This window comes from Camelus ferus, chromosome 30 (assembly GCF_009834535.1).
Source record: "Camelus ferus isolate YT-003-E chromosome 30, BCGSAC_Cfer_1.0, whole genome shotgun sequence".
Lineage (NCBI taxonomy): Eukaryota > Metazoa > Chordata > Mammalia > Artiodactyla > Camelidae > Camelus > Camelus ferus.
This window is the reverse complement of record NC_045725.1, coordinates 10,751,982-10,818,159: the sequence shown is the minus strand read 5'-3', so window position 1 is coordinate 10,818,159 and position 66,178 is coordinate 10,751,982. Positions and strand designations below refer to the sequence as shown.

The 66,178-nt window shown below is 34.2% G+C and overlaps 3 protein-coding genes and 2 pseudogenes across 3 annotated transcripts; 1 reads left to right on the top strand and 4 right to left on the bottom strand.

Moving 5' to 3' along the window:
• The first annotated feature begins 10,030 nt into the window (after positions 1-10,030).
• On the top strand, positions 10,031-11,085 carry LOC102506949 (annotated as a pseudogene).
• An 11,976-nt stretch (positions 11,086-23,061) lies between these two features.
• On the bottom strand, positions 23,062-24,129 carry LOC102508957 (annotated as a pseudogene).
• Positions 24,130-29,042: 4,913 nt separating this feature from the next.
• Positions 29,043-30,292, bottom strand: LOC102507203 (olfactory receptor 140). Its single transcript, XM_006174677.2, has one exon. It carries the CDS (start codon positions 29,967-29,969, stop codon positions 29,043-29,045), a length of 927 nt encoding a protein of 308 aa, XP_006174739.1. The 5' UTR covers positions 29,970-30,292.
• Positions 30,293-46,940: 16,648 nt separating this feature from the next.
• LOC102509204 (olfactory receptor 4A15) lies at positions 46,941-47,899 on the bottom strand. The gene has a single exon (XM_006174680.3). It carries the CDS (start codon positions 47,882-47,884, stop codon positions 46,967-46,969), a length of 918 nt encoding a protein of 305 aa, XP_006174742.1. The 5' UTR covers positions 47,885-47,899; the 3' UTR covers positions 46,941-46,966.
• An 11,135-nt stretch (positions 47,900-59,034) lies between these two features.
• LOC102509451 (olfactory receptor 4A47) lies at positions 59,035-60,075 on the bottom strand. Its single transcript, XM_006174681.2, has one exon. It carries the CDS (start codon positions 59,980-59,982, stop codon positions 59,035-59,037), a length of 948 nt encoding a protein of 315 aa, XP_006174743.1. The 5' UTR covers positions 59,983-60,075.
• Positions 60,076-66,178: the final 6,103 nt, after the last annotated feature.

Here is a 66,178-nt window from a genome sequence, read left to right as displayed (position 1 = left end):
ATTTGGTTATTATCTCTCAACATCTTCATTTCCCTAGGTGGATCTCACTAGGAAAACAATGAAGCTCATTGATGTAATTACATAAATTACATAGATCAGCTGGGCAAAGGAAACAATATCTTTTGTTTAAATTACTCTGTAGCAAGTGAGAATATCAGCTATTCCACGTAGGGAAAAGATAAAACAGGTTGGAATTTAGGAAACTTGAATTCTTATTTTAATCTGCCAGCATCAGAATGTGCAATTTTAGAAATGTTTCTTTCCTCCCCTGGGTCTCACATTCTTTGTATGCAAAATAAAAATAATGAATTGAATACACTCTAATAACCCATCCAATCAACAAATCAACAGACTTTGTTATTTGTTCATTTATTTTCAGATCAAATTCTAGTTTCCATGCACTTTAATTACTGGCTCATTTATACTATAATATGAAATCCAGGATAATTATTTTGTTTATGGTGAAACATATCCAACACTTTCCAGAGATTTCTCATTTTGGTGAGCTCTTAAATTAAGCAGCTAACAACTTGGAACAGAAATGGAATCAACAGGCTTTTATTTCTACTACATGCTGGTTACCCCAGCCTAGACAAATGAAATAAACTTTTCAAAGCCTCAGCTGTTACATCTATGAATTGAGAATAATGTATTCATCTCATGGGGTTATTTTGAGATTAAATGTGAAAGAGGATTGCAAATAATAAGTCCCCAGCGTGTGGACATTTTTAAATAGCAAATTTATTGTAGGTTAGAAATGGACAGGGTTATGTGTTATTAACTGAATTAACAAACTAAGTAAAATATCTTTACAATTATAAATTCTGAGAGAGGAGATAGGAAATTCTCAGAGGAAGAAGGTGGCATCTTTCAAATCCCCGAGTGCTTCTTGAATCTATTTTTAATGTTTGCACAAATCAGGATGAGAAATAGTCTTCTGAAAACCTTTGCTGAAAGATGAACGTTAAAGAAGGATCCTGCTATCTGGTAAGTTTTTACATGGGAGGTAATGTGCAGCCAAGATCAAGATCAAGACTTGAGGTCAGTCTTGAATTATATCTTCGGGTCTGCTCCTCATTGTCCTGGAGTACAAGGCTTCTCCTTGTCCCAAGTTTCCTATCTTCCAATCGCATAGAACTCTTTAAAAAAAAATCAAATTAGATAAGTTATATAAATTTCTTTGCAGAATGACTAGCATATATGAGGCAGTCTATATTACGTTTTGATCATTATAATAATAATTGCTAACCTTCATACAACTTTATAATTTATCAAATAACAACATCCCTCAAGATGAAAGCAGGCTCTTTAGTCCTTAGTTATCACAGACTTTTAACGTTTCAGACACCACCAAAATGGAAACTGAGAGGAGCTACTGGTACATTTTATTTCAAAGCAAGTTTTAAAGGAGATTTTTATAAATCAATGAACTTGAAATAAATCCCAAACAAAATAAAACAGCAAACCCATGATGAACTAAGACACAGGCAAGAATAGCTAAATTTTTATGAGTGTTTTAGCTTATCTCTCTAAAATGGTCGTTATTCCAATATCCAGAGGAAAAACACTTTTTAAAAAAGTAAAATCATGACTCTCATAAGATGAATATATGACAAAGTGTTTTTAATCTCATTGATTAATGAAGGAATTATTAAGATAGTTTAATCAGTAGAAAGGAAAATCCAGTGTATCACTCTTAACATCACTCACTCAGGGATGTGTAATGAATTTACAAATAAATGCAAAGTTGGCTTTATGTGTAATGGTCAGGGAAATCAGTCATACTTCCACCAGACAACATGTCATTTCTTCATTTCTATGGGCAAGAATTATTTGCATTATTGTCAGTTTTCTATAACTTCAAGAGTTGTAAAACAGCTTAAAGTCAATAAAAGGCATAAATCCCATAGAATTATGACCCCAAAGGAATGATATAGATAACACACATATTTTTAATGTTATATTTCTGTCTTTCACAATATTTTCTCCAGACACAAGTTACATTTATTTAGCAGCAATATGTCAAAAGAAGTACAGAAGCCTCATGAATGAAATAAATGTGCATAAAGAAAATGCTTTCACATTTACATTTTTACAAAGGAAAAAAATTCTGAATCCATTGGAGTTTGAACAAGCAACAGCACACTTAATATGGGAAATTAAAAAGACTTTAATATGTTTACTTGTCAAGGTGGGTAGAGTTGAGGGAAACTAACTCATCCCAGGGTTAGTAACAGTAGGAAGCTGTTACCACAATAGAGCCTCACAGAGCAGGGAGAGAGATAACAGGAACCCAAAAGGTCCATCCAAGGAGAGAAGCCTCAGTGAAAGGCACTCAGCCATTGACAGACTACAGTAGGGAACCGACAATATGCACCAGGACATTCCTTCTTTTCTTCCCATCTGCCCAGGAATATTCAGCTGTTGCTACCTCTTGGCCAGAAGACAAGGGAGCTGGTTAAAGCTGACCAGGAAAGATAGATGCTCAAGGCAGAGAGAGTGAGAGATCTCAATGGATGACAGAAGTATAATTTTTAAACTTCCAATGGTTTGTTCAGTTTTTGTTTTTTGAAGTAAGGGAGTAAATGTTATTTTGGGAGTTATCTTGAAAAAAGAAAGCATGGGGGAAATGAGTTTGCCAGTTTATTTATTCACTTAGTTTTATTGAATGGCAATGTGAGTCAGACACTGAACCAAGTGCTGGTGAAGACAGATACAGACCTGTATATCTTAGATTTACTTAAGTGGCTTTTAAATGAAATGGGGTGATTTAGACTTAATCTGTATATCAACAGTGTGCAGAACCAGAACCAATAGTTGTACAACTTTTTTTTTTAATAATTAAGAATGAGGTTTCAGCCATTTTCAGTGGCTGAAAAGCAATCAGGTTTATTATATTGTGAGCTCCTGTGACTAGACATCCTTCAGCAAAAGCCTAAGGGCCAACTGTCAGATGGCATTGAAGGATTTGGGCATCCTTGTAAAAGGCTAAATTAAACAGCCTCAAAATTTCACTCAATTTTATCATGTTTCTTCTCATGCACACTATGGAAAAAAATACTTTATATTATCAAAAAGCTTTGGATTATCTGAAAACCCAAAACTTTAATTTCTCATTACTTTGCTACTGAAAATATTTTCTTTATAGGTTAATGCCCCAATCCTAAATTCATCATCAGAATTGAAATTAAAGATGGAATGAATGTGACTTAATTCATTCTAATGGGGCTTACACAGAATCCTCAGATGCAGAGAATTCTTTTTTTGTTGTTGTTGTTGTTTTGGTGTTACTTATCACCTACATTGTCACTGTCATGGGCAACCTGCTTATTGTGGTTACTATTATCTGCAGCCAAACTTTGAACTCCCCCATGTATTTCTTCCTGACCGTCTTGTCTTTGATAGCTGCATGCTACTCCTCTTCCATAATCCCTAAAATGTTAGCTGACTTGCTCTCCAATTCAAAATGGTATCCTTCAGTGGCTGCATGACACAGCTCTGTACTGAACATTTATTGGGAGCTTCAGAGATTGTCCTCCTTGTGGTCATGGCCTATGACCACTACATGGCCATCTGTAGACCTCTGCATCATGTGACCATCATGAATCACCAAACATGCTGCCTCCTGGTGGGAGTGTGTTGGGCAGTGGGTTTTCTCCACTCTATTGGACAGATCCTAGTCACTTTCTGGCTCCCATTCTTTGGCCCCAACACCATGGATCACTTCATGTGTGACATTTTCCCCCAATACAACTTGCCTGCACTGACACTTTCCTTGTTGGTCTCTTGGTTGGTGTCAGTGGTGGGGTAATCCCTGTGCTCAATTTTGTAATGTTATTGGAATGGCATGTGGTCATCCTGTGCTCCTTGAGGACTCACATCTCTGCTGGGAGGAAACAAAGCCCTGTCTACCTGCAGCTCCCACCTCACAGTTGTCATCTTGTTCTTTGCATCTTGTATTTTTATGTATGTGACCAGTAGCTACTTTTCCCATGGATAAATCCATAGCAGTGTTCTATACTCTTGTTACTCCCATGTTAAACCCTGTCATCTACACAGTAAGGAATTCAGGGGTAAAAAATGCCGTTAGAATGTTATTAAACAGGAATGTATTTTAGATAATGAATGATCCAATATTAAGATTTTACTTCCAAGATGATCTTTACTTTTCATATTTTTTTTATTATAAAACCTTTTCCATACCTCTTACCTGATGCTGACAGCATCTCTGAAAGGTAGATATTATCAGGATTATTCCTATTTTACACATGAAGAAAAATGAAGTTCAAAAATGTTAAATAATCTGTCCAGTATCAGAGACAGAGCTAGCATTCAGATCTTCTTTTATCTAAATCCAAATCTGATACTCTTCAATCATTTCAAAAGATATTAGAAAAAAAATTTCATCAGAACCTATCTTGCATTGTAGTGATTGAAAATTATTCCTTTCAAATTAGAGAGTTGTGTAATGTACTTTTGTATGTAAGCAGTTGGTATTCAGAAAGCTATATGGCCCGTTGGTGTCTAGGATAACATGAAATATATTATAGAAAGAAGATACTTGCCAGTACTTTATTGGCACACACTTGACATACCTAATATTTAAAATTGTATTGGATTTCCTGTTCTGTTGAGTAAAAGTTTTCAGTTATCATAGAAATACATTGCACAGTATTAAAACTGATGTGAAAATTGTAAAGTGCTCTCAAAAGGTCATAACAGCTTTCTGAAATTAAAATTTAATGTTATTATGTTACAGAAAAAAAGGAGGATAAGAAAGGTTAAATAACTAGATCATACAACATGAAAGTCAGCTCTGAGCCCAAATAATCTTACCCACATCCTGTGATCTTTTCATTACACAGAATTCCCTGGGGCTGGTATTTGACTATGGTTAGGTATATAATTTTTTTTTCTTATTATATGCCATAGGAAGTGACCATATATTTTATTAGAAATTATTAGTAGTGATTAAATGCAGGTGTTTTTCAAAGTAAAATATATTTGTAAATATATAAATTTTATTGTAAAACACAGAAAAATATATTCGTAACACAATTTCACTATTAAAATGTTGGCCTTACATTTAGTTCCTTGAATCTGGAATTGTCTTTGAAAACTGCTTTAGGAGAATATTTATGATGGGCATGAAAAAAAAAAAGCCCCAAGAATAATTAATCCTTAGTTGACAGAAGAAACTATTTCTCAGTTTAGCAACTTACCTAAGTTATTAGACTCTGTTGTGAACTAATTTTGGCTCTTTTCAAAAATGAAGTCCACTACCAAAATACATATGTGTGCATATGTTGTAATAGTATTTAGTTTCCTCTTTTGATAGGAAGATTCAGCCTTCTATTTCATAGATACCATACGTTTTATTGAAGAAATCAATGGACTCTATGATGTAACAATATTTAGCAAGCATATTAAGGTTATTTTCATGATGGAGAGTAAGAACACTAGCTTCAGAATCAGGAGATACGAGTTTTATGTCACATTATGCCATCATTTTTTTCCCATAACCTTAAACAGCTTCCCCTATTTCTGTAAGTAGTTTAGTTAGGTAAGTTGGAAGATGTTTCCAAGTTCTGTGATTTGCCCGAGTCAGTAAGTTTATTGCCATAAACATTGTCATATTTGCTTCTACTTCAATTGGAGTTAAAATTAGAAGAGCTATGAGACCACAGTCCACCTCCTAAAACTTTTCTATTTTTGGTAAACAACTTCTGAGATTCTCTTCTTCAGTAAAATTGCCTGTGGATTGGACTAAGACAACATGGTCTCTGCTCTTGAGTGCTTTGTTACTTTGAGAACATGTTCCTCTACTTACTGAAATGCATGGCACTGCCATCAGAACATTTTGGCAGGTACCTTGATTTTGTGAAATTAGTCCCTGAACCCCTCAAGATTAAACCATTTCTCATCTAATTTCTGATCAACTGTGATAAGATCCATACAAAATTTCCTCTGCTTTCTTTCTGATTTACTCTTTAAGTTTGAGAATATGTTTTGCTGTTTCTTCAGGGTTTACAACACTCTGACCTTGGATTTGTATTCTGGGTACAACTTTCCTGGTAGAGCTCCCGGAACTCCTTTTTTGAAAAGTTGTTTTTGTGGACAATCTTCCCTGATTCACACCTAACTCTGCTCTCTTTCTATGTCATGCTTCTCTATGGCTTGGGGAGCTAGACTAGGCAGGGGTTGGGGTTTTAAAGCAATCTCTCTGCCCAATACTGTAGCTATTTAAGTAGAGTCTGGATGGCTACTTAATGGGCCATTGTGAATGGATGCCAAGCTTTTGTGAGGTTGGAATGATGGCTTTTTCTGTACATGCTAATTCTCTGACCTGACTCTGATTTTCATTCCAAAGTTGAAAGACAAATTCAAGTTGAAAGACATTTTCATGATGACACTTCAGGAAAATCCATATTCCCCATAGTTGCTTAGATAGTTTCAAGTCCTCATTCATACAATCTTTGGCACCTAGCTTCACAAATACTATTTTGACAGTATAATATTAAAGTGTCTAGTCAAATCAGGTTTACTTATGTGGTTTCAGTTTTCTCAAACTCTTTCCCTTCATGACACATGCTGCTCACAGTGACCACATTCTTTGCAGCTGATACAGAGTAATGTACATTTTTTTTCTTATTTTTAATGCAAGCATATTTGAATGTGATGATTTAGTGTGGTTCTATATAGGAATGTTCATGAGTTGAATTGCACTGAATTAATTTTAAGAATAATTTCAAATTTTAATTCTGTTTATTTTAGTAGATAATTGCAATAGGCCTTACAATTGGTGGCAGTATAAGAGTATCATGACACTTTAGTCATAAAACTGTAAATGCAACATAAGAATCCTGTCCCAGAATTTAGTGCCCTAGCTTCTTATTTCCCCATGGCAAATGGTGTTTGCATTTTCCTGTTGTAATATAAACTTGTTGAAAATTGTGCATATTGATGCTTTTTTTTCCTATTCCATAGGAATATTATGAGATTACATTTAAATAGTTCAAATAAATGCATTCTATCATCTCCGAATGCAATTGAAGAATGAAATTATTTTCATCATTATCATTATCATGGCATCTCAGTTCCAGAATGAGACAAGATCCAACTACTTTGAAAATTGCTGTGAATTTTACAAGCTGTAAAGTGCCAATATAATAAGATTCATAATTATCACTTAATGTACATCTGAAAACAATACCTAAGGTTATGATTAGCATTAATGGTAGAGCAATTAATGTACAGAATACATTCATGAAATTTTAAATCAGATAGTTATCCACCCAAATTATTAATTCATACAATAGTCAATATTCAAACTCCATATTATACACATTTGTTATCAAATACTTAAACTCAGAAGTGGCAAAGTTATTTTTTTTTTCTTTTATCATAGTGTTTTGTCTTCACGTGGAGCTAATGAGAAGTTGAAAATTAAAGATGCATGCTATAAGAATTCTATTCTGAAGTTCTTGTGTTGCCAGCAAGATCTCCTAATGATGGTGAAATACTCCTGAGGTCCACCATCCTCAGCTAAGAAACTTCACCAAATTGGCCTACACACAGGAAATGTGGTAGCACTCTTAAGGCACAAGAGAAAGACTTTATCCAAAGGTAAATCAGCAAGGACACTGATTGTAGCTGAGCTAGTTGGCATTTTTCATTTTACCATTTTATTCTTTCTTGGTGAACTAAAAGCTGCCTGAGGCCTTGGCCATAAGACTATGTCAGACAAGTTCATAGGTAAGATTTCTCTTTCCCCAGGAATTCATATAATCATAGATTCTCATTTAAATGAATCTTACAAATTATATAATCACCTGTCATCCTCACCAATCTGAGATTTCAATCCTCCAACATGCAAAATGTCAAGAAAGATCAACTCAACTCAACTATAATACCACCAACTTAGAAGTAAAAATATTTGGGTTTCCTTCCTCAGTGTTATATATTTAAATTAGTTATAGAAATAATATAGTTAGAATTAAATTAGTTATAACAGTTATATAATGCAAATTTACATTAAACATTTTTCTTACTTAATAATTCAATGTAAGAATTTTCCTATGATATTGCACAATTTTTAAAAACACTTCTGTTACAAACTACAGATGAATCAAAGAGATGCACTATATTTTAATTATTCATTTCTCCAATGTTGAACAGTCCACGTAGTTTCCAAATTTTCCATGACTCTTAAAAATTGTGTTGAATACATTTGTAAATAATTATTTTTTTGTTTTAAAAATATTTTTCTTTAGGGTTTATTTCTACAAAGAGTATTGTGGACCCAAAGGTAAAAGAAAAAAGCAATTTTTATTTCTTTAGTTATTTCTAAACCACTTTTATTAATTATGTCTAATTCTTACTATATGTATAGTATACGCTTTTCTGACCTGTTGGGTAAGTCAACCTGAGATTAAGGGAATGCAGTGAAGCCACTGCCCTTTGTTTTCACATATGGATACTTTTTTCATCTTGGGAAATCAAAAGATAAAATCTTTATCCATTTATCTTTGAAATGAAAAGACATAATTTTGGCAAAATACACCTTATTGTGCTTATGTTTTCTCTTTTCTTTGGGAAATTTATGTCCCCAAATTTCCTCATTTATTAGTAATGCAGTATTCAGTAACTGGGAATGATGGATGATGGATGCTGTGGGAAGATGGGAGAAGGAGACATGAGAATGCCTGTAGCAGAAGCATAAAGGGATGGGCAGGTCATTCACATCATGGAGGGATGGGTTGCTGCTGTTTGGTAACAAAATTTCAGTCATTAAGGACATTTAACAAGGACACATTTCATGATTGTGTAAACAAACATACATTAATATACATAGTAAGTCTCCAGTAAATATTTGTTGAATGAGTGAACTTGAGGTAGGTGTTAATAGATTTTACATGTGTCTGGGTTATGTGTGTATATGTGTAGATATATAGTACATTATCTCCTTCTCTGTCTTATCTAGAAGACTTTTTTTTTGTTCTCCACATTATATTTTTATTTTTAGAACATTGGAAAAGGATTTTTTTCTTGATAGATCCTTGCATATTGAACACCCATGAAAGACTATTTTTATTCAAGTCTATGAAATCTGTAAATTTACTGCATATGACTATGTTAAATTATATGTGGAACAGATTTTGAAGAAAAAAACTATTGTTTAGGAAACACTATAATTATCTTGACAGTAAAATGACCCACCAATATATTCTTTTTTAGAGGGTATTAATATTTCATATTTACCCTATAAGTGTATTTGAAAATATTACGCTGGAATGCAGCTTACTTTCAAATATTTGTGTTTCTCATAAAGTGCAGAGCAGTGATAAACAGAGTAGGAGGATAAGCACATTTGAATTCCTTATGTTCATGGTCTGGGGAAGCAAGTGTATTCTTATCCACGGAGAATGGAAATTCAACAAGCATTCACTCATTATCCAGTGGGTTTCAGGCACTGCAGACATTATGCCAGGCACTATGATAGGTGCAGTGAAGAAACACATCTGAGTAGCTTATGTGTTCCGTTAGGTACCAAGGAGACTGATTTGCCAATATTTATATACATTTGCCTAAGGTGCCTGCTTATGGGAGATATTTATTGATGATGTCTTTCTTTCCACAGTTAGAGTGAGGCTTCAAATATAAATTCTCAAGGAAGAGGAAATACCTCTTACCTGTGTGCAGCAGCTCTCAGCTTACAATATACATCTGAGAATTACAATTTGTAAGCCCACAGACACAGAGGAGGGATCAAAATCATGGGACACAGAGAAGATTCAGCAGAGTCATATGGAGTTTTAACCAGAAAAATAATCAAGATCTCATGTAGACAGCCCAGGGTTTTCTCAGTAAATTACCCTTCTGATGTTGTCCTATAGATGTTTTACAGGTGACAAGTACTAGGTGTCTGAACAAAAGGAAACATCATGAAGGAAGTAAGAGAGAATTGAAATAAGCACTGAGCAGGAGTGTCAAGGACGTGCTCCGCAGGTACACTGACTGCTCTGTTTTTGCACCAAGATATTCAGACCCCAATCCTTTTATGATTAATGAGTGACATTCCTTATTCTTGTAGGTAATTCAGGCCCCAGGAAGGTATTACTTCCTGAATGGACCTCCTCATGCCTCCCAACAATGTGACTGAGTTTGTTCTCTTGGGACTCACACAGAATCCACACCTGCAGAAAATACTCTTCATTGTCTTTTTGCTCATTTTCCTATTCACCCTGCTGGCCAGTCTGCTCGTGGTCATCACCATCTCCCTCAGCCCCACACTTTCAGCTCCCGTGTACTTCTTCCTCACTTGCTTGTCCTTCTTAGATGTCTCTTTCACCTTTGTCCCCACCCCTAGAGGAAATAGATGTACATAAGGAAAATCCTTTCACCAGAGGAAAACCATCTCCTGGGGTGGCTGCCTGACTCAGCTCTTTTTGGAACACTTCCTGGGAGCATCAGAGATCATCATCCTCATTGTCATGGCCTGTGACCACTATGTGGCCATCTGCAAGCCTCTGCACTACACGACCATCATGCAACAGGGGCTCTGCCAGCTCCTGGTGGTGGTGGCCTGGACTAGGGGGATCCTACATGCCACTCTGCAGATTCTTTTCATCAACTTGTGCTTCTGTGGTCCTAATGTCATTGACCACTTCAGTGTGATTTCTTCTCACTTTTAAAACTGTTCTGTAGTGACGTTTACAGGTTTAGGACTGTGGTGGCTGCTAACATGGTGGCATGTGCTTACTGATTTTTTTCATGCTACTCATCTCCTGTGTAGTCATCCTGAGCTCCCTGAAATCCCATGGCACTGAAGGATGATGCAAAGCTCTGTCTACATGTGGCTCCCTCTTTACAGCAGCAGTGCACTCTTTTGTCTCATGTATATTCATCTACACATGTCCTGTGACCACCTACCCATGGACAAGTTGGTGACTCTGTTTTTTGCAATCCTCACTCCCATGTTTAATCCTATCATTTACACAGTGAGAAACACAGAGGTGAAAAATGCCATGAGGAGTCTGTTGAAGAGGAGAGTAACTTAGGTTGTTCATGATGCCAAGAATGTGATGATTTATATACATAGGGAAGTTTATACCTGTTGTAAATTGTGAAAAAAATAATTCAGAAGTTTTGTGGATCACTGACAGGAAAACAGGGCCTAGAAGCTAACATTTGTTGGGTATTTATTATTGGCTAAGCATTTATTAGGCATTTTTCTATGACTTGTAATGTACTGTACCAAAGCTTTAATGAATGTTCATGGTCATATCTTCAGAATAGCCAATGGAGAGAACAACTAGAAACCCCTGGTTTGATGATTGTAGAGTATGTTTTTCTCCAGAGTCTTCCTGCTGCTTCACCACATTTTTCATACATGTTACTTGGATGAAATTAGTTTTTCTATCGGACCTTCATCTCAGAACTCTTGTTTTTGCTTAGTCTTGGCAAAGCCAATAAGGGATAGAAATTCTTAGATGGGTACATGTGGAAGGGACAGTTGTTTGAAGAAATCACAGCTGATTGTTTTTACCCTGCACTCTGCGTTTACCAAAAGCAAAAAGAGAGACTCCACAAAGGGAGGAAAGAATAATTCAAAATCTATCTCTCCTTTCTACCTTTTCATGGCACAACAAATAAATGAGAAATTAGAAATTTATTATTAATTTGGTCTTAAATTCTTAAGCATCCTTATGGGTTTTATATATATATATATATTTTTTTTTAATATAAAAAAATGTTTATACCAAGACTTAAGGAGCCACTTGTAACAAAAAGTGTAAACTTACACATTTAAACAAAAAGTATATATTTAAGTTCTAAAACTATTACTCTATAGGTCTGATACTTATTTTTACATTAAATGAACACCTTACCAGGCAAAGTCACTTCAGTTTATTCATCCATATACTAAACTGGTAATTCCATTGTTAGTGTCCCCATTTTACAGAGAAGCAAATTGAAGCCAAGAGAAATTTATTAATTACTTGCCTCACATCACACTCACTTATCCCATAAAGTGTGTCAGGAACTATTACACTGTCATGCACCTTCCTTTCAAATGTTTCAGCCACAAACTTCCAATCCAGGTCTTTAAAACTCAGTCTTACTTTCAATGAATCACAGTTGTCTCTGGTATGTTTCTGTTTATAGATAAGAAAAATTATATGCAAACTTAACGATTCACTTTGACCTCCAAGAAGATGTCGTCTAATTTGTTGTAGCCCTGTCTCACCTGTAGTTATGCTTTTCAGCACTACAAGTTTTTCCTTTTTTTGAAATTTTGAGTTACATCACTTCACTTTTACAAAAGACCAACATTAATATGGTAACAAAAAATTTTTAAAGCAAACATCCCCTTCTGATTTCTGTTTAATCTGGAATTTAATTTAGTGAAAATATTAGGCATTAGTTGAGGGGAATGAGCTAATTATTGTTGAATTCCAACCATGAGGCACACATTTTGATAGGTTCTTTAATACTTTCATTTTCTTAATATAGCAAAGGTATCATTAGTGAGGTTTTTACTCCACTTCATACAAGAGGAAAATAAGACTCAATGAAGTTAAGCAACAATACCAAGTCTTTCAGACTGTTTCCTCTAGTCTTCCTGCTTCACACTATTCCTTGATACTGAAGTGGGAGGAAAGGCTGCAGAGCACAGCCACTGGAGGAATGACACAGCAATTGAGGACAGGACAAACTGGTTGGAACAAAGATGGTGGAAAATTCAACTTCCAGCAGACCTTGAGCCTCATGGCACAACCACAGGTGCCACGACAATTCCTAGGCTGACCATGAAAGTCCAAAAAGTGGGTGGGGGGCATTTTCTGGACATCCTTGCCCCTTCCCCAAAGTAGTTGGAATAATCCTCCTACTCATTAGCATATGAAATTACCAAGCTTATGAAACCTAACAAATCTGCACCTTGTGGTTGCTGTCCCGCTCGCCTTCTGAGTTGGCCTGCACTCTGTCTATGGAGTGTGTATCTACTTTTGCTTTAAACTAAACACCCCCCATCCCTCATCTTCTCTCCCTCTCACCTTTCTGAGATGGCCCACGTTCTCCCTAGGGAGTGTGCATCTCCTAAGCCATTTTCCCTTCTGAGTGGAATGGACCCCACTCTCTGCTGAGGACGTATTTCTCTAAATAAACTTGCTTTGCTTTACCATGCCTTGATCTTGAATTCTTTCCCATGTGAGGCAAGAACCTATACTCCCATAACAATATCATGATATAAAAAATACCAAAACATTGATCTGATCGTTGGCTATGTTGTGGAGATTGTCATCGTGTTCTTCCTATAGTTATTTATTTATTTTTGTAGGGTTTGGGTGAGGGGCGTTTCTTCTCTTTGGCTGTGTGTGACTTCCATTTAACAGGCTGCTTATACTCTTTTGATTTCTCTCATGTCAGGGAAAAGCCATGTAATGATCTCATTTGTGCAGATATACTACCCTTCGTGGGCATCATGGAAAGTGGGATGTAACAGGCTCAAGAAATGAAATTCAAATGATTGAATTTCAAAGGAAGTGACCCTTGTGTGAAAGAGATATTTGGAGGAAAGGTGAGCCACTCAATCATTGAGGATTGGGGGCAGCACCTTCAAGAGCTAAACAGGTGCTCCTTCCATTGGGCTTTTCCCCTTGTTGTCCCATTCTGTTAACAGTTATTACGGGGAAAATGGCTCCATGGTCAATTCAGTTTAGGAAATTTTGACTTATTTAACCAAAAAATACTGTTCAGTGGGTTTGATGAAAAACAATTCATCAAGTTTTGGGTATAGATTTGTGCAGTTGAAGCACAGCAAGAATTTCAGTTTGGTCAAAATTTAAATAAGCACATTAAGCCCCTTCTATTTTTTAAAATAAGTTTGTTATTAAAAACATGCATTTGATGGGAGCACTATCTCTCCCAAGTAGGTAAAAATGGTTTTGGAAGGATGAACATCTTTTATTGTAGATATACTTATATACAAGGCACAGACACAAATAAATCACAGACATAAATAGTACTTTTGTAACATTACTATTTTAGAGGGTGAAGTGTCTAAGGGTCTAAATGTCTAAAAAAGCACCTTAGTGGGGCAATAGTGAAAAACTGATTGAGGAATTCTGCCCTGAACCATGTCTAAATAATTAAGTCAGCATATGGGGTAACTTTAGGGTGTTAGTAAGGGTACTCTAAACACAGAGGTTGGCCAGTCATCTGTGAGGATCATATTTAGTGCAACTGGAAGAGTCTTCTTTCTCAAGAGACTTCTCAGAGTAATGACCCAGTTGTAATCTATGAAGTGTGCTATAAATGTAGGGTATTAGTAATTTTTACTTTTAAAGGTAGAAATAGAATGAAGGCTATAACCCTAAATATTTCTAAATCGAAAACAAATCCCTTAAGAATACTAATTCTTGTGCAGTGAGAAAAAAAATTAATTCTTATTTTTTCTGGCTAAGAAACATTTTAAAATCCTTTATCACGGCAACTATCCTGCAGTTAGATGTGTCACAATTTTAAAAATAGTCTTGAAAGATGCAGAGAGCCAGATTGGGTAACAGAAAAATTCAGTTCTGGTAGCAGCGAGGTGGCCAAAAGAAGTCCTACTGACAGTTTTTCATTTGTTAATAGAGGGAGATGGATCATTGTGTGGCCATTCTTCTATTGAAAAAGAGAGTTTAGTTGTGGAAAAAATAAGCGAACTGTTAATACCATGATCTGGCTTTGTGCTGGTGAAGCATCAGCTTGGCATGGCTCCAGTGAAGCTCTGCCCCTGAGAGAATTGGATCATTGCAGGGATGGATGGAAATTCACTTGTAAGCTGATTAGTGCCTCAGTCAGGAGAGACCCAGCTTCAAAGGGATGCAGTTGAAATGATGCAACTCTGCACATGTTGAAATCTTGTGTCATTTGAAAATTCTTCAAAAACATTAGGAATCCTGGTTCTGTCAAAATGACTTCCCATTAAATATTTGGGTGATTTGTTCCCAGGGTATGTCCTGATTTACTCACCTCCATGCTTGGATTTGCTAAGTTGAAACTCTAATGTGTCATAAGTCTCAGCTTTTTTATACATAAAAGTTTGTGTGAGTACATCCTCAATGAGTTGAGGCCCTTGGTTACCCTGACTTGATCCTAGAAAGTTCATTGGTACAATCTCTGCCTCATATTTATGGGGACCATCAGGCAGCTGATTTTAGACTGAGTTGTGGAGGTGATTTTAAAAACTTTTTGAGTATTAAACATGATATTATTAATTTTAAAATATTTTGAAATAATTGAATCACTTATATGCATGTACAATTATATTTAAAATGAGTCAGTTCACCTGCTTTGTCTATATAAACAAATTTTGCCTCAGAATGGAGAGCTTTGAGCTATCAACAATCTTTAGCTTAATTTACTTTCATCTTATTTGGCATTATGGAAACTTAAGGGTCCATCGTTCGGACTCTTTCCAGATTATGAGATCAGTAAATAAAAGTGTTTGTTTCGTACATGGTGTCTTAGGAAAAGGAAGAACAGGAGTTGCTGGAAAGTATAGTATACTTTAAGACAGATTTTATGTTTCCATCTTTAAAGCAATTTTCTCTGTGTGTGTATGTACTATATAAGTTATACATATGTATATAATATGTTATATATGTATATATATATATTTATGTGTTTCTTTGGTACCAACTTCCTTTAACTTTATTCTTCTACTAATCAGTTTTGGAAAGACTTTATGTGGTATTTTTCTTTCTGTTTTGGTCAGTTTATATTTATTATAATTGTTTAATGAAACTGATACATTGAATTAGATGTATGTATATATACACTTATATATGCATGTATATATGTATATACATGTATGTTAGTGCTATGGGTGATGTCTTAGGTTGTTCAGGAATTAAGCTTCTTCCTTTTGGAAGCATTCTAAGACATAATTAAATTTTCTATCTATCAAAGTATATTAATTTTTTGTCCATGGAAATTTCTACTGCAGATAATTCCATGTCCACTTATCTTTCAAGAAAAGCACAGTGAGTTAGAAATACTTCCTGACAGGAATAAGTCTTGTAAAGCCCTGCACTAGAGACAGTCTTGATGATGCACATGCTCAGGGCACAGGGCTTCTGAGGAGCACAGGGCACTACTGCATCTTAAAAATGACAACCCAGGGCCACTTCCTAAATACATTGCTCTCACCTTCCTGCTATCCAGGATTTTACTGAATAAGTCATTTAGCTCTATAAGCAAGAATAAACAAATGGGACCAAATTAAACTTACAAGCTTCTGCACAGTAAAGGAAACCATAACTAAAACAAAAAGACAACATATGGAATGGGAGAAAATTTTTGCAAATGGAACTGACAAAGGCTTGATCTCCAGAATATATAAGCAGCTCATACAACTTAATAAGAAACAAACAAATGACCCAATCCAAAAATGGGCAAAAGACCTAAACAAGCAATTCTCCAAGGAAGACATACAAATGATCGATAGACACATGAAAAAATGCTCAATATCACTAATTATCAGATAAATGCAATTCAAAACTACAATGAGATATCACCTCACATCAGCCATAATGGCCATCATATAGAAGTCCACAAGTGACAAATGCTGGAGAGGCTGTGGAGAAAAGGAAACCCTCCCACACTGCTGGTGGGAATGCAGTTTGGTGCAGCCACTGTGGAAAACAGTATGGAGATTCCTCAAGAGACTAGGAATAGACTTACCATATGACCCAGGAATCCCACTCCTGAGCATATATCTGTAAGGACCCTTACTTCAAAATGACACCTGCACCCCAATGTTCACAGCAGCACTATTTACAATAGCCAAGACATGGAAAGAGCCTAAACGTCCATCAACAGATGACTGTATAAAGAAGAAGTGGTACATTTATACAATGGAATACTATTCAGCCATAAAAATTACAACATAATTCCATTTGCAGCAATATGGATGTTCCTGGAGAATGTCATCCTAAGTGAATTAAGCCAGAAGGAGAAAGAAAAATACCATATGAGATCTCTCATATGTGGAATCCAAAGAAAAAAGGAACATAAATACAAAACAGAAGCAGACTCATAGACATAGAATACAAACTTGTGGTTGCCAGGGGGAAGGGGGTTGTAAGGGACAGACTGGGAGTTTGAAATTTGAAGATACTGACAGCTATATATTGAATAGATAAACAAGATTGTACTGTATATACAGGGAAATGTATACAAGATCTCGTGGTAGCTCACGGTGACAAAATATGCAACAATGAATATATATATGTTCATGTATGACTGAAAAATTGTGTTCTACACTGGAAACTGACACAACATTGTAAATCGACAATAACTCAATAAAAGTAATAATTACAATAAAAAAGGTTATCAGAAACCTGTATTTCTCAAAAAAGCCCTTTCTATGAATCTTCCTGAAGTTGAAGCAATTCTTTAAAGCATCAGCTCCTCTTTCATGAATGACAAAAGACATAAAAAGTCAAGGTTAATGATCTGATTACATTGTTTTTGACAAAGAAATAATCAAGGTGCTATGACACAACATTTTAAGATAACAACTGGATTATGACCAATAATACTACACCAGGACATATTTAAGTTCAGAAACTTTACATAATTTCTAGAAATTTTACATAATTATATAATCCATACAGTATAATCTATGAAGGTTTATTATTCATTGAAAATCCTTCCCATGTAATTTAGCATACCAAACAACTCTAGTTAGAGTAATATTCCCCTCTGAGATGCCTCAGGGGCCCTCTGAAGCATCCCAAAGTCAGCTAGGAATTTTAATTAGAATGTGATAGAAAGTCTGTCAACAACATCCAAAAGTTTCAAAACACTTGGTCTAATAGGATCATCGGTCACTGTGAATATGTATTTCTTTAACCAAAGTGACAAAAGATTTCAAAGGCAAATATAGATCACTTAATAGCAAGGAAGTTCACATGGTCTGTTATCCATAAGTAACATTCTAAGCATCTTAATCTGTTAGCAGAGAGGAACCAAACCTAGTACTGCACCAGCCCACTTTTAATAACAAAATCCATCTTCCCAATTAAATTCAATCTGATCTCAGAATGACCATACACAAAATTTCTTTTACAGGGCTCCTGTTTTACAAGCCTTCCATAAATTTCTATAGACATATTAGTCTGTCCCATTTTTTCTATCCAGAAAAAAAAAAGTTTTTCTATTAGAGTAACTTTTTATGACAAAAATGAATATATATATATATATATATATATATATATAAATGATGTTATCATTACCCATTCATCTATCAATGGACAGTTTGGTTCTTTCCATGTCTTAGTTACTGTAAATAATGTTGCAATAAACATGAGAGTACAGGTATCTCTGCAGATTCCTGCTTTCATATTCTTGGATGTATACACAAATGTGAGATGGTTGAATGATATGGGAGTTTTATTTTTAATAGTTTTAGAAACCTTCATAATATTCACACCAAGATATAGTAGAGGTCCATTTTCACTACATCCTCACCAAAATGTGTTGTCTGCTATAGATCTCATAGCCATCTACCAAGTGTAAAGTGATTCCTCATTTTAGTTTTTTGAAATTTTTTTTTGATTTATATTCATTTTACAATGTTGTGTCAAATATCAGTGTAGAGCACAATTTTTCAGTTATGCATGAACATGTATATATTTATTGTCACATTCTTTTCTCTGTGAGCTACCATAAGATCTTGTGTATATTTCCCTGTGCTATACAGTATAATCTTGTTTATCTACTGTACAATTTTGAAATCCCAGTCTATCTCTTCCCACCCCCTTGGCAACCACAAGTTTATATTCTATGTCTGTGAGTCTATTTCTGTTTTGTATGTATGCTTTTTGTTTGTTTGTTTGTTTTAGATTCCACATATGAGCAATCTCATATGGTATTTTTCTTTCTCTTTCTGGCTTACTTCACTTACAATGACATTCTCCAGGACCACACTTGTTGCTGCAAACGGCGTTATGTTGTCAGTTTTTATGGCTGAGTAGTATTCCGTTGTATAAATATACCACATCTTCTTTATCCAGTCTCTGTTGATACATATTTAGGCTATTGTAAATAGTGCTTCTATGAACATTGGGGTGCAGGTGTCATCCTGAAGTAGGGTTCCTTCTGAATATATGCCCAGGAGCGGGATTCCTGGGTCTTATGGTAAGTCTATGCCTAGTCTTCTGAGGAATCTCCATACTGTTTTCCACAGTGGCAGCACCAAACTGCATTCCCACCAGCAGTGTGGGAGGGTTCCCTTTTCTCCACAGCCTCTCCAGCATTTGTCATTTGTGGATTTTTGAATGATGGCCATTCTGACTGGTGTGAGGTGATATCTCATTGTAGTTTTGAATTGCATTTATCTGATAATTAGTGATATTGAGCATTTTTTCATGTGCCTATTGTCATTTGTATGTCTTCCTTGGGGAATTGCTTGTTTAGGTCTTCTGCCCATTTTTGGATTGGGTTGCTTGTTTTTTTCTTATTAAGTCACGTGAGCTGCTTATATATTCTGGAGATGAAGCATTTGTCAGTTTCATTTGCAAAAATTTTTCCCATTCCATAGGTTGTCTTTTTGTTTTAGTTATGGTTTCCTTTGCTGTGCAGAAGCTTGTAAGTTTACTTAGGTCCCATTTGTTTATTCTTGCTTTTATTTCTATTGCTCACGTAGACTGTTCTAGGAGAACATTTTTGAGATGTATGTGAGATAATGTTTTGCCTATGTTTTCTTCTAGGAGGTTTATTGTATCTTGTCTTATGTTTAAGTCTTTGATCCATTTTGAGTTTATTTTTGTGTGTGGTGTAAGGGACAGACAAATTTTCTTTATTGCCATTGTGTTCTTTGTTGCTTGCACAATAGAAGGGACCCAAAATTCAGATTATAGACTTTGTCAATTAGTTGAATTCTTGATCTTTTGGAGTGAGTATTTTTTTCTGATAAATTTTGATTAACACTTTCTACATTCTATATATATATGCATAAAATTGTTACAAATACTTATTTTTCTTTGTTGTATACTACAAATATTTATTATGTCATTTATAATTCTGAATGTTTTCATATGAACATATTATTTTAACATTCTTTTACTTTTTTATTAGTTCTATCATATCACTGTTGAAAAATTCTATATCCTCGTAAAGATTTTGTAAATTTTAACCTTTTTAGAAAAACTAATTTTCAAACAAATTTTTAACCCATCTATAATTTATTGTTTGTTTATGATGAGGAAATATCTAATTCCAAAAGGTAAAATAATCTGCCAACATAATTAATAATTTCTTTAACAATTTGAAAATTTTCTATTTAGACATCAAATTTTACACTGTTGAGAGGGTTTAATTTGGGGGCATTTCCCATCCTTCTTCCTTTCTCCCTCAAAATTTTAGGGTCATTGTGCAAAGTTTGAAAACTTCCCATAAAATATGTTTAGGATATCACAACACTACATGTTTATTTTGAAGAAAATTATGTTTTCAATATCTTGTGTTCTCACCCAGAAAAATACATATATTGTGAATAATTGATTGATGTCTCAGTAAACATTTGTAATCATCTCCGTAGAGTATACATAAATCTTGCCTTGTCATTTTCTTATTTAAAAAGAGGATCCTCTTATTTACATTTGATTCACATTTTCAAGGATGAAGTCAGAAAGGACTTAGTGTCTTTTCCGTATGTGAATTACAGCACAATCCTAAAGTCTTGGGCATGTAACTATTACCAAACAATCATAAGGTTGTATCCAAAAATATACAATAGCAAAGACATGGAAAGATCCTAAATGTCCATCAACAGAGACTGGATAAAGAAGAAGTGGTATATTTATACAATGGAATACTACTCAGCCATAAAAACTGACAACATAATGCCATTTGCAGCAACAAGTGTGGTCCTGGAGAATGTCATTGTAAGTGAAGTAAGCCAGAAAGAGAAAGAAAAATACCATATGAGATTGCTCATATGTGGAATCTAAAAAAAAAAAAAAAAAAACCAAAAAGCATAAATACAAAACAAAAATAGACTCACAGACATAGAATATAAACTTGTGGTTGCCAAGGGGGCAGGGGGTGGGAAGGGATAGATGGGATTTCAAAACTGTAGAATAGATAAACAAGATTATACTGTATAGCACAGGGAAATATACACAAGATCTTATGGTGGCTCACAGAGAAAAAAATGTGACAATGAATATATATATATGTTCATGTATAACTGAAAACTTGTGCTCTACACTGGAATTTGACACAACATTGTAAAATGATTATAAATCAATAAAAAATGTTAAAAAATAGTTTAAAAAAAAGAGAAAATTTGCCTGACTTCAGGGAAATTATAGACCAATGAACACAGACTAATTAACAAAGATTTTTATCTCATCAAGTGAAATAACTACACAAATTTGAAAATTAACTAATATCTGACTTGGGCCATTTGGGCACATAAAGAATACTCTAGACCAGGTGGTTTAAGCAATAAACATTTATTTTTCACAGGTTCAGAGGCTCAGAAGTCCAAGATTAAGGAGCGAGCAGGTGGCATGTCTGGCACAGTCCCCTCCCGGTTGATAGAGAGCCACCGCTTTGCTGTGTCTTCTTATGGCAGAGGGTCAAGTGCACTCGTGGGGTCTCTTCAAAAGAAAATGAATCCCAATCATGAGGACTACACCTTCATGACCTAATCATCTTCCAAATGGCCCACCTTCAAATGCCACCATATTATAAAGGATTTAACTTCGATTTTGAAGAAGGACACAACTCTCACTCTATAGCAACAATGAAAAGTGGAGGAATAAACTACATAAAATCTGATAAACTCAAATACTTAGTATTTTTGGTGAATAATAATGTAGTTGAGAAGACTGTGAGATCATATAAGAGTTTTCCACTTAACAGGAATAAAAGTCAGGACATGAGGTTTCTCATACATTGTATTTTACTAGTGAAAAGCACCCATTGCTCCAAAGATTTTAACCCGCAAGAATACAGACCAAATAATGGAGGCAGAGCAGTAAATTTTTTTGACCACATGCTTCTGCCATTTAGAGGTAGATAATATTTTATTTTAACACTGATTCAGAGATAGAAATTATTTTGTGAATAAATGCCTGTCAAATAAAACAATATATTCTGGTCTCTTTATTACCTATAATCAGTATTTCATTAAAAATAGAGATAAGATGGCATATATAGTCATCATCTTCCTTAACAATCTTACCCAGAATATCTAGTGTCAAGTTCTGTAGTTCATATTTGAAGCTGGTAGATTATAGTTTATGCAATATTTGCAGATGAAAGACAGAGCCTGTTTTTCTATAGAAGACTATGAAATATTAAAAGCAAAAAAGGAGTCAGGGATATTGCAAAAGAGCAGAGAGGTATTACCAAATATTTTAAAGTATCTGGGAAGATTAATGATTGATCTTTATGAAAATATACTTCCAAACAATGCTGGTCCACTTGAGGAGATAATATGATTACCCAACTGGGAAAAGAAGTAAGATTTGGCTATTTTTCTACATAAACTCCTTCTCCATTTAGATGTTTTTCATAAACTTAGCCACCTTATGATCAGTATTGCAACTGAAACATTGCTCTTCTTTAATGTGAACATGTTAAGCAATATACACAAAATAATATATGCAAAGTGTCTTACAGATACAAAAATAAGATACCAACTTCAATATCAATATGGGCTACCTTTGTGTGGAATGGAGTGAATAAACTGTTTATTTCATGTCTCTATTATTTTCTGAAACCTGTAATGAGTTTTATTAATTATGAGAAAGTCTACATTAATTGAGAGTAACAAGAGAAAACCTTCCACTAACTAAAATAAATCTGCAGTATTAACTATAGCTTAAATCATCATATGGAACATAAATCTATATTCTTAATGGAGATATTTTACACCTCAAAACCATACGTTTTGCCTCGGGAAATTGTGAAAATCTTAAAAACACATTTCAAACTAGTAAATTATGAAAATCTTAGAAATATATTTTGCATTGGAAGTATTCACATAATAAATACTTTTCCTCATGCCCAAATTATAAAACCTGAGGAGAAATTTACTACAGTTAAATAATCACACATGACTTTTACTGGAAATAACAATTCTTCATTGAAAATAGGGGATATATATATCCCTTCAGCCTCAATTTCTTTTTCCGGTCTAGAGACTTTTCATGGCATTTTTCATCTCTCCATTTCTCAGAGTAAAGATTAGAAGGTTCAACATAGGGGTTATAATGGTAAAAAAAAAACACAGCAAAGAATTTATCATAGAATGAGGTCTCACATACATAAAAATACAAGGGACAAAGGACAGGACCACCACAGTAATGTGGGAGCCACAGGTGGATAAGGCTTTGTGCCTCCCTTCCTGACTAAGATTCTTCAGGGAGTGCAGAATGACCCCATAGGAGATGAGTAAGAGCGTAAAGATGACCACACAGATTGCCCCATCATTGGCACACACAGTGCGGCCAGTGGTGTAGGTGTCAGAGCAGGAAAGTTTTAACAAGGGGTACATGTCACAGACGAAGTGGTTAATGACCTTGGGGCCACAGAAGGGAAGGTTGTAAACAAAAAGAGGATGAGCTACAGCATGTAAAAACCCACCAACCCAGGCCAACAGCAGCAGCAGTACACACACTCGCTGATTCATGATCACTGAATAATTCAAAGGTTTGCAGATGGCCACATAATGGTCATAAGCCATGACCACCAGAAGACAAATTTCAGCACCACCCAAAAAGTGCCCTAGAAAAAGCTGGGTCATGCAAGCTTGGAAGGAAATGGTTTTGTTCTCACAGAGTAAATCTACAATCATGTTTGGGGTGACTGTAGTAGAATAAACAGCATCCATAAATGATAAGCAGCCAAGAAAGAAGTACATAGGGGAATCCAGGGTTGAGCTGACTACCACCACACATGACAATGAGGAGGTTGCCCACCATTGTCACCATGTAGATGAGCAAGAACACAAGAAATAATATTTTCTGAACTTGGGGGCTCTGAGTGAGCCCCAGGAGGACAAACCCAGTCACATTCCTCCTTTGTTCCATAGAGTTTTCTGGATGCTTTATTTTAGAGTACAGGACAAAAATATCTGTAAATGTAATTAATACTAGTGACTTTCTGAAATCTTAAGATAATTTGTTTATTCTTTCAGCAAATAAGCAATATGCTTTATGTTCCAGTATTCTCAGATATCATCATACAAGGCTGATTAAATCCTCACACCTACCCTCAAAAATCTTTCAGAGTAATGGAGATGCAAGTAATTAAGAGACATATGTGGGGAAATAGCACATTATTCAATAAATTAGTTGCCATAACTAGTTTTCCATATGGAAAGTAATAAAACTGTACATATATCTAATACCTTACACAAAAATAAAAATGGATTAATGTTCTAATAAAATAGCAAAGCAAGATTTCCTTTATTCTACTTCAAATTTATTAAGAACGTAACTTTCTTTATTCTAGGGGTGGGAAAAGTCTTCTTAAATAATAATTGAAATTTAAAATAGATGTATTTAACAAGTTCAAAAAATTTAAAGTATTTAGGGAAAGATACCACAATGTCAATAGACAAAAGTAGTTTGGAGAAAGATTTACATTGTAGAGGATTTACACAAGAGTTAACATCAAAATAGATGAAGATCTGTAACCAATTAACAAATAAAAATATAAACAACATTTGAAATAAAAAATAAAAATATATAAATAAAAATAAAAGAAATTTAAAATATGATTAAAATTAAGGAAAAAATACATTTCTATGGCCTTGAAACATGTACACTGAAGCTTATCTGAGAACAGAAAAGTGAGAATTGAAGTATCAGCTTGCTTTCTACAGTATTACCTTAGGTTCGTGAAAACCACTCAATCAATGTCTACAGGTAGCTACATCATCTTTTAATTTTTAACAAACTAACAATATTTACAGAACATATTAATTGAGACTATCATCAGATTTATAAATATCTACCCATGAAAATATCCCCAATTATTTACATTTGGAATTAGTTTCTAAGAATTCTTTATGTTAGATAAAGATCATTCAGATCATTGTAATATAATAATATCCAAAAAGAGCACGACAGAATAAAATCAATCTTCCCATATTTTAGTAATCACAAAGGATTCCTAACAAAAGAGAACTTCTACAAGACTGAATTCTCACACTACCAATGTACTCTTGCAAAATGTAAAACTTAGTTCAGAATCTTGTGTATAAGTACCCTTCCTGGTTTACCTGCATAAGAAGACAACCACTTAATCCATGTTCTGATCTCTTCTGTCTTCTCCTTTGCTCTTAACACACTGATGTCATCTCTGAGAACACAGAGGACAAGGTACATGCAGCATCATTGGATCTTGAACTATTCCCATGTGACCAACTCTTACCATGTTTGCAGGAAATCTATTTCATTTCAGTCATTCAGAAAAATATTCCTTTTCAAAAAGTTGGAATTTTCAAAGTGCATATGAGTGGCCTGTTACTAAAGAACTCTGAATCTTGGTTGTGAATAGAGAACCAAAATATTCATTTTTGCAGGATTTGTTTGTATAATGAACAAATATTAATTCAACCTTTTGATTATAGAGAAAACACAAAACTGTGAATGAATTGTTTGCATACAGATTTTGCTCTTTGTCTTTTATACCAATGAAAGTGAAGTAGTTAAATAGTCTCCAATATTTTGATTCTCAATCAGTTATAATCTCCTGCATTGTTGAGCTTTGAGTTTCCTGAAAGATAGAGAATAATTTCATATACATACTTTATTATATTCTGAGTCTATCATTTCAGTTCATGAACATTTGTCCTGTGAGGTAAGGGTAAAGATCTGTAAACACTTTATCTGCATTTGAACTACTGTACATGTTATAGAGCCTTTCAGTTAGTGCATCTCCAAGTGTGATTCTTGTCTAATTAAATTCAATGGGATATTAATTATAATTTTTATGGTAGACTGCTTCCAAATATGTCAATAGGATAATCACTGTGTAGAACAGGACTTATAGAACCATGTCCTCTTGGGGAAAATTACAGCAAACAGCTTGAGGTCATGTCACCAAAGGGAAAATTCCAGTGTGGGCAGAAATGAAATATGTAAAAACTTTCTTGTTTAAACCATGGCTTTCAAAGTAGGTGAGTCTGTTTAAATTTAAGCTTTGCCTTTGAAGATGATATCTGAACTAATTTCCAAAACGTTATGAATGCTAATTTCAGAATAAGATATTTGAAGTCTGTTTCAAATGCAGATAAAGTTTGTCACGTAATTTGTCACATATTTTCAGACAGGTAAGTTGATAGAATCTGTGTTACTGTGGAAATAGAAAAAGAAAACATTTGTGGGCCTATTCAATTCATCTCAAATACCTCATGGAGCATTCTCCACAGTAGACAATACACTATGTCATGACATAATTGCAATACATTTCAAAGGACATAAATTATAGAGCACAAATGTGTATAGGTATATAAACATATGTTATGTATATATTTTACAATAATATAATTCAACTAGAAATTGACAACAAAATATAAAATTTCCAATTGATTACAAATTAAGCAACATAAACCTAAATTAACTGTGAACATTTTAAAAGGTATATTTTCAACACAAAGATAATGACACAAATGAATGTAAAAGATATATGAAAGGTATCTATGAAATATACATATATATAGAAACTATATGTAATATAGTACATATTTTTATATATAAATCAACTGGATGCAGTTAAAGGAATGCTTAGAGAGAAATTTATAGCTTAAATGCAAGTATTAGAAGACAGAAAAGAAATGAACTAAGAAATTAAAGGAAATGAACTAAGCTTCTGTTTTAAGAAGCTAGAAAAAAATAAATGCAGAGAACACTGTAGAAAGGAAATAGCAAATAGAAGACAAGTCATTGAAATAGAAATGAATTCAAAATAGAGAAAGTATCTAAAGCCAGGAATGAGTTCTTTGAGAGTTTGATAAGATTCTAGCAAAACTGGTTAAGAAAAAAAGAAGACAAAAAACCAAATTATTAGGATAAACAATGAAGACAGGGTCATCACTACAGGTTCTACATATTTTTAAAAGATAATAAAATGATATGATAAATGACTTAGGACTGTATACTTGCCAATTAAAGAAAATGGACCACTGCTATGAAAAATACAACTTTCTAAATGCACTAGGAAAAATAACTAAGTTGGAATAATTTAAGACCTAAATAAGTTAATTCTTTGGAATCCTACCATTCCAAAAAAAAATTTTCATTCCCATATAGCTTTAATCAGTGAATACTATATAAACAACTAATTGACAAACAGTACCAATCTTACATAAATACTTTTACTGCCGGGAGGAATTAATATACTTCCTAACACATTTCATGAACCTATCATAACCCTTATACTAGAATGAAAAAAAGGTTATCACAAAGAAAATAATCAGATTAATATCTTATATTTACAAAGACATAAAATTCTGAACATAATATTTAATTTGATTCTTTTGGATGTTTTCTTTTTGGATTTTTTTATTCTTGCTAATTTGTTTTTGAGGCAGGTCTTGAGAAGTGCTCTGCCTAGGGCTAATTATTATCCCTTTACTTATGCAAAATCTTCCTAAGCATTCACCCTCATGAACTATAAGGTTTCCCAGCTGGTAAGAATAGGCACTATCCCTGATTCAGTGCGAGGAACCAGCACCCTTCTCTCTAATCTACCTGGGCAGATCATTCCCCGGCCTCAGGTAGCTTTCTCAAATGCATGCACTGATCAGTACTTTTATGAATAGCTGAGAGGGATTCTCTCTAGTTCTCCAGCATTCCCTCTCTCAGTGTTTGTCTGTCTGTCTCTCTGTCTATCTGCCTGTCTCTCTTTCCCACCATTGATGCAGGTCTATAGGTCTATGCTCTGTGATATTCCATTTTCACAATTTCAGATGCTTCGTCTCCACAGAAACTCAACTTCATCTCCTCAACTGAAGCAATATACCAGGACCTTCTGAGGTACCCTTCTCTGTACCACAGCAAGAAAACTTAAAGGTAATAAACTGGAAAATCCTAGAGCCCAACTTGTTTCCCATCTCTTGGTGATCAATGTCAATTTTTCTGACATCTTGTGTCTTGAAAATAATCATTTCATATATTTCTGCTTTCTTTACTTCTTTTATCAATAACCATACAAAGATATTTTTAGCAGTTTTATTCATAATGTCTTAGAGTTGGAAACAACCAACTAATGTGTATCATTGCATAGTTCACTAGCTTTGGAATCTAACCATAGATTTCTTTGTTGAAATTTGATAAAATAATGTTTACTCATGTTTCAAATGGCTACTCAATTCTTGGTATGTAAAAATAAAGCATGTCCTTTATATTAAAGAAAAACTGTGAGCCACAAGGATATTAAGAAATTAAGTCCAAATTAAGAGTAATTTCAAAATTTCTGGCTTGTTTTTCTGCAAATAAAAGAATTAGAAGTAGTTTGTGAATTATATTTCCTCCTGTTGTGGCATCTTTCTTTTTGCTTTTGGTAAATTAATAGTGCAGGGAAAAAAATCAGCCATGATTCCATCATACATCTGTCCATTTTCTATCTAAGAATTTTTATGCCTTATTTGCTTTGCAATAGGTTAAGCAAACATAGAAGTTCTGATATCAAGGTCCTATGGAAAAACCAATTTTATCCAAGTAACATATATGAAGTATTTAGTAAAGTAGCAGTAAGAATCTGAAGAAAAATATACTCTACAATCACCAACTAAGGGTCTATAGTTGTTCTCTCCATTACCTATTCTAAAGTTATGATCACGAACATCGAAGACTTGGTAAAGTCTAAGTAACCATAATGCCTAATAAATGCCTAACCAATATTAAATTATCAACAAATGCTGGTTTATGAGTCTTTTTCTTCTGCCAATGATCTGCAAAATTTACAATGTTATAATTCTTCCTATGTATATAAATCATCACATTCTTGGCATCACGAACAACCTAAGTTACTCTCCTCTTCAACAAACTCCTCATGGCATTTTTCACCTCTGTGTTTCTCACTGTGTAAATGATAGGATTTAACATGGGAGTGAGGATTATAAAGAACACACTCATCAACAGGTCCACAGGGTAAGTCTCCACAGGACATGTGTAGGTGAGTATACAAGGGACAAAATAGAGCATCACTACTGTGAAGTGAGAGCCACATGTAGACAGAGCTTTACGCCGTCCTTCAGCGCCACGGGATTTCAGGGAGCTCAGGATGACTATGTAGGAGATAAGTAGCATGAAAAAAATCAGTAAGCACATGCCCCCACTGTTAGCAGCCACCACAATGCCAAGCTTGTAAGTGTCACTGCAGGCCAGTTTTAACAGTGAGAAAAAGTCACACATGAAGTGGTCAATGACATTGGGACCACAGAAGGGCAAGTCAACAGTGAGAAGAACCTGCACAGTGGCATGTAGGATCCCCCCAGTCCAGGCCACCACCACCAGGAGCTGGCAGAGCCAAAGGCGCATGATGGTTGTGTAGTGCAGAGGCTTGCAGATGGCCACGTAGCGGTCATAGGCCATGACAACCAGGATGATGATCTCTGATCCTCCCAGGAAGTGTACCACAAAGAGCTGAGTCATGCAGCCACCCCAGGAGATGGTTTTCCTCTGGTAAAGCAGGTCAATGATCACTTTTGGGGTGGTGGCAGATGTATATATGGTGTCGATTAAGGACAAGTAAGTGAGGAAGAAGTACACGGGAGCTGAAAGTGTGGGGCTGAGGGAGACGGTGATGCCCACGAGCAGACTGGCCAGCAGGGTGAATAGGAAAATGAGCAAAAAGACAATGAAAAGTATTTTTTGCAAGTGTGGATTCTGTGTGAGTCCCAAGAGAAGAAATTCAGTTACATTGTTGGGAGGGGTGAGGAGGTCCATTCAGCAAGTTACACCTTCCTGGGGCCTGAATTATCTACAAGAATAAGGAATGATACTCATTAATCATAAAAGGATTGTGGTCTGAGTATCTTGATACAAAACTAGAGCAGTCACTGTTCCTGCGGAGCACGTCCTTGACACTCCTGCCTCAGTGCTTGTTTCAGTTCTCTCTTACTTCCTCCATGATGTTTCCATCTCTTCAGACACCTAGTACCTGTCACCTGTAAAACATACATAGGGCAACATTTGATGGGTAATTTATTGAGAAAACCCTGGGCTGTCTATGTGAGATCTGGATTCCCTTTCTGGTTCCAACTCCATGTGTCTCTGGTACATCAGTTCTGTGTCCTATGATTTTGATCCCTCCTCTGTGTCTGTGAGGCTTCACACTGTTATTGTCAGTTGTATCTTGTAAGCTAAGAGGTGTTGCACACAGGCAAGAGATAGTTCCTCTTCCACGAGTATTCACATCTGAACCCTCAGCTCTAAGTGTGGAAAGAAAGACACCATGAATATGTATCTCCCATAAGCAGGCAGTTTAGGGAAATGTATATAAGTAGTGGGCAACAGGCTCTCCCTGGTACCTACCAGAACACATAAGCTATTTCAGGTGTGTTTCCTCACTGCACCTACCATACTGCCTGGCATGTCTGCGCTGCCTGAAACCTGTTAGGTGATGAGTAAGTGCTTGGTGAATTGCCATTCTCCATGGGTGAGAATACACCTTCTACTTCAGGCCATAAATCTACCAGGAATTCAGGTGTTCTCATCCTCCTGCTCTGTTTATCATTACTCTCTACTTTATGAGAAACACAAATAAACATTTGAAAGAAAGCTGCCTTCCAGGTTAATACTTTCTGGCACACTTTATCAGGTAATATGAAAATATTAATTGCCACTAGGAATGAGTATGTTATTGGGTCACTTTATTATCAAGATAACTGTAGTGTTTGCTAATTGGTATTTTTTTTTATTCTTCAAAATTCTGTTCCATATTCAATGACAGAGACATATTCAATAAGTTTACAGAACAGTAGACTTGGATTAAAGAAACTATCGTGTAAGTGTTCAGTACATGGAGGATCTGTCAAGTAAGGAAATCTTTATTTTCAAAGTTCTAAAAGCAAAAATTTATTATGAGAACAAAAAGAAATCAATTTCCAGATAAGACAGAGCGATATGTAGTGTATTACACACATGAATACATATACACATAGCACAAACACATGTAAAATCTATTACTATAAGTACCTATTAAAAGTTCATTCATTCAACACATATTTATTGGATACTGACTGTGTATACTAATATATTAATATGTGTGTAAACATAAAGTTATAAAAATTGTCCATGTGAAGTGTCTTTAGTAATCCCTTCCCTGAAATTTCATTAACAAAACTCAGTAACTCATCCCTCCATGATGTGAATGAGCTTCCCACTCCTTTGTTTCTGCTACAGGCATTCTCATGCCTCCTTCTCCCATTTTCTCAAAGCATCCATCATCTGTCATTCCTGGTTACAAGATACTGCATTACTAATAGAATGAGGAACTTTGGGGACATAAATTTCCCAAAGAGAAGGGAAAACATAATAAAATGTATTCTAGTAAAAATATGTCTTTTCCTTTCAAAGATAAGTGGATAAAAGAGCTTTATGAAGAAGTAAACATTACTCTTTCTTTTTCCTTTGGCTCCACAATACTCTTTCTAGGATTAAATTCTAAAGGAAAGTCTTTTCAAAAGAGGAAAACCATTATTTACAAATATGTTTAACTAAATGTGTTAAGAGCTGTGGAAAATGTAGACATTAAATGGAATACTCAACATTGGACAAATGGATAATTAAAATATAGTGCATCTCCTTGACTCGTGTTTTTAACAGAGGTCTTTTAAAAAATTGTGCAGTATCATAAGAAAATTCTGATGTACTATGAGTTGGGAAAATTTTGGATACAAATTTGAATTATATAGTTATTCTAATTTAATTCTAACTAACTATATTATTCTTCTAACTAATTTAAACACATATCAATAAGAAAAAAAGACCCCAAATAATTTTTACTTCTGAATTGGTAGTATTGTAGTTGAGTCTATCTTTCTTAATGTTTTTCAGGCTGAATTTTCATTGAAAACTCAGATTGATGAGGATGAGCAGTGATTATATAATTTGTAAATCCATTTAAACCTGAGCATCTGTAATTATATGATTTCTTGGGGAAAAATAATCTTACCTGTGAACTTGTCTGTCATAGCTCCATGGCTCAGGCCCCAGGAAGTTGATAGTTCACCAAGAAAGAAAGAAAGTTATAAGATGAAAAATAGCAACTAGCCAGCTACAAATCTGGTTTGCTGATTCCTAAGTAGTACCATTGGATAAGGCCTTTCTCTTGAACCTTAAAAGTGCTACCACATTTCCTGTTTTTAGGCCAATTATCTGAAGTTTGTTAGCTGTGGCTAATTGGGCCTCGGGTATTTCACCATCATTAGCAGATCTTGCCAACAACTCAATTATTTCACATAACTTAACTGAAGTTCAGAGGAGAATTCTTACAGCATTCCTCTTTAATTGTGAACTCCTCATTATGTCTACATGAAGACAAAACATTATGACAACAGAAAAACAGAATGAGTTGACCATTGTTCATAGCAGCACTATTTACAATAGCCTAGACATGGAAACAGTCTAAATGTCCATCAACAGATGACTGGATAAAGAAGATGTGGTATATTTATACTATGGAACACTATTCAGCCATAAAAACTGACAACATAACACCATTTGCAGCAACATGGATGCTCCCGGAGAATGTCATTCTAAGTGAAGTAAGCCAGAAAGAGAAAAAAAAATACCATATGAGATCGCTTATATGTGGAATCTAACAAAACAAAACAAAGCAAACAAAGTATAAATACAAAATAGAAATAGACTAAAGGCATAAAATACAAACTTGTGGTTGCCAAGGGGGCAGGGGGTGGGAAGGGATAGACTGGGATTTCAAAATGTAGAATAAATAAACAAGATTATACTGTATAGCACAGGGAAATATATACAAGTTCTTATGGTAGCTCACAGAGGAAAAAAATGTGACAATGAATATATATATGTTCATGAATAATTGAAAAATTGTGCTCTACACTGGAATTTGCCCCAACATTGTAAAATTATTATAAATCAATAAAAATGTTAATAAAATTTTTTTTAAAAATGTTGGATGTTAAATCAAGAATAAATAAATAAATAAATAAGTTTATTTAAATATTAAAAAAGAGTTGACCATTTATGGATTTAGATATTGGATACCAAATGAGCTTAATATTAAGTCTGCATAATATTCTGTAAATTAATGATTTATGTAGGTAACTCTCTGAAAAATGTTTATTATAATATTTTGTTTTTAATCAGTCTATAATTTATACAAATTATAGTGTTTAAATACTTATTTTCAGATGCACATTAAGTGAAAATTACAAGCCCTATTGTAATATTGGCATTTCACAGAAGGTAAAATTTACAGAACTCTTTCAAATTGGTTGTATCTTGTACCAATTCTGGAATTAGATTAACATGATCATGTAAATAATTCTAGTCTTCAGTTATATTCAGAGATGGTAGAATGCACTTTTTGCAGTCATTTAAATTTAATTTCATAATATCCTGTGGAATGCAAAAGAATAAATTTTATATCCACAATTTATAACAAGTAAATAGAAGACAAGGAATCAGAATGCCGTTTGCTAAGGCAAAATAAGTAGCCAGGTCACTAAATACTGGGCCAGGATACTTACCTTTAAATTATTGTTTTACAACCTTTAATTATTGTCATGGCAAGTTTACTTTGCCACCAACTGTGAAGCCTATTATAATTATCTACTAAAATAAATAAATATTGACATTTGAAATTATTTTCAAATTAATTTAATCCAGTTCAATTTGTAAATATTCCCAAATAGCACAAACTCACTGACCATGTTCAAATATGCTTGCATTAATAACAAGAAAAATAAGTTTCACATTAACAATTTATTTTCTGGATTCCTCCAGAGAATGGGATCACTGTGAGCAGCATGTGTCAAACCTGGTCTGACTACACTCTTTAGAATAAAGTGCCATAGTAATATCTGTGATAGCAAGTGCCAAAAACAGTCTAAATGAGGACTTGAAACTGTCTAAAGAACAATAAGGAATATGAGATTTCCTGACATGTCATCATGAAAATGTCTTGAACTTGTCTTCAACTGCGGAATGAAAGACTCAGATAAGACAATTAGTATGTGTAAAGTCATCATTCTCAACATCATAAAAAATTAAGATCCATTCACAATGGCCCATAAAGTGGTCGTCTCAGCCTCTACTTAAATAAATACAGTGATGGAGAGAGAGATGGCTTTAGAACACTTACACCTGTCTAGTCTAGCTCCCCAAGTCCTAGAGTTGCCCATGAAATGCAAAGAGATAAGAGTTAGGTCTAAATCAGTGAATATTGTCCATGAAACAATTTTTCAAAAGAGGAGTCTCTGGAGCCACACCAGGCAAGTCTGTTTCCAGAATACAAATCCAAAGACAGAGTGGTTTAAAACCCTGGAGATAACAGCAAAAGAGGTTCTCAAGCATGAGAGAGCAGGACAAATTATATGTGAATCTTATCACAGTTGATCAGAAACCAGCTGAGGTATGATTTCTTGTTTTATAGGTTCAGGGACTAATTTCACAAAAGCTGGGTACCTGCCAAAGTGTTCTCATGGCAGCTTCATGCATCTCATTAGGCAGAGAATCATGTCCTCAAAATAACTAAGCACTCAAAAGCAGAGCTTATATTGTCTAGTCCAATCTAAAGGCACTTTTATCACAAAGGGACATCTCCTGTTTGCCAGAAATAGAAAAGTTTTAGGAAGTGAGAGCTGTGCTCTCATAAATCTTTTAATTTTAGTTCTAATTGACGTAGGAACAATCTAACAGTACTGATGACAATAAACATTTTGGCTTGGGCAGAATTACAGAATTTGGAAACATCTTCAAATTTACCTAAGTAAACTACTTGTGGAAATAAGAGAAGCTGTTTAAGGTTATGGAATAAGATGATGGCATAGTGTGAAGTAAAGCTCATGTCTCCTGATCCTGAAGCTAGTGTTCTTACTCTCCATCACATTTTCATAACCGTAATATGCTTGATAAATATTGTTACATCACTGAGCCCATTATTTCTTCAATAAAATATGTGGTATCCATAAAGTGGGAGGCTGGGCCTTTTTGTCAAAAGAGGAAACTATAAACATATCTATGACTTACATACATTTGCATTTTGCTAATAGACTTCATTTTTGGAAAGAGTCAAAATTAATTCACAACAAAGTCTGATAAGTTAGATAAGTTGTTTAGCTGAGAATTTTTTTCTTTGACAACTGTGGACTAATAATACCTGCTTTTGTTTTATTGGGGGGGGTTATATCCCTTATAAATAATCTCCTGAAACAATTGTCAAAGGGGATTCCATATTCAAGGGACTAAGGGTAAAGTCATCTTCCTAATAGTGAAATCGTTTTAGGAATATATTTTATTGTTTGGTTTTGAAAAGCATCTGCATTTAATTGCTACTAATATTTGTTAATCTAATAAAGTGTCACATCTAATGGCATATAATAAAAAATATTTTATATACTAAACCATAATCAAATACCAGTTCCAAGGAATTCTGTACACAAAAAGTTCACACAATGTGGGGAAGTATATTTGGGCTCAAATCTAACTTACATTTTCTGTGGTCTAGTTATTTAACCTTTCTGATCCTCCATTTTTTTCTGTAAAATAGGAACACTGAATTTTAATTTTATGATGTGGTAACTTGAGAACACTTTAATATTTTCATATCTGCTTAAAGTCAGTGTGATCAATTTTTTAAATCACTGACAATTTTTACCCAACAGAACAAGAAATCCAGCATAATTTTAAATATTAGGTATGTCAGGTGTGTGCCAAGAGGATACGGGCATCTTCTTTTCTATAATATATTCCACTCCATCCTAGATACCAATAAGCCATACAGCTTTCTGAATTCCAACCGCTTATACACACAGACGTATAAAATTCTGCAATTAGGAAGGGGAAAATTTCAGTCACTACAAAACCAGAGAGGGTCTGATGAAATGCTGTGTTTTTCCTGATATCATTTGAAGTGCTTGAAAGAGCATTAATCTGAATTTAGAAAAATACAGACCTGAAGACTAGCGGTGTCTCAGACAGTTTAACTTTTCTGAAGTTCAATTTTCTTCATCTGTAAAATAGGAGAAATCCTAACTATATCTACCTTGCAGAGGTGCTGTCAGTGTCAGGTGAGAGGTGTGGGAAGGCTTTGAAATAATAAAATATGAAAATGTAAAGATCATGATAGAAATAAAATCTTCATATTGGGTCATTCATTATCTGAAATTGCATTCCTGTTTAATAACATTCTTATGGCATTTTTAACCTCTGAATTTCTTATTGTGTAGGTAATAGGATTTTAACATGGGAATACATAGAATTCTGCTATGGGTTTATCCATGGGAAAAATAGCTGCTGGTCACAGACACATAAAACTACAGGGCACAAAGAACAAAACAAATGTGAGGTGGGAGTGCTAAGGAGCCAACCTGGGTCTGCTTGCCCACAGGAGTAAAGCCAACCTAATGACACCAGGCTGCGATGAAGGAAAGTACAGCATTTATTGCAGGGTGCCAAGCAAGATTTCCAGGAAGTGAGTGCTCAAAACACCTGAGCTTCCCTGATGGGTTTCAGGAAAGCAATTTTAAAGTCCAGGTTATGGTGAGGTTGTTGCAAAGAATGTTATCACCTGGTGCACAAGTCATGATCAGTTGATGGTGAGCTAACAGGACAGTGCCACAGGGGTTAACACTGTAAATCCTTAGGCTGCAGTAGTCCTGAGGGTTATGTGCAAATCATCACCAAGTAGATCATGGTGATTTTAGCATCTGTAAAACATCTCGGGAAAAGAGTATCAATACTGTTATCTAGGTCCTTCAGAGAGATGCTAATGCACCTCTTCAGAGGATGTGGGGGGAGGATTTGTCCCAGGAGGCCCCATAGGGTCCCAGGAGGCCCCATAGGGTCCCACTCAGTAACATATTCCCCTTTTGTTGATACTCCTCAATCCTGAGGAGAACAGGTGTTGGACATGAAAGTGGATAACAGTTTGATAGAGGTTAAACATAAATTCAGCAGAGGAACTCAGACTTACAGGGACTGGGTTTCAATACCCAATCCTATTTTACTTTTCCAAATCTTTCTGGGAATGCATCGATGACCACTCTGGCCACTTCCTGCTAAAATGGAACGTAGTCCTGCCTCAATTTGGAGAATGCACATTGCGTTGAAAATATTCTTGAGTTCCAAGACTTGCATCCAAGTCCAGTATGATTAAGACCTCAGTCCCTCAGTCCATCAATTTGTTATCAACAGATCCAATTAGAAGCTGTTTGAGGAGTGATATTTGAAACTTTAATAGACAAAATAGATCTCATTCCCTGAGAAACACAGGAAAATAAGCTTGAAAAGCAGTCTGGACCTAGAAATTTGGCAGAAACTTATAGCCAGGTAGCCAGTTGTCTACTTTATTTAAGTAGGTTTTAACTTCTGATATGGTATTGTCCTATACAAGACAGGAGCTATTGGTCATTACACAAGTCTCCTTGTTTCTGCTAACATATGATCTAAAGCAATCTCATTGTCTAAAAACTTAATGGTTACAAAAGGAGATCTTGGAAAATTGCAGCTGTCATTTCCCAGCAGACATTGCTTTGAGAATGATGAGTGGCATCTTGAGTTTGACACTGCTCATAAACTTCAAGTTCTCAATAATACAGAAAGTGTCTGAAATCTCATCCACAATGGCCACCTAGTTTTACCGTGGATGTCTGAACTACAGCTACTCCATTTTGAATTTCAAATGCATTCCCTCCTCAATGGCCTAAGCAGATACAAAATGCATATCCTAAAGGCCACAAAACAAGCCCCTCTGGTCAGTAAAATTAAAGTTAAACCATGTATAAGCCAAGATGACTTCTCCATACATTAATATGTGCAATTTTAAAAATCATTTATGCTTTTGATTGTAAATCTTACAATAGAATGTATTGATGATTAAAACAAATGTCTCTCAAAGCCATTGTGTTTACTCCTGCCCCCTATTCAATCATGTCCCTTGGTTCTAGACATACTTAATACACACACACACACACACACACACACACACACACACACACACACACATTTGCCTAGTTATTCACTTTGGGGAAAACTAATTAGACATAACAAACAATAACAGAGGTATGTTGACAAGGAAACATTTTATATAAGGTATACATTTTATCAATTATACCCAATTGTCACTTAAGTATTGTACATGTACTTTTAGAAACAAACTTAAAGCAAGCATTGAGACATACTCTGCAGTTATACTCTGTGACAGCTCCATTAAAATTTTTTTTCTATCCTAAACATTGGGGGCAACAGTATGAATAGAAGTAGAACCATATATTTTCAAGTTGTTAGTGAGACAAATATTTAGTAATGAGTTCAATTAGATTAGAATGATAGGTCTTATAGGCCTGGTCCAGAATCCTCGGTCACCTGACCACCACTGTTGTATTCTTACTCTTAGTATGGTGTGGATGTCTTTTGGGGTCAGCAGGCCCTTCTACAGGCCAATCCAATGCAGAGGTCCTTGTCAAATGGGAAGTATGAATCCAAGAGTCAATTTCATTCAGGTTCATTGCACATGAGCTAGTTAATAGACCTATAAGGATCCTTTTATCTAGGTTGGAAACGGTCCTTTAAAATGTGCCTTTTCCAGCTTACATAAACCCTTGATTGCAGGTCGTGGGACAGCTGGTGCTCATTCAAAGATAGGTTGTTGAAGTAAGCCTCAGAAATGACCTAGAATGCCATTCTTAATAATTCAAAAAAAATTTTACAACTATGTAGCATGAGAACAAGGAATGTTCTGAGAGACAAGGCTTAGAAAGTAAATGCAGACCACAAGTAACAGCATCAGAAGTCAACATCCACTAAAACATATTTGCTGTCTAAATTTTCCCTCATTTTTACAAACTAGCCAATTAAAATTAATTTGTTTGCAAATTAATGTGTTTGGAAGTCTGATGTTAATGAGTTTTGGACTGATTACTTACATAAGTGAATTGATCACAAAGGTACTTTTGAATTGACTATGCTAGAACTTTTCATAAGTAGTCTCAGCCTTAACTTTTTTTAAAAAAGATTTTTTTTATTGAGTTATAGTCACTTTACAATGTTGTGTCAATTAACAATGTAGAGCACAATTTTTCAGCTATACATGAGCACACATATATTCATTGTCATATTCTTTTTCGCTGTGAGCTACCACAAGATCTTGTATATATTTCCCTGTGCTACACAGTATAATCTTATTTCTCTATTCTACATATGCCTGTCAGTATCTACAAATTTTGAACTCCCAGTCTGTCCCTTCCCACCTCCCACCCCCTTGGCAACCACAAATTTGTATTCTATGTCTATGAGTCTGTTTCTGTTTTGTATTTATGTTCTTTTTTTTTTTTTTAAATTTCACATATGAGCAATCTCATATGGTATTTTTCTTTCTCTTTCTGGCTTACTTCACTTAGAGTGACATTCTCCAGGGACAACGATGTTGCTGCAAATGGCATTATGTTGTCATCTTTTATGGCTGAATAGTATTCCATTGTATAAATATATCATTTTTTCTTTATCCAGGCATCTGTTGATAGACATTTAGGCTGTTTCCATGTCTTGGCTATTGTAAACAGTACTGCTATGAACATTGGGGTGCAGGTGTCTCTTTGAAGTAGGGTTCCTTCTGGATATATGCCCAGGAGCTGGATTACTGGGTCCTATGGTAAGTCTATTCCTAGTCTTTCGAGGAATCTCTATCCTGTTTTCCACAATGGCTGCACCAAACTGCATTCCCACCAGCAGTGTAGGAGGGTTCCCTTTTCTCCACACTCTCTCCAGCATTTGTCATTTGTGGACTTTTGAATGATGGCCATTCTGACTGGTGTGAGGTGATACCTCATCATAGTTTTGACTTGCATTTCTCTGATAATTAGTGATATTGAGCATTTTTTCATGTGCCTCTTGATCATTTGTATGTTTTCCTTGGAAAATTGCTTGTTTAGGTCTTCTGCCCACTTTTGGACTGGGTTGTTTGTTTTTTTCTTATTAAGTCATATGAGTTGCTTATATATTCTGGAGATCAAGCCTTTGTCAGTTTCATCTTTAGCAAAAATTTTCTCCCATTCTGTAGGTTGTCATTTGGTTTTGCTTATGGTTTCCTTTGCTGTGCAGAAGCTTATAAGTTTAATTAGGTCCCATTTGTTTATTTCTGCTTTTATTTCTATTGCTTGGGTAGACTGCCTTAGAACATTTTTGAGATGTATGTGAGATAATGTTTTGCCTATATTTTCTACTAGGAGGTTTATTGTAACTTGTCTTATGGTTAAGTCTTTGGTCCATTTTGATAAAATTCAACATCCATTTATGATAAAAACTCTCACCAAAGTAGGTATAGAGGGAACATATCTCAACATAATAAAAGCTATATATGACAAACCTACAGCCAGCATAGTACTCAACGGTGAAAAACTCAAAAGCTTCCCACTAAAATCTGGCACAAGCCAAGGCTACCCACTATCACCACTTGTATTCAACATAGTCTTGGAAGTTCTAACTACAGAAATAAGGCAAGAGAGAGAAATAAAAGGGATCCAAATTGGAAAAGAAGAGATAAAAGTGTCATTATATGCAGGTGGCATTATACTATATATAGGAAACCCTAAAAGATCCACACAAAAACTACTAGAACTAATCAAAGAATTCAGCAATGTTGCAGGTTACAAGATTAATGTACAAAAGTCAGTTGCATTTCTTTACACTAATGATGAATTAACAGGAAAGGAAAGGAAAGGAACAATCCATTTTAAAATAGCACCCAAAGTAATAAAATACCTAGAAATAAATCTAACCAAGGAGGTGAAAGAATTATACACAGAAAACTATAAAACATTGATTAAGGAAATTAAAGAAGACTTTAAAAAATAGAAAGATATCTCATGCTCCTGGATTGGAAGAATCAATATTATTAAAATGGTCATGCTCCCCAAGGCAATCTACAGATTTAATGCAATCCCTATCAAATTATCCAGGACATATTTCACAGAACTAGAACAAATCAAAATAAAATTTATATGGAACCATCAAAGACCTAGAATTGCCAAAGCATTACTGAAGAGAAAGAAAGAGGGTGGAGGAATAACTCTCCCAGACTTCAGACAATACTATAGAGCTACAGTCATCACGACAGCATGGTATTGGTACAAAAACAGATATATAGACCAATGGAACAGAATAGAGAGCCCAGAAATGAATGAACCCACAAATTTTTGGTCAACTAATCTTTGACAAAGGAGGCAAGAATGTACAATGGAATAAAGACAGTCTCTTCAGCAAATGGTGTTGGAAAAACTGGACATCAGCATGTAAATCAATGAAGCTAGAACAGTCCCTTATACATACACAAAAATGAACTCAAAATGGATCAAACTTAACTTTTAAAAGGCCTTTCAGGACTAGGAAAGCCATGCAAAGGGCTTGTCAAAGATTTTGCCTTACGGACTTAGGTGAATTCCTCCCCTTTTGAGTCCCCCAAAATATCACCAGTCATGAGGTGGCTTTCCTTATTTACATGATAAACCTGCTAGGAACCTTAAAGTTTCCAAATTTTGGAGAAATTGGGAAGAGAGAGAGGATAAATATTTCAATTTTACTTACAAATGTATAATAAAGTAGCTACAAATCATAATTAGCTTAAGAGGAAAGATCTGCCTGCATTTGGAAATCATAGATTGAAAGTCAGTAATATTTCAGACAAAATTAAAAAAAATTATAACCATATTCATCAGTTTATCCCATCCTAAGTAATTAATCATTTTTGATAACAATTTTATGAAACTGATTTCATTAGATTTAAAAAAAATCTTACCCAGTTCATCAGTATGATTTAAATGTTATCAGAAACCTGTACTTGTCAAAAAGTTCATTCTATGAATATTCTTGAAAATGAAGTAATTTTACAAAGCATGAACTTTACTTCTATGAATGATGAAAGACTAAAGAAGACAATATTGACTATCTCTTTACAATGTTTTTGACAAAGAAGCTTAATCAAGGTTCCGTGACATAAAATATTTTAAGATAACACTAGATTATGATGGAAAACATTATACCAGAACATATCTAAATTTAAGAAAACATATATAATTTCTAGAATGTCTATTAATTACATTTATCCATACCATAAAATCTAAGGTGGCTTATCATTCATTTGACAATGCTTCCCGTGTAATTTAGCATACCAAACAATCCTAGTTAGAGTAATATTTCTCTCTGAGATGCCTCAGGAGCCCTCTGAATCATCCCAAGGTCTGCTGGAAGATTTAACTAGAATGTGATAGAAAGTCTGTCAACAACATCCAAAAGTTTCAAAACACTTGGTCAAATAGGATCATCGGTCACTGTGAATATGTATTTGCTAAACCAAAGCGACGAAAGTTTTCCAGAGCAAATACAAATCACTTAAAGGCAAGGAAGTTCCCAAAATCTGTTATCCAAAAGCAACATTTAAGTCAACTTAATCTCTTAGCAAAAAAACTAAATCTGGTACTGCACCAGCCTACTTTTAGTAACAATATCCATTTACCTAATCAAATTTAATCTAATCTCAGGCTGATCATGGACAAAGTTATTTTTTCAGGGATCCCTTTCTATAAAACTTCCATAAATTAATCTATATAGCCATATTAGATTAACCCATCATTTTTTCCATCTAGAAAAAAGAAACAGTTTTTGAATTAAAGTAGCATTTTTGACAAAAATGAATATACATATGTTTTCTTAAACCATTCATCCATCAATGGGCATTTTGGTTCTTTCCATGTCTTAGCTATTGTGAATAATGCTGCAATGAACATAGATATCTCTGCAGATTCCTGCTTTTATATTCTTGGATTTATACAAAGATGTGAGACGGCTGAATCATATGGTAGTTTTTTTTTTTTTAAATATTTTGAGAAAATTCCAAAATGTTCTCCATAGTGGCTGAACAAACTTATATCCACACTAAACTATAGTAGAGTTCCCTTTTCACTATATCCTCACCAAAAGGTTTTGTCTTCTATAAGTCTCATAGCCATCTAACAGGTGTAAGGTGATATCTCATTTTAGTTTTGATACGCATTTCTGTTGATTAGTGATGTTGAGCAACTTCCAATGTGCATATTGGCCATTTGTATGAAAAATATCTACTTGCTTGAAAAATGTCTATTTAGATTTTTGCCCATTTTTAAATTGGGTTAGTCTCATTGTTATTTAGTTATAGAAGTTCTTTATATATTTTAGATATTAATTCATTATGAGATATATGGTTTGCAAATATTTTCTCCCATTCCATAGGTTACTTTTTATTTTGTTGATTGTTTCATTCAGTGTGAAGGAGCAGTGTGAATTTAGAGCTTGAGATTCTGGACCTCAAGCTGATGTCATCATAGGATGAGAACTAACTGGCCTGATAGCTTTTGCCTCCTCCTGGGGGCCCTGTGCTGCCATTTTACCAGTCTGACAGCCTCATTAGGCAGATATTGTCTGCATTGCCTTTTATCTACATGGAGAAGGAATGAGAACCAGAAGAGCCCAGTCTTATAGCCATCCATGCAAGGAACCATTCATATAAGTCAGTTCATCTTGGATCCTCCTTAAAAGTCCAGCAATCAGCTGAATACCAGAGAGTGACCTCAATCTATGCCACATGGAAGAGAAGAATTGTTTAGTCAAGTTCTGCCTAAATTTATATGTTGTCAGATACAGACTAGTGAATGGCAAAATAGCTGTGTATGGATAGACACAGACTTGTGTGTGACCATATCAAATACATAAACATGTACATATGCAAATACTTTCAGACAGGCAGTTACTGATCCATGTGTCATCATATACGCTCCTACGTGTGTTTATGTATAGACACATGGTGCAATTAGATACAGAACTACATATCATTAAAAGTATATGTACAAGTGGTCATAGAGATTCTCATGAGGTTGGATACAGATCTGAGCTATGATGGGATACATATTATATATTTTTCGATAAAACCCTATGATTGTTTGGAAATAGATATATGTCTAAGACTTTGAGCATTGTTCTGTAATTCACACTGGGAAAAGACAGTAAACCTTTTCTGACTTGATTTTTGAAAATGTGAGTCAAATGTAAATAAGAGGGTCCTCTTTTTAAATAAGAAAACCACAAGGGAAGATTTATGTATACTCTATGAAAGTGATTGCAAATTTTTACTGAGGCATCAATCATTCACAATATGTTTTTTTTTTTCCCTGAATGGGAACACAAGATATTAAAATTTGTAGTTTTTCCTCAAAATAAACATGTAGTGTCATGACATTCTAAACATACTTTAAGGGAAGATTTCAAACTTTGCAAAATGATCATAAAATTTTGGAAGAGATGGGGAGGATGAGGAAAATTTCCCCAAATGGAACCCTCTTGATGGTGTAAAGCTTGAGGTACTAAATAGAAATTTTTCAGATTGTTTCAGAAATTAATAATTATTTTTTTTTTACTGTTTGGGCTTAGCTATTTCCTTGTCATAAAAAAAATGATAGATGGGTTAAAAAATAAAATGTTTTGAAAAGTTTTGTTTTGAAAAAATGTTAAAATTGATAAAATCATTGGAAGGTTATGAAATTTTCCAAGAGTGGTGTGATATAAAATATCAAAAAGTAGAAGAATATTAAAATAACATCTTTATATAAAAACACTCATAATTATAACATAAAAGGCATAAAATTTTAAGATATTTATAGTAAACATCAAAGAGTAAATATTTGTAGCAATATTATATATCTTTAATGTAGAATGTGTTAATCAAAATTTATCAGGAAAAAATACTCACTTCAATAGGCCAAGAATTCAAGTAATTGACAAAGTCTATAGAGTGGATTCTATATTGTTCAAGAAACAGAGAACACTAAAACAATTAAGAAAATTTCCCTGACTTCAGGGAGATTATAGACCAATGAACAGACACAATAATGACATTTATCTCATCAGCTGAAGAAATAACTAAATAAAAAATACAAGAGACTGAGTGGTGTAAATAATAAACATTTATTTTTCACAGTTTCGGAGGATAATAAGTCCAAGGTTAAGGTGCTAGCTGGTAAGGTCCCTTCCTGTTAATAGACAGTCCATCTTGCTGTGTCCTCACATGGCAGAAGAGTCGTGGGTCCTAGGGTCTCTTTAAAAGGGCATTAATCCCAGTCATGAGGACTCCACCTTCATGATCTAATCATTTCCTAAAGGGCCCACCTCCAAATACCACCATATTATAAAAGATTTAACTTCTGATTTTGAAGAGGGACACAACTCTCGGTCTTGAGCAACATTGAAAAGTGGAGGAAAAAACTACTTAAAATCTGATAAACGCAAATGCTTGGTATTTTTAGTGAATAGCATTGTATTTGAGAAGACTTTGAGGTAATATAAGAAATCTCCATTTAACAGGGATAAAAGTCAGGGTATGAGGTTTCTCATACAGTGTGATTTACTAGTGAAAATTACCCACTGATCCAAAGACTTTGCCCCTCATAAATCAAGATGAACTAATGGAGGCAGAATAGTAAATTTCTTTGGCCACATGCTTCTGACCATTTAGAGGCAGATAATATTTTATTTCAACCTTGATTCAGAGAGAGAGACTATTTTATGATTGATATGTCACATAAAACAGTGTATAGTGATCTCTTGATTACCTAGCAATCTGTATCTCATTAATAAGAGAGACAAGAATTGCATATATAGTCAGCATTTATTTTAACAGTAATACCACTCAAAATACCTGGTATCAAGTTCTGTAGTTCCTGCTGAAGTTTGTGGATTATGGTTTATGATAAGTTTACAGATGAGAGGCAGAGCTTGTGTCTCTATAGAAGGCTATGAAACACAGTAAGTTAAAAAAAAAAAAAAAGGAGCCAGGGATATGGAAAGGAGCAGATGTATTACCAGATATTCTAAACCACTGGGAAGACGAATCGATCATCTGTATGAAAATATAAATCCAAACAAAGCTGCTCCACTTGAGGAGAAAATATGATTACCCAACTGGGAAAATAAATGAGATTTGGTTATTCCTCTCTATATACACCTTGTTCATTCAGCTGATTTTTATAAAGTTAACCACTTTATGACTAGTATCTCAATTGAAACATCACTATTCTTCAATGTTAGCATGCTAAGCAATATAAAAAAATAAAATATGCAAAGTACCTTACAGACACAAAAAAGATATATCCCTCAAGGTTAATATGGGCTGTCTTTGTGTGGAATGGAGTGAATAAACTTTTTATGTCATACCTCTATTGTTATCTGAAAACTAACAATGAGTCCTAATAATCATGAGAAAGTTTACATAATTTAAGAGAGTAAAAAGAGAAAATCTTCCACTAACTAAAATAAATCTACAATATTAACTCTTGCTTAACTCATCATGTAGAACATAAATCTATATTCTCAAAAGAGACATTATATACCCCAAACTATAAATATTGTCCTGGGAAATTGTAAAAATCTTAAAAAATATATTTCAAACTATCTATCTATCATCTATCTAGGAAATACATATCTATATCTATATATATAGATATATAGATATATATAGGAAATTATGAAAGTATTAAAAGTTTATTATGATCATTTGAAATACTCACATAATAAATATTTTTCATCATGCCCAAGTTATAAAACCTGAGGAGAAATTTACCACAGTTAAATAATCACACATGACTTCTACTGGAATGAACACATTCTTCATTGAAAATAGGTGATATACACTATCTTTATCTATATCTATCCCTGACACCTCAATTTCTTACACTTGCCCAGAGCCTTTTCATGGCATTTTTCATCTCTCCATTTCTCAGACTATAGATTAGAGGGTTCAACATAGGGGTGATAATGGTATAAAACACTGTCAAGGATTTATCAATGGGTAAGGTAGAAGGAGGTCTCACATACATAAAAATGCAGGGCACAAAGTAGAAGACAACCACAGTAATGTGGGAGCCACAGGTGGATAAGGCTTTGTGCCTCCCTTCCTGACTAAGATTCTTCAGGGAGTGCAGAATGACACCATAGGAGATGAGTAAGAGCATAAAGATGACCACACAGATTGCCCCATCATTGGCAACCACAGTGAGGCCAATAGTGTAGGTGTCAGAGCAGGCAAGTTTTAACAAAGGGTACATGTCACAGATGAAGTGGTCAATGACATTGGGGCCACAGAAGGGAAGGTTATAAACAAAGAGAGGATGAGCTAAAGCATGTAAAAACCCACCGACCCAGGGCAACAGCAGCAGCAGTACACACACTCGCTGATTCATGATTGTCAAATAATGCAAAGGTTTACAGATGGCCACATAGCGGTCATAAGACATGACCACCAAGAGTAAAACCTCAGCACCACCCAATAAATGCCCTATAAAAAGCTGGGTCATGCAAGCTTGGAATGAAATGGTTTTCTTCTCACTTAATAAGTCTATAATCATATTTGGGGTGAATGTAGTAGAATAAACAGCATCCATAAATGATAAATAGCCAAGAAAGAAGTACATAGGGGAATCCAGGGTTGGGCTGACCACCACAGTCACGACAATGAGGAGGTTGCCCACCATTGTCACCATGTAGATGAGCAAGAACACAAGAAATAATATTTTCTGACCCTGGGGGCTCTGAGTGAGCCCCAAGAGGACAAACTCAGTCACATTCCTCCTTTGTTCCATAGAATCTTCTGTATGTTTTATTGCAGAGATCAGGACAAAGTTACCTGTAAATATTATTACCAGTAAGCTTCTGAAATCTTAAGATAATTTGTTTATTCTTTCAGCAAATATCAATATGGTTTATGTTCCAGTACTTTCAGATATTATCATACAATGTTGATTAAAACCTTACCACTACCCTCACAAATTTTTTCAGAGTAATGGAGAGGCAAGTAATTAAGAGACATACATGGGAAAGGCACACATTATTAATAACCAAGTAGCCATATATCACTTTCCATCTGTAAGGTAATAAAATTGTACATATAGCTAATACCTGATACAAAAATAAAAATGAATTAAAGTTTTAATGAAAAATGCCAAAGCTAGGTTTATTTTACTTTTTACCAATTAAGGAGATAATTTTTTCATCTCTATGAGTGGAAAAATCTTCTTAACAGATCATTGCAATTCCTAAGAGATATATTTAACAATTTCAAAAAAAGAATTATTAAGGATTTAGTAAAAGATACAATGTCAATAGACAAAAGTAGTTTGGAGATTTACATTGTAGAGGATTTACACAGATCTGTCTATCTAAAATAGACAAAGATCTCTAAGCACTTATGTAATAAAAATATAAATTAAATATAAAAGAAATTTAAAATATAATTTAAAAATTAAGGGAAGAATACATCTCAATGGCCAACAAACATATAATAGTACACTGAAGCTCAGCTGGGAACAGAAAAGTGGAAACTGAAGTAACAGTTTGCTTACTGCAGCATTACCTTGGGTTCTTGAAACCCATTCAATCAAGGTCTATAGATGCTACATCATCTTTTAATTTTTATCAGATTAATAAGCAATATGTAGAGAACATATTAATTGAGACTATCATCAGATTTACAATTATCTGCCCATGAACACATCCCCAGTTAATTACACTTGAAATTAGTTTCTAAGACTAGTTTATCTTAGAGAAGGTCAATTTATTCCAGATCATTGTAATGCAAAAACATCTAAAAAGAATACTAGAGGATAGAATGAATTTCCACATATCTTAGTAATCACAAAGGATTCCTAACAAAAGAGGACTTCTGAAAGAGTGGATTCTCACACCACCAATGTACTCTTGCAAAGTGTAAAGCCTGGCTCAGAATCTTGTGTATAAATACCCTTCCTGGGTTACCTGCATAAGCAGACAGACATTCAACCCACGTTCTGGGCTCTTCTGTCTTCTCCCTTGGTCTTCTCCCACTGATGCCATCTCTGAGGACACAGAGAGCAAGATTCATGCAGCATGTTGAACTGTTTCCATGTGACTAGCTTTTTCCATGTTTGCAGGAAATCTATTTCATCTCAATCATTTGGAAAAACATTCCATTTCAAAAAGTTGGGATTTTCAAAGTGAATATCAATGGTGCATTACTAAAGAACTCCGAATCTTGATTGTGAACAGAGAATTGAAAGATTCATTGTTGTTCAGGATTTGTTCATATCACTAACAAATACAATTCAACATTTTGATTGGAGAGAAAACTGTAAATTGTGTATGAATTATTTACATACAAATTTTTCTTTTTGTCTTTTATACCAATGAAAGTGAAATAGTGAAATAATCTTTCCAATATTTTGATTCTCAATCAGTATACTCTCTTGGCTTCATACAGCACTGTTGAGCTTTGAGTTTCCTGAAGGATGGAGAACAGTTTCATATACATACTTTATTATATTTTGAGTCCATCATTTCAGTTCATGAAAGAGTGTCCTGTGAGGTAAGGGCAAAGATTTGTAAACACTTTACCTACATTTGAACTACTGTACATGTTACAGAGTCTTTTAGTTGGTGTATCTCAAAGGGTGATACTTGTCTAATTAAATTCAATGGGACATTAATTATAATTTTTATGGTGACTCTTTATCTCCAGAGATGCCAATAGGATAATTACCATGTAGAACAGGACTTATATAGAGTCATGTCCCCCGGGGGAAAGTATAAAAAAATGAGGTCATGTTGCCCAAAGGGAAAAGTCCAGAATTGGCAAGAAAAAAATATAGAGACTCTTGTTTAAAATATGACCTTCAACGTAGACAAATCTGTTCAAATTTAAGCTTTGTTTGAAGATGATATCAAAACATTATGAATGCTAATTTCTGAATAAGTCATTTGAAGTTTGTTTCACATGCAGATAAAGTTTGTCACATACTTTGTCATATATTTTCAGACAGGCAAGTTGGTAGAATCCGTGTTAGTGTGGAAATGGGGAAAGAAAACATTTGTGGAACTATTCCATTCATCTCAAATACCTCATGAGGCAATCACCAAAGTAGACAATACACTAAGCCATGACATAATTGCAATACATTTCAAAGGACTTAATAAAGCACAAATATTTATAGCTATATATACATATATTTGTTACATATATATTTTACAATTATGTAATTCAACTAGAAATTGATAACAAAAATATGTTTCTAATTAATTACAAATTAAGCAACGTATGCCTAAATTAATCATGAACATTTTGAAAGGTACATTTTCAAGACAAAAGTAGTGATAGAAATATATGTGAAAGGTATAATATGAAATATATATGCATAAAAATCTATATGTAATATAATACATTTTATTATATATAAATCAACTGGATGCAGTTAAAGTAGTGCTTAGAGAGAAATTTATAGCTTAAATGCAAGTATAAGAAAACAAGAAATATTGTAAGGAATGAACTAAGCTTTTGTCTCAAGAAACTAGAAAAGGAAAATTAAAATAAACCCAGAGAACTCTGTAGAAACTGAAGCCATTGAAATAGAAGTTAATGAAAATAGAGAAACTATTTAAGACCAGGAACTGGTTCTTTGAAAGTTTAATAAACCTGATAAGAACCTAGCAAAATGGATTAAGAAAAAATGAGAGAAAGAACAAATTGTCAGAATCCACTTTAAAGAGAGGGTCAACCCTGCAGATTCTATAGATATTAAAAAGATAACAAAATATGATAAAGGAATTTATGACAGTATACTTGCCAACTGAAACAAAGTGGACCACTGCTATAAAAAAAAAAAACCCACAACTTTCTAAACACACAGAAAAAAATAATTAAAAGCTGAAATAATTAACACATAAATAAAATGACTCTTTAGAATCTCACCATTTCCAAAACAAAATTTCAGTCGCACATAGCTTGAATCATTGAATTCTATGTACCAACTAATCAAGAAATAGTAGTAATCTTACATAAACACTTCCACAGAGGGGAGGAATTAACATAACTCCTAATGCATTTTATGCACTCACGTAATCCTTTTACCAAAATGAAACAAGGGTTAGGGTATCATAAAGAAAATAATTAGATTAACATCTCACATTAACAAAGACACAGAGTTTTTCACCATTGAGTACTATGCTGGCTGTAGTTTGTCATACATAGCTTTTAGTATGTTGAAGTATGTTCCCTCTATACCCACTTTGGTGAGAGTTTTTATCATAAATGGGTGTTGAATTTTATCAAATGCTTCTTCTGCATCTGTTGAGATCATCATGTGGTTTTTGTTGTTTCTCTTCTTGATGTGATGTATTGCATTGATTGATTTGAGTATGTTGAACCACCCTTGTGTCCCTGGGATGAACCCCACTTGGTCATGATGTATAATCTTTTTATGTGCTGTTGAAGTCTATTTGATAATATTTTGGTGAGGATTTTGGCATCTATGTTCATCAGTGATATTGGTCTGTAATTCTCTTTTTTGGTGGTGTCTTTGCCTGGTTTTGGCATTAAGGTGATGGTGGCTTCATAGAATGAGTTTGGGAGTATTCCCTCCTTTTCAGTCTTATGGAAGAGTTCGAGAAGGACTGGTTTGAGTTCTTCTTTGTATGTTTGGTAGAATTCCCCAGTGAAGTCGTCCAGTGCTGGACTTTTATTTGTAGGGAGGTTTATTATTGCTAATTTGATTTCATTTCTAGTGATTGGTTTGTTCAAGTGGTCAGTTTCTTCTTGATTCAGTCTTGATGGACTGTATGTTTCCAGAAACTTGTCCATATCCTCTAAGTTATCCAGTTTGCTTCCATATAGTTTTTCATAATATTCTCACATGATACTCTGTATTTCTATATTATTTGTTGTAATTTCTCCATTTTCCTTTCTTTTAAAGAGTTTTTTTTTTTACTTTTTTTATTGAGTTATAGTCATTTTACAATGTTGTGTCAAATTCCAGTGTAGAGCACAATTTTTCAGTTATACATGAACATACATATATTCATTGTCACATTTTTTTCACTGTGAGCTACCACAAGATCTTGTATATATTTCCCTGTGCTATACAGTATAATCTTGTTTATCTATTCTACATTTTGAACTCCCAGTCTATCCCTACCAACCCCTCTCCCCCTTGGCAACCACAAGTTTGTATTCTATGTCTATGAGTCTGTTTCTGTTTTGTATTTATGTTTTGTTTTGTTTTGTTTTGTAGATTCCACATATGAGTGATCTCATATGGTATTTTTCTTTCTCTTTCTGGATTACTTCACTTAGAATGACATTCTCCAGGAAAATCCATGTTGCTGCAAATGGCATTATGTTGTCATTTTTTATGGCTGAATAGTATTCCATTGTATAAATATACCACATCTTCTTTATCCAGTCATCTCATTTTCCTTTCTTATTTTGCTTATTTGTGCTCTCTCCTTTTTCTTCTTTGTGAGTTTGGCCAGAGGTTTGTTGATTTTATTTACTTTTTCAAAAAGCCAGCTTTTGATTTGATTGATTTTTTCTATTTTTTAAAATCTCTATTATATTTATTTCCTCCCTGATCTTTGTTATTTCCTTCCTCCTGCTGACTTTTGGGGTTTTTTGCTCTTCCTTTTCTATTTCTTTTAGCTGGTGGGTTAGATTGTTTATCTGAGATTGTTTTTCTTTGAGGAAGGCCTGTATCACTATAAACTTCCCTCTTAGCACTGACTTTGCTGCATTCCATAAATTTTGTGTAGTTGTGTTTTCATTTTCATTTATCTCAAGTTTTTTTTTATTTCAACTTTGATTCCATCATTGACCCATTGGTTTTTTAATAGCATGTTTAATCTCTGTGGTTTCAAAATTCTGAACATAGTATTCAGTATTTAGTTTGATTCTTTTGGATGTTTTCTTTTGGATTTTTTTTTCTTGCTATTATGGTTTTTGAGGCAGGTCTTGAGAAGTACTCAGTCTAGGCCTAATTATGACCCACTACTGATGCAAAGTCTTCCTAAGTATTCAACTCAGTGCCCTGGCCTTTTTGAACCATGAGGTTTTTCAATGGATGAGAATTGGCAATATTCCTGGCCCAATGTGAGGACCAAGCACCCTTCTCTGTAACCTACCTGAGCAAATGTTTCCCCAGTTTAATAAAGTGGAAAAATCTTAAAGCTCATCTTGTTTCCCACCTTCTGGTGAACACTGTCAATAGTTTCTGATGTCTAGTGTCCTGAAAAACATTATTTCATATTTTCTTTGGTTTGCTTGTTCTGTCAGAAACTATATGTGAATATTCATAGCAGTTTTATTCATAATTTCAAATAGCTGGAAACAACTAAAATATCTCTTATTTGAGAAAAAGGTAAATGAACAGTGATACATTCATAAAATGGAAAACTACTCAGCAATAAATGAATGGATTATATATAAACACATTGATATGCATAAATCTCAAATGCATGATACAAAGAGCAAAAAGTCTTATTTCAAAGACTATATAGTAGACATGATCTTACATATAGAAAATGCAAAAAATTGCAACAAAACCCTTATAACTAATAGAAAAATTCAACTTTGCAGGATACAATATCAACATACAAAAATTAGCTGCATTTACATATACTAACATCAAACTATCCAAAAAAGAAATTAAGAAACTAATCCCATTACAGAAGCACCAAAAAGAATAAAATATTTAGGAAAAAGTTAACCAAGGAGGTAAAAATTTATACACTGAAAAGTATATGACATTGATGAAAAAAATTAAAGACACAACTAAATGGAAAGATAACCCATATTCATGATTTGGAAGAATAAATATTACAAATACACCCACACCATCCAAATCAGTACAGAAAAGATCACCACCACACCAAATCAAATAGAACATGTAAAATTGATTAGTAAGCAATTCATAGAAAAAGAATAAAATCATTTTAAACATGTAAATAGATCCCCAAATAGATGGCATTTTGGCAATAACTAAGCACATCAATATTTTAAATCATATAGCAATTGACTTAACTTCACTTCTAGAAATTCATATTAAAAAATTTCAGAAAGACTTTTTGCAGAAATATTTAACATCAAAAAAGACTGGGAAAAATATGAAGAGGACCAGATACATCAATTTCAGTGTTGCTTTATGAAGAATTTAATCAGTATGACAAAATTAGAATGAGTTAGATGTATATAAAGATCTATAGGGGGCTGAGTGATAAAATACAAAATTTATATACTGAAACATAAACAGAGACACATATAAAATTGCAAAGATTATTTCTTGGAGAATTGTGGAAACAGCATATAGTGACTGCATCTGAAAGGACTGGAAGAATCTGGTTTGGGATAGATTGGAGGTTTATTCAACACTATTCCATTTTGCATAATTTATATTCTTAAAATATATTATTCTCCATCATACTTACAATTTTTATTTAAAAAATTAAAATATTACATAAAAACTTCATAGAGAAGGCAAATAAAATGGAATAAGGATATTTTACACAGTATTAAATATTTAACTAACATAATATATAGAATGAAGTTTATAAAAACAAGAATTTGACTAAAAGTAAAATGAATAATGAGAAAGTAGTAAGAGTAAATACAGAAATTAATTAACAATCAGTGTAACTCCATAAAAACTTCATTCATTCATTACATATTATTTATTGACACCTTACCATAAGTACATCCTACTTTTCTAGGTGCAGTGATAAAACATTATACAGTACATTCTAGTTAGGAATTGGTATTAATAGCATGAACATATAGTTTATTCTTCAAGTATAATTATCATAAATCATTTGAAGAAACAAAAAGTTTCCATCAGATTTACAAAGATTTTTACATTCCAAAGAGACTGAACCTAATGCTAAATTACCAACTTCATGATGGGTACTGCACTTGTTTAATACTTTATCTACCTGCCTTTTTTCTACAGAGCTTCTTAATAGCATTAATCATCTTAGAATTTTTTAGACTATAGATTAATGGTTTCAGGATAGGGGTGATGACTATATAAAACACAATTATTTGTCAATCAGGAAGTTCTTATCACCAAATCAGATATAATTACTAATTATTTATACAATTATTAATTTCTTTTAATAAAAATTTTAGGGCACTTATTTTAATACACAAATTGTACAATGGGTAAGAACACAGCAATTAATAACATGGGGAAATAGACTCATATAAAATTTCCTATCCACACAGGTCTTATATTCTTATAAAGCAGTCAGACAATAAAGAAATAGAAAATTTAATAAAATACTTGCAGTATGATGCAGGTCTTATAAACAGCAAATAAAGTACTGTTATAGAAAGAAGAGGAAGACTGTGGAAAGTGTAATCAGAAAAGGCCTTTCTAAAAAAGTGATGTTTAAGCTGAGATCAAAAGGACAGGAAGTGACTACTAGTGGAAGTACTGTTACAGACAGTAATATTAAATAAAAATTAAGTAAAATTGTCTCATTTCAGAGATGACTAGATCTAAATGTAGAAACACTAAAAATTTACTAGGAATTTTTATTCCAGTAATATGTTGCAAAGGAGTGATGAGACTGTGCACTCATGTCTTGCTCCTGATTTTAATGTAAAAGCTTTCAAACTCTAATGTTGAGTATGATGTGTGGTGTGATTCTGTCATGTACGGCCCTAATTATGTTGAGGTGCTTTCCTTCTGTACCCGATTTAATGAGGCTTTTTATCATGAAAGGACATTGAATTTTTATACTACCAAGGAACAACACAAAGAGGAAATTAAGAAAACAATTCCATCTACAACAGGATCAATAAGAATAAAATACTTGAGTAAATGTAAGCAAGGAGGTGAAAGTCTTGTACACTGAAACTGCAAAATGTTGCTGAAAGATATTAGAGAAGACACACGTAAACGGAAAGACGTTTATGAGCTAGATTTTTATGTTGTCAACACTACCTAAACTGATTTACAGATTCAGTGCAACCGTTATCAAAATCCCCGAAGCTTTCTTTGCAGAAAAAGAAAAATCCATCCTAAAATTCAGTGTTTTTTTCTTATCTGGTTGCTATAGCTAGGTCATCTCACACTATGCTGAATAGAAGTGGTGAGGGCAAGCTCCCTGTCTTGTCCCAGCTTTTAGTGGGAGGGTGTTCAGCTTTTCACCATTGAGTATTATGCTGGCTCTGGGTTTGTCATAAATGCTTTTTATTATGTTGAGACATGTTCCTCGGATACCACTTTAGTAAGAGTTTTTTTCAATCATAAATGGGTATTAAATTTATCAAATGCATTTTTCTGCATCTATTGAGAAATTATGTAATTTTTGTCCATTCATTTGTTGATGTGGTGTACCACACTGATTAATTTGTGTATTTGAGCCATCTTTGTGTTCCTGGATGAATGTAACATCCAGGATGAATGTACATTCCTGGATGAATGTAACTTGATCATAGTGTACAATCTTCTTTATACATTGTTGGATTCTGTTTGCAGATATTTTGGTGGGGATTTTTGCATCTATATTTATCAAAAATAGTAGCCTGTAATTTTCTTTTTTTGGTTGTGTCTTTGTCTGGCTTTGATATCAGGGTGATGATGGCTTCATAGATTGACTTTGGGAGTGTTCCCTCCTTTTCAATCTTTTGGAAGAGTTTGAGAAGGTTCAGTATAAGTTCTTCTTCCTTTGCTTGGTAGATTGCAGCAGTAAAGCCATCTGGTCCTGGACTTTTGTTTACAGAGAAGTTTTTTTGTTGTTAATTCTGTTTCACTTCTAGTGATTGGTCTGTTCAGATTATCTATTTCTTCTTTTTTATTTTATTTTTAATTGAAGTACCATCAGTTACAGTGTGTCAATTTCTATGAATGTTTGAATAAAGACATATATCCATGACTGGGGACTATGCTATAATTCATGCCAGCAAAAGACACTAAACTTTTTCAGACCAACTCACTGAAAATGTTAATCAAATGTACATCAGAGAGTCCTCTGTTTAAGTAAGAAAACCAAAAGGCAAATTTTACAAATCTATCTATGGAAATGATTACAGATTTTTGAGACATCAATCAATTCTTCACAATATATGTCTTAATTCAGAATGGGAAGACAAGATATTATAACATGTCATTTTCCTCAAAACAAATATGTAGACTAATGACACTGTAAATATATTTTATAGGAAGTTTTCAAACTTTGAAAAAATAACCCTAAAGTTTATCATAAAATGCAAATATTTAGGAATGGCAAGAACCTTCTGAAGAAGGTGGGTAATTAGGGGTGTCTATCCCTAGTAGGTATAAATACACATTAAAAATCCTTGACCGCTGAAGTATGTTAGTGGTAATATTTTGAAATGGACCCTTTGGGAAGTGATCAGATAATGAGAGCAGAGCCCTAGTGAATGAAAGTCATATCCTTATAAAAAAGCAATGCTGGCAAAGATGTAGAATCTTTGGAACACTTGTACACTTTTGTCTGGAATATAAATTGATGCAAGCTCTATGGAAAATAGTATAGGTACTGAAATAGGAAAATTCTTTCTGAGCAAGACAAAATCCAAAGAAAATATTGAAAATTTAATTCTGCAAATGCAAAAATATTTCTACATGGTCAAAAACATTCTGCACAGTATAAATATATCAAAAACAAATCACAAGCTGGAAAAATAATAACTCCACATATATGGTAAGTGGGATAAATTCCTTAGTGTATAATTAAATCATGAAATCAGTACAGAAAATATCAGCAATCAAATAAAACACATCAAATTCATTAATAAGCAGTTCATGAAAAAGAAATACATATCACTTTAAACACATCAGTAGATGTCCAAATTCAATTATATTTATATATTTATAATTAAAGTATACAAGTGAAACACAGTTTTGTTAATAAGATTGTTAAATACCACAAATGTTTATCAAGTGTTGGTTGTTGAGAATGTGGTCAAACATGTATTTTCCAGAATGAGGGGAAAAGTGAGTTTATTACAAGCTCATGGTATGCATTTTGACAATAACTGTGGCTCAACATTATAAATAGATAAACCAGTTGACTCAAAAATTTCACCTCTAGGACTCATAAAATTTCAAAAACGCTGCATTGCAGAATTATTTACCTTAGAAAAAGATGGGAAAAACCTGAAGAGGACTGAAGACCTAAATTTGAGTGTATCTGTATAAGGAAGTTATATAGTATGTGGAAACTAGAAGGAGTTAGATCTATATAGACTGGTACATAACAATCTTCAGGAGCCTCAGTAGTAAAATACAAAATTTATACACAAAGACATAAACACATTTATATATGAAAATATGCTTGTATTTGCAAAGATTACTACTTGAATTATCTCAGGAACAGAGTAGTGACTGCAACTGAGAGAACTGGGAGACAATGCTATGGGATGGATAGGAGTTCTGTTCTACAGTATTTCATTTTGCATGGATTCTACTTTTAGTATTTATCATTGCAAATTATACTTTCAAGTTTTACTTTAAAAATGAATGTATTATACTGAAAAATTCATATGTAAGGCAAATAAAATTGATCAAAGATGATAGTCTATATAGCATTAAATATTTTTACTAGTACAATAAAAAATAAAGATGAAAGGCACTCTGACATAAAGTAAAACTAAAACTGAAAAAGTTTGTATGTAAAAGTAGGAATTAATTTAAATCAGTTTAATTCTATTAAAAATCCATTAATTACTTAATTACATATTATTTATTGATTCCCTACTGTAAATGCATCCCACCTTTCTAGCTGCAGTAATATAGCAGGCATTATAAGTTTATATTCTAGCAGAGAAATCGTCATTGATAGCATGAACATAGAGTTCATTTTTTAATATAAATATTGTAATTTCTTTACAGAAAAGGAAAACTTGCATCAGATTTATGAAGACTTTTACATTCTGGGAGGTTGGCCCTAATGTTAATGAGTTTTCTCATGATTCATAATGAATTTCTTTCATATTTGATCTCCCCTTTTGCCTCCAGAGTTTCTTCATAGCATTAGTCATCTCAGAATTTCTTAGACTGTAGATTAATGGGTTCAGCATAGGGGTGATGACTGTATAAAACACACTTAATGATTTGTCAATTGGGAAGGTCTTAGCAGGTCTTGCATATATAAAAATACAGGGAATAAAGAAACAAACAACCACAGTGATGTGGGAACCACAGGTCTGGAGGGCTTTCCGCCTCCCTTCCTGACTCAAGTTCTTTAGAGAGTGCAAAATGACTCCATAAGAGGTGAGTAAGAGCAGAAACACAATAGTGCAGATCAGTCCTCCATTGGCCACCACTAAGATGCCAATGACATAGGTGTCGATGCACACTAGGTTCAATAAGGGGTACATGTCACATGTAAAGTGATCAGTGATGTTGGGGCCACAGAATGGGAGCCCATAAATAGTGCTAAGCTGAATTACTGAATGCAGAAAGCCTCCAGCCCAGGACACCAGCAGCAGCACAACACACACCCTTTGCCTCATGACAATCAAATAGTGCAAGGGCTTACAGATGGCCACATAGCGGTCATAGGCCATCACCAACAGAAGGAAGACCTCTGATCCACCAAAAATGTGATCTATAAACAGATAAGCCATGCAAGATTCAAAGGATATAGCATTTTCCCCAAAGAACAAGCTTGAAATCAATCTGGGGGTAATAGAAGAGGAATAAGCCATGTCCATAATTGATAAGCTAGCGAGAAAAAAGTACATTGGTGAGTTCAGGGTCTTACTGACAGTTATTGTCACAACAATGAGCAGGTTGCCCAACAAGGTCAAAATGTAGAAGAGCAAGAACATAACAAAAAGGACTTTCTGCTCCTTTGGATTCTGTGTGAGGCCCAAGAGGATGAAATAAGTTACATTGTTCCTTGGTTCCATCCAGTCTGTACAGGAGGTAAGTTCACATATTAGAACAGCTTACCTACAAAACAAGGGGGAAAATTTTAAAATGCAATGTAAGTTTTGTCTTTTATTTACCCATTCAATTAAATAATGCATATAGAGGATGTGTTTGTGCCCAATGGGTCATAGACATCATGATTGCCAAGTTGAGTAAGTAGTAGTTCCCTACACTCAGTGGTAGGACAAATAATGAGAGATCAGAAAACTCCAGACCCATGTAATCAGTGGCATTATAAGGATATTCAAACGCAGCTAAGGGTCACAGTATAGGAATATATCAATCAAACTGGAAACAAAGAAGGCTCGCCAGTGGAAGCAATGTTTTAGCTCAGTTTTAAAGGAAAAATAAAAGGACAAGAAAACTTGGGAAAGTAATTCCATGAAAAGGTACACAATTTATAAAGTCACAAAGGTGTAATACTTGAGATCCACTTAAACTAAATTACATATTTAGTGTGAGTAGATCAGACTATCAAATAGGAAGGTCATTGCCTTGGAATGTCTCAGAACTCACTGAGACTTCTTTCTTAGGGTCGATAGTTGGATGGTGCTTTTTTCCCTGACCAATATATACTGAAGCAGTACACCTTTGTGTCTCCAGCCCTTATCTCTACCCTAATTTTAACATCTCTATGAGAAATACCTCTATTTTTTTGAGATTTGCAGTTGGATATCAATTTAGTAAATATAACACAAAATTTTTTATTTTTCACAATAAAAAGGTGTTATACATCTCATTAAATGGCACCACCTTCAATGTATTTGCACAGACGCTGTCTTTTTGCTCTTATATTATTTATTGGTAACTTCATAAAATCATATGGCTGCTGCTTTCAAAATATATCACACATTTGATCATTTTCTATCCTCAGTTTCCTTCTTGGTTCACTTCAGTATCTTCCTGCCATATCTATCCAATTTTATTCTGTCTTCCAACAATGTGTTCTCTTCAATCAGCTCAAATTATACTCTTTAAATCTTGTTCTGATTATATCAATCAACTGCTCAAAACTCTTAAAGTGAATTCCAATCATGCTCTAGCAATTTAATGCATCACAACTAGTATTTATAGGAACAAGTACTGTAATCACCATTTTAAGGCTGATATAATGAGGGTCAGATTAATTTTTCCAAGGGCGCACATTCTTAAGTGATAAAACTAGTATTGGTACCTACATTTGACTTATTGCAAAATGATTTATGTCTTCCATAATAAAGAAAATCACACAATTGTGAATCCTGGTTCCCACTGTTTATTGTTAGCCTTACCTTGTGGAAGCTTGCTTATAATCTGAAGGAATACTTTGTAAATCACTCATATATCCTGGAATTCTTCTTTCATCTGATATGACAAAGGTGGGCTGAAAGGCTGCACTATTACTTGAGGATATGTTTGATTTCATCCAGCTGTTTGTTCATTTCCTCCTGTTCATGGATTCTTCTGGTTATTCATAAGAATGTTTTTATTTGCACTATAGATTGTTTTAAAAAAATTCCACAGTGCACACAAAAACAAAAGTTCACCATGTTAGAATAATTTATCAGATACACAAACAAATCCTATGTTTACATATGAAGACAGCAAGTGCCATTTTCCAGGGAAAGCTGTCTCCAGTTACCTCTTTTCCTATTAACTCCAAGATAGAAAAATGCCACTCAATTATTTAGCCCTTCTCACTCTCTCATGTTGGTACAGCCAGACAACTTGACTGGAGATTTTGAGAGACATTCTTGTGTTGTTGTTGCCTTTTAATGCATTGCTTTAAGCCTAACAAAGAACCTCCTGAAAATTTTATATCAGTTCTTAAAAGGATATCATGTACCTTCCTAACAGAGGCAAAGAACACTGGACATTTTATCCCTTCTAGTCACATCCATCATTAAGTCTTAGATTGGAATGTGTCCAAGATTGATTCTTGCTTAATTAAATTCACTGGGACTTTCTACTAAACTTCAAAATTACATCTGTATATAAAGATCCTACTAAACCACATCACAGAATTAGGTTAAAAAAGATGTAACCTGGAGAAGAAAAACAGCTTTATGATCATTTTCCGACTATTGCTAGACAAGAACAAATATCACTCCAATCATTTTGCTTCAGTGGAATATTAATTTATTATGTATGTTCCCACTTGCCACAGCAAGCTTTTCTTTCTTTTTATTTAGTACTCAATTTATTCTGCCTTGACATTTGATCAAACATAAAAAATACCGCCAATTCAAATATAATAACTAGTTATTTATCCAATTATTAATTGTAATTTTTTTACATTTAGGGTACCTATGTCAATACAAAAACTGTGCCATGAGTGAGGACACAACAATAAATGAAATAGAAAAAGTCATATAAATATTTCTTCCCTCATGGATCTTATATTCTTATAATAGTCAGACAGTAAGGAAAGAGGCAATTTAATAAAGTAGGGGGGAAATTCTACTATGGACAATGTAATCACAGAAGTCCTTTCCTGAAAGGTGATGTTTTAGCTGAGATTCAAAGGACAGGAAATGGCTACCACTGTTACAGACAGTAAAAATAAATTAAGTAATGTTATCTCACTTCAGAGATGATCTGGTCTATACGTAGAATGATGTAAAAATTTTAACAGGAAGAGTGGATACCAAAGGAATATGTAGAGGTGATATGTGGATGGATCACTAAGAACTGGCCAAATGCAAAAGGTCTGTTCATCATGAAAAAAGTTTCTACCAGAGAGAATCTCAGAAATCTGGTTGACAAGATGCTCTGTCTTGTGTTATCAGTCAGCCTCTTCAGCCACTTTGGTGGTCACTGTAACAGAGATGAATGATCTACACAGGCTCAGTGGGCAACAGGATCTACCTGTCACCAGTCATGATCTGGCTACTATCACTGCTGAAGGTCCAAAATTCCTTGAATAAATTCCATCACTGAGTCCCTCATAGGGCAAAATACTCTAGGGAAATCAGCCCAAAACTTGTGGCAGTTTACTCCATTAAAACTCTTCAACCTGGAAGACACATTCTTGTCATCATATATTCTGGAAATGCATATACATATATACATATCCCTTCTATCTCTAGTACTTCAGCTTGCTTTATTAGTCGTGGAGCAGAATCTGTGATTCATTGCCCTGGTATGCCACTGATTATCATCTATAACTAGGACATACATTTTATACTAAATAAAGTAAAACAAATCACTCACTAACATAGAAGTCACTGCTATGACCATATTACCCATCACCTGGAAGCATTAACTGAATGGAACATTGGCATGGATTACTGAAGGCTGAGATATGGTGCCACCTGGGAGACTCTACCCCGAAAGCTTAGAATATTCTCCTAGATGTTTAGCATAAAGTATGTGCTCAGTAAGCTTTAGTCATCTGATACTTTTTGTCATCAACCAACTCTGAAGCTTTCCATAATTTTGAAGTCTGCTGTTATGTTAGCCAATCAATAAGTATCCTTAAATCTCAAAACAATTTCCATTGATTTTTTTATTATTTAGAAACAAAATTATACTAATAGAAATAACTTTATTTTAAATATATGTGTGAAATAAGGTTAATTTATAAGTTCTTTTTTAAAAACATTTTTTATTGATTTATAATCATTTTACAATGTTGTGTCAAATTCCAGTGTAGAGCACAATTTTTCAGTTATACATGAACATACATATATTCATTGTCCCATTTTTTTCTCTGTGTGCGACCATAAGATCTTGTATATATTTCCCTGTGCTATACAGTATAACCTATTCTACATTTGAAACCCCAGTCTGTCCCTTCCCAACCCCTGCCCCCTTGGCAACCACAAGTTTGTATTCTATGTCCATGAGTCTGTTTCTGTTTTGTATTTATGTTTTGTTTGTTTGTTTGTTTTTAGATTCCACATATGAGCAATCTCATATGGTATTTTTCTTTCTCTTTCTGGCTCACTTCACTTAGAATGACATTCTCCAGGAGCATCCATGTTGCTGCAAAGGGCATTATGTTGTCATCTTTTATGGCTGAATAGTATTCCATTGTATAAATATACCACTTCTTGTTCCAGTCTTCTGCTGATGGACATTTAGGCTGTTTCCATGTCTTGGCTTTTGTAAATACTGCTGCTATGAACATTGGGGTGTAGGTGTCATTTTGAAGTAGGATTCCTTCTGGATATAAGCCCAGGAGCAGGATTCCTGGGTTGTATGGTAAGTCTATTCCTAGAGTTTTGAGGAATCTCCATACTGTTTTCCACAGTGGCTGCACCAAACTGCATTCCCACCAGCAGTGTAGGAGGGTTCCCTTTTCTCCACAGCCTCTCCAGTATTTGTCACTTGTGGACTTTTGAATGATGGCCATTCTGACTGGTGTGAGGCAATACCTCATTGTAGCTTTGATTTGCATTTCTCTGATAATTAGTGATATTAAGCATTTTTTTCATGTGCCTATTGATCATTTTTATGTTTTCCTTGGAAAATTGCTTGTTTAGGTCTTCTGCCCATTTTTGGATTGGGTTGTTTGTTTGTTTCTTATTAAGTCATGTAAGCTGCTTACATATTCTGGAGATAAAGTCTTTGTCAGTTTCATTTGCAAAAATTTTGTCCCATTCCGTAGGTTGTCTTTTTGTTTTACTTATGGTTTCCTTTGCTGTGAAGAAGCTTGTAAGTTTAACTGGGTCCAATTTGTTTATTCTTGCTTTTATTTCTATTGCTTGGGAATAATAGACAGAAAATTATAAAGCATTGATGAAGGAAATTAAAGAAGAATTTCAAAAATGGAAAGATATCCCATGCTCTTGGATTGGAAGAATCGATATTGTTAAAATGGTCACACTGCCCAAAGCAATCTACAGATTTAATGCAATCCCTATCAAATTACCCAGGATATATTTCATAGAACTTGAAGAAATCATAATCAAATTTATATGGAACCACAAAAGACCTAGAATCGCCAAAGCATTACTGAAGAGAAAGAAAGAGGCTGGAGGAATAACTATCCCAGACTTCAGACAATACTATAGAGCTACAGTCATCAAGACAGCATGGTATTGATACAAAAACAGACATATGGACCAATGGAACAGAATAGAGACCCCAGAAATGAATCCACAAAATTTTGGTCAACTAATCTTCGACAAAGGAGGCAAGAATATACAATGGAATAAAGACAGTGTCTTCAGCAAATGGTGTTGGGAAAACTGGACAGCAGCATGTAAATCAATGAAGGTAGAACACTCCCTTACACCATAAACAAAAATCAACTCAAAATGGATCAAAGACTTAAACATAAGACAAGATACAATAAACCTCCTAGAAGAAAATATAGGCAAAACAATATCTGACATACATCTCAAAAAATGTTCTCCTAGGGCAGTCTACCCAAGCAATAGAAATAAAAGCAAGAATTTTTTGCAAAAGATGAAAATGACAAGGGCTTGATCTCCAAAATATATAAACAGCTCATATGACTTAATAAGAAAAAAAAAAAAAACCCAATCCAAAAATGAGCAGAAGACCTAAACAAGCAATTCTCCAATGAAGACATATGAATGACCAATAGGCACATGAAAAAATGCTCAATGTCACTAATTATTAGAGAAATGCAAATCAAAACTATAATGAGGTATCACCTCACACCAGTCAAAATGGCCATCATTCAAAAGTCCACAAATGACAAATACTGGAGAGGCTGTGGAGAAAGGGGAACCCTCCTACACTGCTGGTGGGAATGAGTTTGGTGCAGACATTGTGGAAAACAGAATGGAGATTCCTCAAAAAACTAAAAATTGACTTACCATATAACCCAGCAATCCCACTCCTGAGCCTATATCCAGAGGGAACCCTACTTCAAAAAGACACTTGCACCCCAATGTTAATAGCAGCACTATTTACAATAGCCAATACACAGAAACAACCTAAATGCCCACTGACAGATGACTGGATAAAGAATTTATGGTATATTTATACACTGGAATACTACCCATCCATTAAAAATGATAAAATAATGCCATTAGCAGCAACATGGATGTCCCTGGAGAATGTCATTCTAAGTGAAGTAAGCCAGAAAGAGAAAGAAAAATACCATATGGTATCACTCATATGTGGAATCTAAAAAAGAAAGACTAATTAACTTATATATAAAAGAAACAGACTCACAGACATAGAATGCAGACTTGTGGTTGCCAGGGGTAGGGGGGT

Coding starts and splice junctions, on each gene's coding strand:
- LOC102509451 (XM_006174681.2), bottom strand. CDS start 59,982: ATGGAACCAAGGAACAATGTAACTTATTTCATCCTCTTGGGCCTCACA.
- LOC102509204 (XM_006174680.3), bottom strand. CDS start 47,884: ATGGAACAAAGGAGGAATGTGACTGAGTTTGTCCTCTTGGGGCTCACT.
- LOC102507203 (XM_006174677.2), bottom strand. CDS start 29,969: ATGGACCTCCTCACCCCTCCCAACAATGTAACTGAATTTCTTCTCTTG.